At 34.1% G+C, this 52882-nt stretch overlaps 10 protein-coding genes and 1 non-coding gene across 13 annotated transcripts; 6 read left to right on the top strand and 5 right to left on the bottom strand.

Moving 5' to 3' along the window:
* Positions 1–9079: 9079 nt before the first annotated feature.
* LOC106370295 (putative lipid-transfer protein DIR1) lies at positions 9080–9749 on the top strand. The gene is made up of 2 exons (XM_013810333.3): positions 9080–9458; positions 9559–9749. Coding segments are annotated over exons 1-2 (306 nt in total). The 5' UTR covers positions 9080–9153; the 3' UTR covers positions 9560–9749.
* A 5393-nt stretch (positions 9750–15142) lies between these two features.
* LOC106371416 (putative lipid-transfer protein DIR1) lies at positions 15143–15926 on the top strand. The gene has a single exon (XM_013811484.3). The coding sequence runs from the start codon at positions 15525–15527 to the stop codon at positions 15855–15857; it is 333 nt and encodes a 110-aa protein (XP_013666938.1). The 5' UTR covers positions 15143–15524; the 3' UTR covers positions 15858–15926.
* Positions 15927–16053: 127 nt separating this feature from the next.
* On the bottom strand, positions 16054–20205 carry LOC106371415 (sodium/hydrogen exchanger 4). Its single transcript, XM_013811483.3, has 16 exons — positions 19971–20205; positions 19029–19265; positions 18827–18945; positions 18623–18720; positions 18483–18542; positions 18341–18387; positions 18036–18230; positions 17911–17957; positions 17749–17815; positions 17571–17671; positions 17384–17485; positions 17098–17242; positions 16906–16968; positions 16729–16812; positions 16325–16627; positions 16054–16228 (listed from the first exon to the last, which is right to left on the bottom strand). Exons 2-15 carry the CDS (start codon positions 19191–19193, stop codon positions 16325–16327), a joined length of 1596 nt encoding a protein of 531 aa, XP_013666937.1. The 5' UTR covers positions 19194–19265; positions 19971–20205; the 3' UTR covers positions 16054–16228.
* A 1722-nt stretch (positions 20206–21927) lies between these two features.
* Positions 21928–26418, top strand: LOC106371412 (glycerophosphodiester phosphodiesterase GDPDL4). The gene is made up of 9 exons (XM_013811479.3): positions 21928–22227; positions 22409–22702; positions 23704–23819; positions 23910–24408; positions 24486–24524; positions 24603–24887; positions 24997–25142; positions 25321–25810; positions 25901–26418. Exons 1-9 carry the CDS (start codon positions 22086–22088, stop codon positions 26194–26196), a joined length of 2307 nt encoding a protein of 768 aa, XP_013666933.1. The 5' UTR covers positions 21928–22085; the 3' UTR covers positions 26197–26418.
* LOC106371413 (protein GAMETE EXPRESSED 1) lies at positions 26177–29865 on the bottom strand. The gene is made up of 5 exons (XM_013811480.3): positions 29745–29865; positions 28461–28989; positions 27484–28385; positions 27257–27401; positions 26177–27167 (listed from the first exon to the last, which is right to left on the bottom strand). Exons 2-5 carry the CDS (start codon positions 28931–28933, stop codon positions 26912–26914), a joined length of 1776 nt encoding a protein of 591 aa, XP_013666934.1. The 5' UTR covers positions 28934–28989; positions 29745–29865; the 3' UTR covers positions 26177–26911.
* Positions 29866–30586: 721 nt separating this feature from the next.
* LOC106371414 (beta-1,2-xylosyltransferase-like) lies at positions 30587–31952 on the top strand. Its single transcript, XM_013811482.3, has 2 exons — positions 30587–30825; positions 30900–31952. The coding sequence occupies exons 1-2, from the start codon at positions 30655–30657 to the stop codon at positions 31179–31181; spliced, it is 453 nt and encodes a 150-aa protein (XP_013666936.1). The 5' UTR covers positions 30587–30654; the 3' UTR covers positions 31182–31952.
* A 208-nt stretch (positions 31953–32160) lies between these two features.
* On the bottom strand, positions 32161–32233 carry TRNAA-AGC. Its single transcript has one exon. It is a non-coding gene; the product is annotated as a tRNA-Ala (tRNA).
* A 387-nt stretch (positions 32234–32620) lies between these two features.
* Positions 32621–34143, bottom strand: LOC106371411 (mitochondrial import inner membrane translocase subunit TIM22-3). Its single transcript, XM_013811478.3, has 5 exons — positions 33859–34143; positions 33414–33478; positions 33235–33307; positions 33055–33108; positions 32621–32972 (listed from the first exon to the last, which is right to left on the bottom strand). The coding sequence occupies exons 1-5, from the start codon at positions 34055–34057 to the stop codon at positions 32722–32724; spliced, it is 642 nt and encodes a 213-aa protein (XP_013666932.1). The 5' UTR covers positions 34058–34143; the 3' UTR covers positions 32621–32721.
* A 1695-nt stretch (positions 34144–35838) lies between these two features.
* LOC106369594 lies at positions 35839–38900 on the top strand. Its single transcript, XM_013809728.2, has 10 exons — positions 35839–36100; positions 36192–36436; positions 36805–37078; positions 37225–37339; positions 37411–37535; positions 37796–37877; positions 37946–38057; positions 38133–38290; positions 38359–38479; positions 38571–38900. Exons 1-10 carry the CDS (start codon positions 35839–35841, stop codon positions 38898–38900), a joined length of 1824 nt encoding a protein of 607 aa, XP_013665182.2.
* A 2861-nt stretch (positions 38901–41761) lies between these two features.
* Positions 41762–44452, top strand: LOC106371409. Of its 3 annotated transcripts, none has more exons than XM_013811476.3 (2): positions 41762–42005; positions 42989–44452. In XM_013811476.3, the coding sequence occupies exon 2, from the start codon at positions 43011–43013 to the stop codon at positions 44199–44201; it is 1191 nt and encodes a 396-aa protein (XP_013666930.1). In that variant the 5' UTR covers positions 41762–42005; positions 42989–43010; the 3' UTR covers positions 44202–44452. The 3 variants fall into 3 exon arrangements, with proteins under 3 accessions (XP_013666930.1, XP_013666931.1, XP_013666929.1); XM_013811477.3 differs by lacking the exon at positions 41762–42005 and adding an exon at positions 42127–42378; XM_013811475.3 differs by lacking the exon at positions 41762–42005 and adding an exon at positions 42132–42509.
* Positions 44453–44749: 297 nt separating this feature from the next.
* On the bottom strand, positions 44750–49487 carry LOC106371408 (protein TORNADO 1-like). The gene is made up of 2 exons (XM_013811474.3): positions 46319–49487; positions 44750–46247 (listed from the first exon to the last, which is right to left on the bottom strand). The coding sequence occupies exons 1-2, from the start codon at positions 49070–49072 to the stop codon at positions 44883–44885; spliced, it is 4119 nt and encodes a 1372-aa protein (XP_013666928.1). The 5' UTR covers positions 49073–49487; the 3' UTR covers positions 44750–44882.
* Positions 49488–52882: the final 3395 nt, after the last annotated feature.

The raw sequence follows: 52882 nt of genomic DNA on the forward strand, positions 1-52882 counted from the left end.
AGGCACTGGCATCTATGTTCTTCAATGAGGTCGGTCCCGGATCGGGACAAACGGAGGCTAACTCATTTCTGGGAATTCATGGGAAGTGAGGTACACGACAAGGGAGAATTTTTAATTGGTTTAGAGCTCATGCTTATTAACGAACAGGTTAGACATGAACTGATGTGTTGATTAATTTTATTGCTTTAGATTTCATTGATTCGTTCCCATTAACTAATACCATTCTACCGTGTTGCTGGCCATAATCTAAACATTTGTCTCACGCACAACTCTATCCTTTTGGAGCTTCAAGATAACCGAGTGGAGATTGACGTAGACAGGTTGAGGTTCCATTCACTTGATAAGACAACTATGGACTCAGAGGTAATATTTTTGGCAAGCATTTTTAAAGAAAATACTCTCTTCATATGCGGTAGTTTTTCTTACTATGCGTGTTCACTTCAGCTGTTAAGAGGATTAGCATGCTTTAAACGATCTGCAGACAAGTTCCAGTGGAAGTAACTAACCAACTTATTTGTGGAGAGCTAAAGCCACTTCTTTTGCTTCTCTTTCTCTCTATCTCTTATATTCTAGGCCTAGCAAGTGTACGCATTTATAACTATTGCTTAGTCGAAATATTCCATGGTGTGTCTAATGTCAAATTTATTTATTTTTGTCTGATTTTCAGGATGAAGATGGTAGATGATCAATGAGTATGTTGACCAGTGAATATTTGATCTGTAGCTAGCCAAGTAGTAAGTGTGTTACTCACATTTACAATACGTAGCAAGATCCTTTTAAATGTATCCCGCAAAAGCATCCAATAACTTTTTGTTTTTGTTTTTGACATTTACAACAGATTTTATATCAAACCTCTCTAGAAAAAGGTAATGTTGCATTTTAGTCAGCTTTTAGTAGGCAAAAGTCTTGAAACTATTAATTGTTTATGTTACTCTTTTTCCTCTTTTTGTCGCAAATGTCTCTATAATTCTATAGCTGGTTTGTATGGGTTAATTTGGTTCCATGTGAATGAGATGACGCATGTGTGGAAGAGCCAAAGAGGAGGCCAGATAAAAAGTTGGTGAAGCTGTGAACCAGCAAGAAACAAACAAAGGTACAATTAAAAATTTCACTATAATATATGACTATCTATCTTCTGGGTCCCCTTTGTTGTTGTCACTTGGAGTCAGAGTCTAAGGAATCCAGCTTAGTGTTTCACAGTGTATACATTGCAATATATATATATTTCAGTCTGATTTACAATCATTGCAGTAGGATTAATCTAACTATTTCATCAACTGGATATGGTCTATGATAGGTTCTCCATCAAATATTCATGGTTTTCGTGTGAGGAGTATCAAAATAGAATTTGGACTGAAGCAAAATATTATCCGTGAGAGACGTCAACCAAGTCATCAAATCCAACTTTTTCATTCATGGCTGGAACAATACAAACCAGCTGCTCAAGGATTGTTTTTCTGGGAATTACATCATGAATGATCTTCATTATTGTTAGGTATCTACTCTCAAACATAGACAAAAAAAAATCAAATGGTTTGTTTATTTTACACTTGGTGTCCTATATGTGAGAGCACCTTATGACAGCCATTGTACATTAGTGATTATATATTTTCGAGTTTTAATCGCTATGTGATTCAGAACAGACTTTGGTCTGAGTTTGTCATTTGGTTGACATGTCTCTCATATGTTGCCGGAGCCTACAAGTTCTTTGTTTTATGTATCGTAGGAACCAACACAAAGGACAGAGTTAAGTTCCATATACACAAGCAGGTGATCGACCTCTTCAGCTCTTTGGATGTAGTGAAGCAGATCACTTCCATCACTATTGAGCCTGGTATTGAAGACAAGTTCAACACATCTGAATCTTAGTGCATGTGGTTTAGTTTACAAATTGTCTTTGAATTCCAATGACTTTTTCTTATAAGGTTCAGACTTCGTCTTCACTTCCTAAATCAATAAGTGGGTCTAAAGCCATAAGCAAAATAAGTAAAAAACACTATACTATTCAGTACAATCTATAACTAGATTGACCAAATAAAAGAAAATTATGAGAACATAATAAAAACAGGTTTGAGTTGAACTTATTCATGGTCTATAACAAATCTATATATCCTACTATATAAAAGGGACTAAATTCCTTCTTTCTAAGCCATGCCACATGGATAAAATATTATGAACCAACCAATATGCCATGTCATCCGGACTGGGCTTGAGTCAAAATAAAAAGCTATTTTCAGAGCCCATTCGACCCATCTTGAAGCTCATTCCCGAGCCACTCTCTCATAAGCATAATTATGTATTCTAAACATCCCGTGTTAAATTTTTTTAAACACTCATATCTTAGAAATAGTTTAGAAAATATCTTTATATAATTATTTTTTCTTGAATAATATTTAATTATAATTTTTTTGTTTCTTTTTAACTTTTATAATAAAAATATTGTCTTCAGATAACAACAAAATATATATATGAATTATCTTATTTTAAAATTTTTTGATAATTTTATTATATTATTTTAGAATCAATTATTTAATATTAATATAACATATCAATTTTATATGATTAAAATAAAATTTATTTTTAATTATATATAAAATTCATTAAGGGTTTTTTTTTAATTAACACATTAGAGAATCAGTTAGAAATTAATAATAAATCAATAACCTATCTAAAAGTCTAAAACCTAATAAAATATGAAAAATAAGAAAAACTAACTAAGTTTTAATATAAAATAGAAATTTAATATTACTAAAATAAAATTCATTTTTAATATATATATAATATTCATTAAGGGTCTTTTTAAATTAATAAATTAACCACTTAGCTAAAAATAAATAATAAATCATTAATTTAGCTAAAACCTAATAAAAACATGACAAACAAGCAAATTTACTAAAATTATGGATAATATAAAATATGATTGATTCTTTAATACAAAATTGAAATAAGAGTTTTGTTAAATAAAACATAAGTTTGTCGTATCGGTGTTACAAAAAAAAATCATTAATAGTATCGTAGGAATTATGTCTTTCCTATTAGCGAATAAAATTGAAGCAGAGTTTTGGAGGATAGCTCAACGTGTAGACGAGATTATGGAAATTGATATGGGAGTTGAGGTAACGGACACAACTGTTCCTCCGCAAAGAAACGCTCCTGCTAGACATCCTGGATAAATGAAAGAGACATTTCTGGACTTGGCTTTGTGTTAATGGATGGTGACTTTCCAATGCTGTTTGGAGCAAGGGCCGATATACACGCACCAAATCACCACTGCAAGCGGAAGCTGAAGGTTTGCTATGGGCAATGCAAGTGATACTGAAGTTTGGACACAGAGAGATGGTCTTTCAATCGACTGTGAACAACTGGTTATACTCATTCAAAAGGAGGAAGATTGGCCTGCGTTGGACTCGGAGCTCGACGAAATACAGGCTGTATCCAAAGAATTTTCTGAATTTTCTATTGCTTATATTCCTAGATCTTTAAAATTCCGTACGAATAGCCTAGCAAAAGGTGTCCGATCACGCGCATCTCGATCAGCTTTTGTAAATCCTTTTGCACCAAGTTGGCTACCCCACAAGCTAGCATGAGGGTGCCAAAAAAGAAAATAAAGCTGAAAATGAAACTAAATATTCCAATGAACAAATTTATCATAAGTCCATATTTATGTGGATGTCTATATGGGACAAACAATTGTTTTCAGATAATTATAGAATATAGTCACGAAAATCAATCCTAAAATATATAATTTAAAAAAATCATTTAAATAAACCATCAAAATTTTCAATATTACACCAAATAAGAATATAAAGACCAACTATATTCTCTTCATGTATAATGTATTGTGGTAAGATTCAAACAAAATTAACTTACTTTACAGTAAGGAAAAATTAGATTTTTAATTCTAAATTTACAGTAAAAACATAACATTTTATAAAACTAAACAATTGACATAATAGTACAAAAATATGGAAAAAAAATTAAAATATTATCCGCGCGTAGCGCGGACAAGGACCTAGTATTATATAAAACCAACTAATTTCCTTAATTCTTAAGCATGCCACAATCATATAAAAAATAAAATAAACAAAATAATTATGTCAAACTTATTTCTAAAATTTGCTACACTAATACAACCTATAACTAAATTGACCAAATAAAATAAGATTATGAGAATATAATAAACACAGGTTTGAGTTGAACCTATTTATGGTCTATAAATATTATATAAAACCAACTAATTTCCTTAATTCTTAAGCATGCTACAATCATATAAAAAATATAATAAACAAAATAATTATGTCAAACTTATTTCTAAAATTTGCTACACTATTACAGGCAAACTATTGTCCGCCTCGACACCATGAATGTGTTTCTACGTTGACAGCACGACTGATATCATATATAAGGCTTCATAAGTAGGAAGAAACTAAATTCTCAATACATAGAGTCATCATTCTACTTTGTATCAAACGACAAATAAAGTCCACAGTAGCACTCAAAGTTTAAAAATAAAATATTTCACGTACCAATAATCTACTATGACAAACAAACAATCTTTATTTAGACTGATTCCTGATAGAATTCAAACAAGAAATCTGATTTAAAAATCATATAGTCAACTATTTAGTTAAATTTCTTTCATTATTACAGATAGGAATTTGCTTCTACTTTGACATCCCCTATATATTAAAATAGAAGCATTACAACATATTTTTGTAGCCACATGTCATCACCATAATCATTCTTAGAATCCTTAGAAAAATATGTTGATCCATATAAATATATAATAAATTTTTTATTAAACTAACCATAAATTAATCATAAATGTTCTTCAATGTTTTCTTAAATAAAAATCACGGAATTACCTAATGTGGCTAAAGTATATATGACAATTAATGATTTTGAATAATAAAGATTTGATAAAAATTAGTCTATTCTCTATCATATTTTTAAATTTTAACATATTAAAATAAATTAAACAACCACATTAACTATATAATAAAAATTTATATTTTTTCCTATATGTTATATTTTAAATTTTTAAAAACGAATATAAATGACTAAAGTTGTTAAAAATCTTACATTGTAATTTTTGTGATCCATGGGTTAAAATTTATGTTATAACAATATACAAATGATTATGAAATTAAATAAGTAGAAAATGTCATTTAATAAATATTATATATACATATGTATATTAATATTTTTAAAAAAATAAATTATATACCATATAAAATACATAAGTATTTTAATTTCGAATTTGCTTTGAATTTTTTCGATAATCATTTTGAACAATTATTAACAACTTAATATTTAGATTTTAAACTTTGCAGTGAATGTTTTTAAAATTATAAATTACTAAAACTATTAAACATCCCACAAATTTTTATTGTTATCATTGATTTAAAAAATTTGTTATAAAGAAATACAAATGATCAAAAATAATATGAGTATAAAATATTTTTTAACAGATGTCAATATTAAAAATGTACTATATATCTCTGTTAATATCATTTAGACTTAATTTTATACCATAAAAAATAGAAAAAAAAGTGTTTGTCTGGATTAATAAAATTTATTTAAGTATTTGTACCAATTTATTTATATACGTAATAGTTACTAAATTTTTAATTATTCAATATACATTTATTATTTCATAATATGTAAAAAATATATAATACTTAAAAATAATTTATATATAATATTCATTCCGCGTAAGGCGCGGGTCTTAACTTGATATGGAGAAACAAACTAAATTTTCATATATCATCGCTCTACTTGGGATCTAACTAAAACTCTCAAAAATACTCAAAAAATAATAAATTACGTTCGTGTAACCATCATGTACTATAAAAACATATTGTACGTTTTCTACAAGTCTACTTCCTAAATTTTTGGTATTCGGATAACAGAATTTCTTTACAACAAAACTTCATCACCAATTATTTTATCTACTAAAATGAACTAGATATCTACCTACTTTCCAAGCTCAAACTTTATGGATTCCTTAAGAGAAAATTATCAAATGATATCATATATTTATACTAAATTTAAAAGAAAAATTATATAAGCATACTATCCGCGCGTAGCGCGGACACGGAACTAGTATACATAAATGTGAGAAAAATCATGTGTTAAGAGAGATAGAGAGATCTTCCACGTTAAGAATATAAACATGCTTATATAACACCACATTTCATTGTTCTCAAGTTAAACACGAAAAAATCCTAATTTTTTTCAATTTATATCAGTCATGGTTCTAATTCGTGCTAAAAAATTATGCACTGCTAATAAAATCTGATTCATAAGAAAAGTCGATTTTTTTGTGTATTAACGCAGAGAAGAAAGGAAAAGACTACAGACTAAAAAACAAACAAAGATTATCATTGTAGTGATCAAAAGTGGTCATGTCCTGACTCTTGACCAGAGAACAGATAGGAAGGCTCTGTGCGGGTCAAAGTAATTCTGAGTTGAGAAGCTCTTCCAGTTTTTTTCGCAAGACTCGGTTGAGACTCTTTGCAAAGTATATACTCCACCCACTGCAATTGTTTTGGTCAACATGATCATTACCATTTACATATGCAACTAGTTGATGTGCGGACTAATATATAACTAATATTTATTTATAATAAAAACTATTAAATTAGATATAAATTTAGATTAATATTATAATTATGAAACTTCAATATTCATATTGGTAATCAATAGCAATAGAATATCTCTCCCTGGTTCTCATCTATTTTAATAACAACTAGAGTTTATCTCGTACGTCCATGCATTGTTAACTTTTATTCTTTATAAATTATTTAATGGCATTTCTAAACACATAAGTTGTTGGATATTTTAAGTTCTTACAAACCTATCCAGACCGGAAGGATCCGAGTCCGAGCTCCTTCCGAAAATTTATAATATCCGAACAAAGTTTAATTTTAAATCCAAAAATCCGATAACCAACAAAACTATTTGTACCCGAATGGGTACTTAGATGTCCATGTTTAACTAATTCTGTACACCAATAAAGAAGAATTATAAACCGGTTGAATTATTTTCATGAATGAATCAATTTTATTCAAAATTGTGAAATTATTTTTGTAAACACGTAAAATAAATGTTATCAAATTATTATTGTAAATATAATTAATGAAGTATTAGGAAAATGAAAGTAAATGTAAAATATGTAATAAAAACACTTAAAATAGGTAAGTTCTAATTTTTACTCTGTAATAAATGAATTCAAATTAATTTGCTCTAGACTTAAACAGACGGACTAATACAATTACGGCCGGATATAACATTAGCTCTTTATAATATGATTATAATATAGTTTATGTACAATTTGTCTAAATTTATGAACGTGCAGCAAAAAAAAAAAATGAAGCACATTTTTTTTTTGTTATTTTGTTCATCGCAGAAGATAAGTAATGGAGAATCTCTAAAGTAGTTTTGTTTTTGTTATTCTGTGTTGTTGTGTTGTGATAAGCAAATTAAAATATTTTTTATATTGTAAACAAAAATATAAAGAAAACCATGTCAATAGAAAATATGTATAATATACGGTTTGTCCATTATTAATGTTGGTTAACTCGCATTGAAGTTTCAACTGAGCCGAACCGAAGTCAATCACATCCATTCGGTATTTTATGGTTAGAATGGAGAAACAATCTAAGGTTAATGTGATACACAAATATAGCATAAAGGAAATTTAGATAAGAGTAATTAAGTTTTTTGGTTAATAAAGAAATAAATAATACAGAAAATTTTATCACCAAATGTTTTTTCCTGCTACACAATTCTTTAGAAATTAAATTAGGAAATTTATTTTTGAAAATTAAGAAAAAACTTTGACAGCAAGGAATGGATTTTCTAATTGTTTTTCGTTGTTTAGGAGAACGCTAATAATGGCCTTTCATAGTAGTTAATGGTATGTATCACGTTAAATTAGCTTTCATCGCTAAGTTAGTAAACAAAAATATCCAAATGTATTGAGTTCCTCATAAATTCTAAGCTTTGATCAACAATTCTAATTAGAATTGTTTTCGGCCCAAAACATATAGATGATTATATAAACAATCCAAAACTGTATATATATAAAACTTGGATCATATATAGATATTAAATTTTCAATACCATATATTTTATATTTCAATTATATAATTCACCATGCGCAAAACACATGTCTTATTTTAATAAGAAGAATTAAAAATGAGTTGGGATAAATTTACCTCTAAATATTATTATGGAGGTAAATATATAGATGTGTTGGAAATTCCCTTAGCATTGATGTTACATTTGACTACCATTTAAGTTTACCTCTCACTGAATACAAGTTCACAAACCAGAAACCAAACAGCTATATGACTTTTTTTCGTTCTCGCTATAGTTTTAAAATATACAATATGAGTTGTAGTGAAAAATGCAAGCCAAAATACAAAGACAAAAAGAAGTTTTTTAGGATGATACAAAAAAGAGTTTTTATCGTAAATATAGTACACATGGATAAAAATGACTAAAATGTTTTAAGAGATAAATATACGTTTATATCCTTAGATTAACTAATTTAGACTTACAGCTTAGATTTAAAGTATAAGGGTCAAAATGACTAACATGTTTCATTAAAAAGGTAATTTTGAATTTCAAAATAGAATTTTGGAAAAAGTAAAATTTTGAAAAAAAAATTAAGAATTTATGAAAAAATGTTCTAACTCAAAAACATATTATTCAAAAATAATAAAAATATCATTATATTTATTTTTTAATCTTTATTATTTATTTAAATAATTATTTATATTTATATATATATAAAGTAATGATATAAAGTTTATTTTATCTCTTTAAGTGGAACTTGTTGGTCACTTTTCTCTTTATGTGATCTTTTGATTTTTTCTTTAACAATTAGTTTCTTTTGGAAAAAAATTGTACAATACCAACAAAACCCACTGAGACTCGCAAAGGAGAAATTTCTACCGGAGACTTAGACATGAAACTAAGGTCACCCACATTGGTCCGTTTGCTTACAAATTTTCGACGCAAAAGACCCGTGACATGGCTCTACGGTTGCTATATAAGAAGCTTATTAGATTTAAGGGTTTCACGACAGAGTTGAGAACTTGAGAGAGAGAAAGAGGGTAAAGATAAACAAAAGAAAAGACAGAAATGGGTAAGAACAACACCAAAATCCTCATCACAGCTCTTGTGATGATTGTAACCGCTTCAATGATGATTGAAGAAGCTAAGAGCGTTCGCATATGTAACGTCAGCACAAAGGACTTGAAGAAATGCCGTCCAGCTGTCACTGGAAACAACCCACCACCTCCCACTCCCCAATGCTGCCAGGTGGCCAAAGCCGCTAATCTTGAATGTCTCTGCCCGTTCCTCTCCAGGTCCGGGATTGACCCATCAAAAATCAAGGCTCTAGGAGCCAATTGTGGCATTACCAAAAATCCCTCCTGTTTGCCATGGTAATACTCAAAAGTACCATTAAAGTTATTGGAATCTGGTTGAGTAAAGAGAAAAAGTCTTACGCTGATTTAATTTGTTTGTTCTTTCTTTAAAACGCAGATTGAAGAACTGAGCTGGAATGGCCACATGCGTACCCGTCGCAAGATTAAATCTTTAAGTTATAATATGTCTCTTGTTGTTCTATTCGAATAAACCACCAGATTTTGCTATTATTTTCAGTCACCTTTTCTAAGAAAAAGAACCGTGTTCTATGTATTAATGAAAAACAATAAAGTACTGCTTTTGGCTTACTCCATTGTGTTATACTTTCTTGAATATCCAAAAACTAACTCTGCATGCCTCTTCCCTGCAGAAAACCCAAAATCATAATTAAAACTGCAAATAAAAATATAGAAAATATAGTTGCATAAACGTTTGGAATTTAACTGCTTCGTAAACGAGTCTCTGTTGCAAGTTGCAACATATACAAATATGCATGCATGCATCTCAAATAAATTTACAATATCACAGATTCACAAATGCCTGCAGAATATACGAAGTCAGATAAAGAAACGTTTCTTGCGAAAGAAGCTTGACGAAAATAAAGAAAACGTCTCGAACAAGTCATCCTTGAACTCTTTGTCATATTATATATGAATCTCTTATATATTAAAAGAGAAGCATTGTTTAAATGCATTCACAATATAATAGACACGTGTCAGTCTCACAATGATTTGATAATAAGTATGTTAAGGTGTTTACACTTTATTCATAAACTAGGTTAAGATCCGCGCCTTGCGCGGAATGAACATTATATATATAAATTATTTTATATATTATATGTTTATAACATATTATGAAATAATAAATATATGTTTATAACATATTATGAAATAATAAATATATATTGAATAAAAAAAATATTATCTACTACTTATATAATTAAATTGGTGCGAACATATAAATAAATTTTATAAATCGAAAAAATATTTTTTCTATTTGATATGATATATAATTAAATTTAAATGATAGTAACATATATAGTATATTTTAATATTAATATTTATTAGATGATGCTTTTTGCTCATATTTTTTTTTATCATTTGTATCTGTTATAGCAAAAAGTCTAAATTAGTGATAACAAAATTTTCAATGTGGAATTAATGGTTTAAATAATTTATAATATTTAAAAAAATTAAGTTGTCAATATTTTTTTCAAATTTTTTATCAAAAAAATGTTCAAAGTAAATTTCAAAATTAAGATATTTATGTATTTTTATATGGCATATAGTTTAATTTAAAATGATACATATATTTACATATCTTTTATTTTTGATACTTATTAAATGAGACTTTCAATTTATATTATTTTTTAATTGTTTGTATCATGTCATAACAAAAGTTTTAAATCATAGATCACAAAATTTGAATGTGAAATTTTTAACAGTTTAGTAATTTATACTCATTTTTAAAAATTCAAAATATAATATATAAATAATTTTTTTAGTTTTTATTATATGGTTACTATGATTGTTTAATTTATTTTAATAGCTTGAAATTAAACAAATATAATTATAATACACACTTATTTTTATCAAATCTTTATTATTCAAAATCATTAATTGTCATATATACTTTAGCCACATTAGGCAATTCCGTAATCTTATTTAAGGAAATAATGAAGTACATTAATAATGTATTTATTGTGGTTTAATAAAAAGCTTATTATATATTTAGATGGACTAACCTATTTCTCTAAAGATTCTAAGAATCATTCTAGTGATGACATGTGACTACAAAAAAATGTTGCAATGCTTCTCAAATAATATATAGGGGATGTGTTCACAATATGTATTTTGTATTTTTTTTAATATAAAACTCGCATACATTGTTCCAATAAAACTCTGGATTTTTTGGTTTGCATAAAAATAGATAATGAATCAAAAGCCAAACTATATATATATATATATATATTATTTTTATTGTTTACGGATAAAGTTGAGCAAAATATTCATAAATTTTGATTTGATTCGTTATCCGTTTTGATTTGAACCAAAAAATCTGGATATCCGTAACTCTACGAAACAAATCAAATACTAAAATACAATATTCAAAAAAGAAGCAAATCACAAATACCAATACTTTTAAGAACATATATCTAATTTGATATGTTATATGCATATATATACATATATGTAAAGAATTATATATATACGTCTTATATATTATACTTTATATCAGTTTTACAATATTTTTATGAATTAAATTTATTATATTAGGTACTAGAATTTTAAAAGTTAAATAATGTTTTATTTTTGTAATAAAATGTTATATTATTAAAATTTTCAATTATTTAAAAAAAAATATATTTTATTTACGGATCAAATCAGATATTCTTTAAAATTCTAAAACATTTTGGATATCCGAGAATATCTAGGTGGCTAAAGACAAACCATACGAATGCTTCCAAATACCCATATATTCGATATGTACCCACACCTATTTACGGATACAATTTTATTTTCTTTATATGAAAAAATGACTTATGTCAAGGCCTTTTTTATTTTAAATTAATTTTAATTTTACCTTTCATGTATTATTTTGAACAAAAATATCATTAATTTAATATTAATTAACAATATCTTTATATTTGTCAACTATTTTGATATACTTTTTACATACACATACATGTGTACCTTGATGTGAGCACCTTGTAACTAAGTATTCACCACAACTGAAGTATCTAATTGTTTATTAAAGTTGAAATATTTTTTCTTAATGCTTCTTTCACTACCGACCAAATTGTAGTGAAATGATTTGTATTAATAATTTATTTTTCTTTTTCTTAAACTATTATTTTTTAGAAACTATAATATGAAACTATTGGTTCGACATGATGACTATCTAAAATTCATAACATGAAAATAAACAAATAATATTAATTTTTGGTTTTTACCGGAAAAAACCAAAAAATCAAACATTTTAACTGAATAAACTAAAATGAATATTAATTTAAAATAATTTTTATATTTTAGAAGATTAAAAACCAAAAAAAAATTTTAAAACTGAACCAATATCCAGATTAAACAGATTTAATGTCTTTTAATTAAAATAACAAAACTAATAATCATTTTCCGTGCAAAACGCGGGTTATTACGGTATAATGCGAACATTATAATGCCACAGAAGAAAACAGTGACAATAATGCTTAATGAAAAGATAATATATTATTACGTTTATTTATCCTTCGAGTTTCAATGTTTTTTCGCCACTGATGGAGATTTTACCATTGATAATATAATCTTATATAGTACTCCCTCCGTATCACATTAAGTGGTGTTTAGAAGAAAAAAATTTATTTCAAAATAGTTGATGTTCTCACTATTCTAGATAGAATTTAATACCATTTAAATTTTCTGACCAATTGCAAAATACTGAATTTTTCTTATAGGTTAAATTAATTTTATTTAATGATATTTTTTTATGTAACCAGGATAAATTGTATAGAAGTTTGTATTTTCTTAATCCAAGTGAAAAAATCTTAAAAATCACTTAGAGTGATATATAGGGAGTAATTGAGAAGTAAAAAAGCTCATTATATAAATCACAAACTTCTGTAATAATTATTTTTTGTATGACTTGTGTACATAGAGGAACCATGTTGTACACATTTAGTGATAACGGCATACTACTAGTTTGTGAATCGTTATGGCTTTCCTAAGGAGAACAAAACTAAAAATCTGAGGAAAAACAGAGAAGAGAACTGATCGCTGTGTCATGATATGAATCATAGGTTTGTGTCTGAGATCATAAAAGTTGTGAAACTTCTCCAGTGAGTATATCTCTGTTTTTACTGTTGTGACTTGCAACATAGGAACCAGATGGTTCAGAAAACCAAAGACATGTTGTGACATTATAAGAATAGTCTTTTGGACTTGTTATACACGGAAAACTATTGACATTAACTAATGTGCAACAAAGTCCTATCATTCACCAACCGGAGACTTGTGCAAGCAACTAACTAAGGTCCCCACATTTGTCCCCTTGTTACACATTCTTGACGATGACTTGACTTAAGAGAGCCACGAGTCTACGCATTCGTTAACATTGCCATATTCACTAATGCATGATGTGACGACATCTCAACGCCACAGAAAAAAATAGTCACATAAGTTTACATATATCTCACTGTAATCCTGATCCGATGCGACAATTATCCAATTTGATTCGATCCGACTTTTGGATATATAACCAAAATTCTTTTTATACTTTTAAAAGTATATCCAATCCGTAAAATAAATAAATATTGAAAATAAATTAAAAATCTAAAAAAATAGAAATAATAATATTTTATTACAAAATAAAAATTTATTTACCTTTCTAAAATTTAATAACTAAAATAATTAATTTAATAAATAATATATTGTAAAACTTACATAAAATATAATAACTTTATAAAATGTAAATAACATATTATATATGTTTTTAAAAATATTAATATTTGTGATTTGCTTCGTTTTTTACAGATTTTTATATTAGTATTTATTTTGATTCGTAAAATTATATATATTTATAATTTTTTAGTTCAAATCAAAACGGATAACAAATCAAATTAAAATTTACAGATATTTTACCTAGCCCTAAATTGACCTTCTAAACATAGAAAAATATTGGGAAGTCTCCTTGTTCAAGTGGTTTGACTAAAGAATTATTAATGCTTCTACACCAAAAGGTCTGAGTTCCGATGTGAATTAATGAAGAAAAAGGCTTACAAGAGATCTGCAACATGGCACAAGGAATATCGTTAAGCGTGGATCTCATAAGACGGCTCAGGTAATGCAGTTATGCATGAATCCTCATAAAACAAGTAGAATTATCGACTGTAGGTCTGTAATATTTTCCATAGTTTGTAATAGTATAATTATCCAGCGTTAAAAAAACATAGAACAATATTTAGGAAACTATAATTAAAAGTTTCATTGAACAAAAAGAATCCCCTAGACTATATTTGCGAAGTGATTTTGCCACATGTCTTTTCTACAATCAATTTCACAAAACAAATATGACATGGCTACTGAAATTGATGACATGTCTTATAGTTTAATATGACATGAACAATTGCATTAAATGTTAATTTATATTTTAGGTAAACTTTTTAAAATATGGTAATAACTCATATATTACATTTAATGGCAATTTATATTTTTGGAAATTTTTTTAGAATATGGGAATAACTCATAAATCATCATTAAAATAAATATATTCAAATATGGCATTATAAATTTCGAAATATAATTTAATTATATATTTTTAAATTATACAATTTTATTACTAAAATTTTCAAAAATGTATACAATTTTTTTTTAGAAAATTATAAAAATTTAATCGTAAAATTATTATTTTCTTATACATCTACAAATTTTATAAATATTGTTTAATTTTAATTTTTTGGTAATTATGCAACTTTTACAAATTTATTTAATATATTTAATTAAAATAAATAGATAGAAAAATCTATCTAAGATTATAATTTCAAATATGCATCTTCTTAAATATAATTTTTATGTTTAATTAAATAAAATTTATTTTAAAATATTGATACGAAAAAGAAAATTTACAATATTAATAAAATTTTAAAATATAATTTATATTTATCTGTTAAAAATATTTGAAATTTTTTTACTGTACATGGTGCAGGAAAACACCTAATATAAATATATATAATATATATATGTGACAAACCAAGAACAAAATGACATAAGAGGCATTTGTAGTTGACATTATTTGAAAAGTAACTTCTACATAATATCACAAACACAAAATCATAATAATCAATCCTATCAAATTTTCATTCAATTTTCAATGTATGAAACGAGAAAAAGAAACCAGTAACTACCACAAGTCTACCTTTGCAATTTGCAGACTTTTAACTCAAGACCACTTGACTAGGACCAGAGAGTCAACGACCCACATCACACGCTCTTTCTAGGTTTCACTTAGAATCCAACTTGTTACATTAAGCTCTTTAAATTTAAGAGTTCCAAGGTAGAGTACTAGACTCAAGAGAGAGGAAGATCAAAGAGAGAATGGATGAGAACAATACCAGAACCATTGTAGCAGCTCTGGTGATTGTTTTCGTCTCCCTGGTTTTAATGGAAGAACCTACAAGCATTCCCTTATGTAACATCAACGCAAACACCTTGGAGAAGTGCCGTCCAGCAGTCACAGGAAACAACCCGCCGCTTCCAGGTGACGCATGCTGCATAGTCCTCCAAGCTGCTGATCTCGAATGTGTCTGCAAGTTCAAATCTCATATTCCAATTTTAGCGACCAAATCACATAAAGTCCATGATCTTCTGAGAAAATGTGGCATTAAAACAATCCCTCCTGCATGCCAAGATAAAACCAAAGTATCATAGATGTATTTGAACCACTAGCTTAGTAGTACTGTATCTGAATAATAAGCAAAGAAGGAAAGTTTTACATTTCTAGTGCTGCTCTTTTTGTAACGTGCAGCTTTAAAGAATTGAGGCGGAGACAGACCCCTCTACCACGGACTCTGCTTGATCTTGTCCTGCGACTAATCTGATGTCTCTGAATTACGATATGTTTAAATAAATCATAAACTTGTAACGATCTTTGATCACCTTGTGTTTAATTATAGAAGAACCATTGTATACACATTTTAAAGAAAACGACACAATACTGGTTTCTCACTACATACTCTCTCGAAAATCCAAAAAAAAACACCAACTCATCATGCCTTCCCAGCAGCAACTCATATCATAAACTGTAAAAAAAAAACAAAGAAAAAAAAAGAATTATTCGCTTATTAGGATGACTATCTGAGTAGTTACTTGTGGTAACAACAATGGAGGTGGTATACCTAGCATTCTGGTTGATTAACTGGACGAGGTCCACCGAAGACAGGTCTCATATAAGTATCATCAAACTTTCTCCAGTAGCGGTGGATGGTGTAAACAGGCTGTTCAATCAGAAGGGTGAGACTATCTTTAGCTCTGCTTAAGTTGGTGGAAGTAGACTCGTCAAAGGAGAGTAGAGGAAGCGTCGCATCTTCCTTCGGGGAACCTGGCGCACTCTGTTTACCTCTACTATTACCGGTGTTGTCACTACTTTCGTCGTGAGGAAGAAGATAGTTCACAAGTGGCTTTGTGAGGAAACCAAACACCTGCTTGTCGGTACATGACAAAGAAGACAGTCTTTATCATTTTTTTTTTTATAATATAGAAGCAGAGGGTCATATACTAATGAAGTGGGTGTTTGTTATACCAGTGTAGTAAAGAGGACAACGACGATGGTGTTGGTGACCATGGCAGCATCCAGAGGATCCGTTGTAACACCCGAGTATGTGAACTTGGCACAGTTATGAGATTATAATGAAAACATCACTAATCTAATGTAAAAGCACAACTGTAGAGACTGTATGAATGTGTAAAGAGCTAAAACCTGCTTGAAAGCCAGAGCAATTGAGACAGCACCTCGCATAAGCCCCGCCCACCAAATAATCACCTATAAAGTATACATAAGGCAAAACTTCAAGACAGCATCTTTACTCCTCTAAGACAATATAATTGTATGACTTTTTAGTGTTTTCTGATAAAAATGTAACTGAAGATAAAAGAAAAAGAAGGACTAAACCTGGTGCTTGAATGTGATAGACTCGCTTCTTTGAGCGTTTCGATTCATGAGATTAGTTAAGACAGAGAGTGGAAACACAAACGCTGCTCGTCCAAGCAATACTAATGCGGTTATGACACCGGAGACCTCCAAAGTACCCCCAACACTGAAAGAAGAAGGATTAATAAATCTTCATTAATCAGAATGATAGATGATATTCCAGCGATGTGATGTCACCAACACCACAGCTTAACTTGCAGCCCTGAACTCTCTACCGTATATAAGGATAAGACAGACATTTATATACCTTAAGCTGCTAGTCTTCCACTTGGTAAAATCAAGAGCATCTGTTCCAACATACAGAAATATGAATGTCTCCGCAATAAAGGAAAGCATCGCAAATACGTGCCTGCACTAACAGAGATGGAACAGTCACACAACAAGCATTTCCTGCCACTGAGACTAGAGAGAGGAATAAAATAAAAAACAATTGCCTGGAAGTGATTCTTGAACTCTCTGTCACGTTATACGATGCATAATGCGACATCAAAACACCACAGAAGAATACAGTGAGAATCCCACTTAATGAGAAGAGCTGCAAGAAAGTTTAAAATTCATTTATAAAGCTGCATTTGACTTCTGCCTTAACTGTTGGAGTAATGGAGATATTACCTCAGCCAACATATATGAAAGGTAAGCCATTAGGACCATGATCGCGAGTTCACGTGTGGTTGAGTGTCTGCCAGCAACCATATAAAAGGGGCACATATTAAGATATAATCTTAAGGATGAGATGAAAAAGTTTGCAAGTTTGGTGTAGTTTTTTTTTATTACCTTCCAAAATAGAGAGTTTTAAGGACAAAAGACGTTACTAGCCCCACCTGCAAAGACATCCACACTGAGTATTTGACATGCTTCAAAGAGAGTGAAAAATATATGCCAAATCAGTTATAGCTTACACCAATTCCGAGGAGTGTGCTTGTGGAGAAGAGGTACAAAAAGTTTCCTAATACTCGTAGAGCCGTCAAACCGTTGATGCTTTCGAAGTGAATCTTTTGAACGGCGTTGAAGAGCACAACTGAGGTTGCATCATTCACCACTCCTTCTCCAAATACTAAGCTGTATAGCAATGGTGTCTCATCTTGATGGAGAATCTATATAATATTAGCATGGTATGTAAAAAGCAAAACTGATTTATTATAAAAACAAGCTTGAGAAGAAGGAATCTCAGGACAATAAAATCTTTTAAAAAAAAATCAAGAACCTGTAGAGTGCAAACAGTATCAGTTGAGGAGAAAATCGTTCCAATGGCTGAATCAAGAAAAGAAAATCATTCACTCTCAAACAGTTAAAATAGATGAAAAGAAACATAGTTTGATGAACATATGCAGCTAATAAGATCTCACCAAGATAGTCTCGAGCAGTTAATCCCTTGAATCCCAACTTGGGAAACAGCAACCAAGTGCCTGGTTCGGATTATGATTAAAGTTTGAATTATGGTTCGTCAAGTCATACAGGTTTTAATGAAATATAAAAAAAGATTTACCAAACGAAATAATGGTAGTGGAGATGAAAACTCCAATGACACCAAACGACATGATGGTTAAAAAGTTGTGAAAAAACTTCTTTTTCTTAACTTGGAATCTGCCACAAACCAAAAAAAAAAACAAAACCTTCACTCAATCTCCAACATGATAGTGCATAATCTCATCAACACAACATAGTAACCAACAATCCAGAAAAGGCTTACCCGGCATTGAAAATGATAGGAGGAAGAAGATAAATGAAGAATAGCTCTTCATCAAACACCAAAATATGAGAACTCTTTCCTTTACTAATAAGTAATATAACCGTTCCTGATACAGCTCCCTGTTTGCAACATAATAATAAAAATTAGTGACAAAACTGTTCTTAGAATATATATATATAAACAGTATCTTGAAGCAACTTACGACTAAAATGGCGGTAATGGATTCATTGACCCATCGATTCTCTTCGAGTAAGTGGCCAATAACCAAACAGAGGCAGAGGATGACGATGAACACAGAGATAGGTATCACCTTAGGATGCTCAGTGGCTAGTTCTATCGATAGAAACTCCGTTAACCCAATACCCATTTTTCTCAAAAGAAATAAACTTGCAATGATTATCTTCTTTTTTTTTTTTGCTTTCGTCGATTATACACACACCTAGGGGTGGGCGTTCGGGTATCCGTTCGGGTTCGGGTCGGGTATTTCGGATTTTCGGGTGTTTCGGTATAGAGGTGTAGAACCCGTTCGGGTATTTCTGTACTTCGGGTCGGGTTCGGGTATTTTAAGTTCGGTTTCGGTTATTTCGGATCGGGTTCGGATATTTAGATTTTGAAAAAAAAAGAATGAAAATTTTCATTTCTCAAATTTCTTGTATTTAAATATATAACTTTTCACTTAACTATTTTTTATTTTTAATAGATTGCATGGTTAATATATTTGGACATAACATTTTTAAACTAAAAAGACATTAATTTGGTTATTGTTTTTAAATTTTGGATGTAACTTTTTGTTAATTGCTGAAATAAGAAGTTTGACATGCATTTTAAGCGAATAGCAAATCATCTTCTACGTAATTGTATGTATATCATATGAATTTAAAGTATGTGTAGTATCAATATAAATATTTTATATAAAATGAAAGATGTAAACTATAAATATAAGGTTAATTATCATATGTTCGGTTATTTTCGGATATCCATTCGGGTTCGGATATTACCCGTTCGGGTTCGGATATCCAATCTCTCCTAATTCAATACCCGTTCGGATATTTTGCTACTTCGGTTCGGATTTCGGTTCGGATTTTTCGGATCGGGTTCGGGTGCCACTTCGGATTTCGGGTAAAATGCCCACCCCTACACACACCAATCGCAAACCAAAGCAGGCACAGAGAACTAGAGAGAGACAGAGTCAGAGTGTGAGAGATTTAAACTGCGTTAAACAGGGCGGTTGTTACATGTGGCGCTAAATATACACGTGGCTATTTCCTGACGTCATCAGGCTGAGTCAAACGTGGGACCTTTTTTTTTGGGCTACATTGCATGGTGGGCTTTTAGACCCACACCTTTTGTTAACGTATAATAAAATTAAAAATTGTTTTAATTTCAATTAATCATGTTACTAAAAAACCTCAGAAAGTCACTAATTATTACACAAGAGCTGTTTCGTAAGAAACTCGAACCAATTGTAATAAGAAGGAGAAGAAAAACGATTCATTACAAAAGTGTTTGGTATGGATTACTAGTAGCAATTTGCTACAGTCAGGTATAGGTCCACGCACGCGGCACGTGACCGTTCTTATTGCTTGTCTTTTGGATGATGTTCATGAGTCACATAAGTGACCAATATTTGCCATCATGCCATGTGTGTTCAAGGCCGAACATGTTGTGGGACCCGCCTTATTCTAATCAATCATCCACCGCCATCTCAACCGAAGAAATCACTTTAAAAAGGTTTATAAACAATGGCTGAGTGAGTGAATTATCCGTTGTACATTTCAATTGTATGCATATTATAGTAGTGCACGCTTATATAGTAATAATAGAGGGTAGGTAATAAATGTGTAACGCAATAACTAATTAAAATACACAACACAAAACTCTATTAAAATAATAAGAAAATCGTTGAGAAAAAAAAAACTAAAAATAGGATCAAAATCTATTACTACATTGTTGTCATGCTTTCTTGAGTTCCAATGTATATTCCAAATTAATAATAATTATTTAAAATTAATAATAATAAGAAAATCGTTGACAAAAAAACTAAAAAAATATCAAATCTATTACTAATTTTGTTGTTCCATTGTTGTCATGCTTTCTTGCATTCCAATGTCTATTTCAAATTAATAATAATTCGATAATGAAAAAAAACATTTTATGTCGTACAAAATATATATATATATATTTATTTATTTTTAAGTATATTTATATTTTCTAACGTTTAAATGACTAACTTTTATTTAAATCATTTTAATCAATTAATTATATAAATAAAATATATTTTATAAATTTCTTAATCTACATGAAATACATCGAAATGACATTTTTTTACAAAACGGAAAATGTATAATAGTTAGGATTGGGAAGCGTGTGTGGCAGAGATCAAATCAAAAGATCTTGAAAGTCAGTTGTGGAATACAAGATGAATGTGATTCTTAGTTTGAAGGAGAGAATGTGATATAACAAACTAAGTCTCACATTGGAGAATTAGACAAATGAAAGTCTAATATATAAAAAGATGTTTAACTCTAAATAGTACGAGGCCTTTTGAGATGGAAACCAAAAGTAAATCCATGCAGGCTTGCTAATTAGGCTCAAAGTAGAAAATATCGTAGTAATCCGATAATATAGAGTTAGACATTGGTTTAATAAATCACAACAAATTCATGAACTTAAATATATATATTTTTGAATAAAATAGATTTCTTTGTACAAAATAATAACGTAAAATTCAATCTTTTGACATAAATATTTTAAAAGCTTTTAATATTTTGATTGTCAGTGGGTGTTGATCGTTATACGCCCAACATCGACTATTCTGTTTGAAATATATTAATTTATTAATTTATACAATATAAACAGAGATTTTTGGTTGTAATAATAATAGAGGCCATGATAATAAGATACGTTTTTCGTGTTTAATAAAACTTGGTTGCCAGCTAAATAGACATTTAAACTTATTTTTAGTTGGTGTTTTATTTTATTTTTCCTTTTTTAAGTGGAAAGTGTAAAGAAAAAAAAAATGAAAAGTTGGAAGGTCTTTTTGTTTACCCATTTTAGATAAATAACTATCATAGTATAAATTAGCGGAATAATCCCACAAACCCCAAAAAGCTCTTTTACTTCTCTCTCTCTCTCTCTCTCTCTCTCTCTCTCTCTCTCTCTCTCTCTCTCTTCTCCCTCACATCAAAGCAAATCTCGTTCCGTTCTCCGAGAAGAACGAAGTTGGTGAAGTCGCCGCCTGGATAACTCAGGTTCACAGATGACAACATACATGCGAGACAAACCATCAATGTTTGGGCCACGAGCTTCCAAGTTTCTACTCTCTGCTCTCATCTTGATCCACTTTCTACCTACTCAACTCCTTGCTCAAAGATCTAAATCTCCATGGCAGACACTCACTGGTAAACTCCTCTATCTCTTCATCTCCATTCTCCACTGTTAAATTTGAGAAAAATTGAAAAAGAAACAGAAGCAAACTAAGTGAAACTAGTTACTCCTACTCTCGATCCAGTTTCACAGACTTTTCTTTCTAAGTTTGATCCATTTCTTGATTACCTCTTCTTTCTTGGTGTGTGTGTGTAGGATCTGCTCCTCTTATCATAGCACGTGGCGGGTTTTCTGGGTTATTGCCAGATTCAAGCGTTGATGCTTACAGTATCGTATCTCAGACAAGTGTCTCCGGTGCTGTTCTCTGGTGTGATGTGCAGCTTACCAAAGATGGAGTTGGGATTTGCTTTCCCGATGTAAAAATGATGAATGCTTCTAGTATCCAAGATGCTTACCCTAAACGGAAAAACTCTTACCTGGTTAATGGCGTCCCTACTCAAGATTGGTTCACCATTGATTTCACCTTGAAGGATCTCAAATCCGTTTTCTGTAAGTTCAATGTCACTTTCAGACATCTTTGTTTTGTTTTGTTTTGTTTTGTCTTGTCTTTTTGCTGCTATATATCTCTGTCACTAGGAGGAAAAGTTAGGGTGTCCATTCTAATACATTGGAGACTGGACTCTTGTTGGATTCTAGTTCTTGATATGTCTATGTTGATTGTTAGTTTATATATGTTTGATGGTTAAGTTTTTTTCTGATACCAATTGTATGTATATTTTTGATTTTGGAAAATTGATTGTCAGCTATTCCAAATATAGGCCATGGTCACACATCTAGACAATATTAATGATTCTAATTTTGGCAATGTCTTATGTTGATTGTTGGTTTATATATATGTATGATGGTTAAAAAAAATTCTGATACCCATTCTTTGTATGTTTTGATTTTGGAAAATTGAGTGTCAGCTATACCAAATATAAGCTATGATCACACATCTAGACAATATTAATGATTCTAGTTTTAGCAATGTCTTATGTTAATTGTTGGTTTATATATGTTTCATGGTTAATTTTTTTTTCTGATCCCAATATGTATATTTTGATTTTTGGAAAATTGATTGTCAGATATACCAAATATAGGCTATACACATCTTGACAGTATTAATGATTCTAGTTTTAGCAATGTCTTATGTTGATTGTTGGTTTATACTATGCTTCATGGTTAAATTTGTTTTGATCCCATTAATGTATATTTTGATTTTTGGAAAATTGATTGTCAGCTATACCAAATATAGGCTATGGTCACACATCTAAACAATATTAATGTATTATTAATTACACAAAGGGTATGGTGGTTGATAAAATACATATGTATCAACTAACAATGTTATGTAGTTAACACCATGATCATACTTCTTATTGCATTGTTTGGACGTCACGTAAGAATTGGGATCAAGCTTTGTATTAAGGATTGGAATAAAGTGGCTTTGATGTTGTTATATCCTATTTGGTTGTATATTTATTTACAAATATTCTTCCAAAACTGTGCAGTGATCCGAGGAATATTATCACGATCTGATGCATTCGATAACAACCAATACGCCATTTCAACAGTTCAAGATATCGCTATGGAGTTGAAACCCAAGAGCTTTTGGTTAAATGTTCAGGTAAATTCTTATGTCTAGTAAGTTTGTTTCCTTATGTTTTGTAGTGATAGATCTCAGCTCACTCTTAACACAGCTGCTCTTTTTATCCAGCACGACGCGTTCTATGCGCAGCATAACCTGAGCATAAGCAAGTTTCTGCTATCACTCCCCAAAACTGTGACTATTAACTATCTCTCTTCCCCTGAGGTTACTTTCCTACGGAGCATCGGTGGCCGTTTTGGTAAAGCCGGGCCAAAGTTTGTGTTCAGGTTTCTCGAGAAAGACGATGTTGAGGTGTCAACTAATCAAACCTATGGAACTCTCTTGGGAAACCTAACTTTCATCAAGACGTTTGCCTCAGGAGTTCTTGTTCCAAAGTCTTACATATGGCCGCTCGAAGACCAGTACTTGAGTCCCCACACATCGTTTGTTCAAGATGCTCACAAAGCAGGATTAGAAGTATACGCGTCAGGCTTTGCAAATGATTTTGACATGGCGTACAACTACAGTTTTGATCCGTTGGCTGAGTACTTATCCTTCATGGACAATGGTGATTTCTCTGTGGATGGCTTCTTATCTGATTTTCCACTAACTGCATCTTCTGCTGTTGGTAAGTAAATGTCTTCTTTTATGTCACATCTACAAGTGAAATCATTTTCTCATTTGAATTTTTTTCTTTTTCCTCAGATTGCTTCTCCCATCTTGGAAGTAATGCTTCAACACAAGGTATGTTCTAGTGGCTACATGTCAAAGTAACTAATGGTAATAAAAGTTTAATCTTCTATATGGTTGTTCATGTCACAGTGGATTTTCTTGTAATATCCAAAAATGGAGCAAGTGGAGACTACCCTGGGTGCACTGACTTGGCCTATTCAAAGGCTATCAAAGATGGTGCTGACATCATCGACTGTTCTGTTCAAATGTCGTTGGACGGGATGCCGTTTTGCTTAAACTCAGTTGATCTTGGAGAGAGCACGAACATTGTCCAAAGCCCTTTCAGAAACCGTTCAGCAACTGTTCCTGAGATCGCTCCTCTTGGTGGATTATACAGCTTTAGTCTGACATGGTCTGAGATTCAGACCTTGAGACGTAAGTTTCTAAGTCTTCTCTTCCTTTTTTCAGCATTTTAATTACACTAGGTGTTGTTGTGCTTGAGATAAAGAAGCTCTTATTTGTTCCTTCTTCTTATGTTTTGCAGCTGCGATTACAAATCCATACAACAGGGACTTCAACTTGTTTAGGAACCCCAAGGAGAGAAGTTCAGGGAAGCTTGTTTCACTTTCTGATTTCTTGAACTTGGCGAAAAACTCCACCTCTCTTGCTGGTGTTTTGATCAGCGTTGAAGTAAGTTTCTACTATCATTTAAAATTCTTAATCCAAGGCTCCTAATCTTTATAAACCGCACCGCAGTTAATAGTAACAAAAATCTCTACATATATCTATTACAATTGTTTGTCCCGCTTGTTGTCTTTGGGACCCTAACTGATGTTGCGCATAACCACTTTGTTTTGGTTTCATTCAGAATGCAGCATACCTGAGAGAGAAGCAAGGTCTCGACGTTGTCAAAGCCGTTCTCGATACGCTCACCAAAGCTGGTTACAGCAACGCGACAACAACAACCAAAAAGGTTATGATTCAGTCAACAAACAGCTCGGTCTTGGTTGACTTCAAGAAACAGAGCCGGTACGAGACGGTATACCAAGTGGAAGAAACAATCCGAGACATCCTCGACTCTGCAATCCAAGACATAAAGAAGTTCGCTGACGCCGTCGTGGTCAGAAAAAACTCTGTCTTCCCAGTCAGCGAAAGCTTCACCACTGGACAAACCAATCTGGTGGAGAGGCTACAGAGGTTCCAGCTTCCTGTTTACGTTGAACTGTTCCGCAACGAGTTTGTGTCTCAGCCGTGGGACTTCTTGTCAGATGCGACTGTTGAGATAAACTCGCATGTTACTGGTGCTGGTATCAATGGAACCATCACTGAGTTCCCTTTAACAGCCGCTAGATACAAAAGTAAAGTGAAAAAAATAAACAAAAGAGTGTCTGAAAAGTTTTATGTTTTGTTTTTTGAATCTTGATTGTGTTTGTCATGTTCTGTCTCAGGGAACAAGTGCTTGACACGGAAAGACCTGCCTCCTTACATGAGCCCGGTTCAGCCAGCTGGTCTCTTATCTATTATGAGTCCTACTTCGTTACCTCCAGCTGAAGCACCAAACCCGGTTTTCACAGATGCTGATGTCACTGAACCACCACTACCTCCGGTCATAGCCAAAGCCCCTACGAGCAGTCCTGGACCATTATCAACCGATGAAAAAGCTCCTAATGGACAAACCCGTGTCACTCTATCTCTTCTTCTCTCTGCATTCGCCATGGTTCTAGCCTTTCTTCTACTTCTGTGATCACATTGGCCTGATCAATTGACTTGTGTCCACAGATATTATTTTGCCTCCTAATAGTTATTAGGATTCTCTGCATTGGTGAGTTTCTGTTGGGGTTTTTTGTTTGTTCATACTAAACATTCATTTGTATCATTGTAATTTGCTGTTGTAACATTATTCACTTTAATGTTCGTTAAAACTCTGGTGTGCTTTGTAGTATTAATGAGATTCTATCTTCTTTAATACATTAAAATCCGTAAGTATGTTCTTACAATATGTAAGATGGTAATCAAGTTTATTGTCAAATCCTCATAATCCTTTATTACAAGCAATGGAGCAATGTAATGAAAAGTACTTACTGCTTCTTGGTATCCTTGACTCTCCGGTTATGACGGTTGCTGTCTACTTTCATTGGCTAACCATGAAGCTCGTCACACACGCCTGATAACATCAATCACTATTGGCTAGTGTATCTGCATCCTCTCAAGTCCAGTTCTGATGATAAATATGTACTTACTAGATTAAATGCAAAAAAAAAAACATTATATGATTCTATTGCATCCAAACATCATCATGTAGAAGCTATTGGAGCAAGACTACTCGTATTGTGTCTCAGCGTTTGTTATACAAAAAGATTATGTAATAGCAATCCATTACAGTCTTGATGCAGTAGCTAAAGAGTATTTGTCTTTTTTTTGGACAAGGTGAAGTCTCCGTAGACATTGCATTGTCTGATTTATCGTGGACGGAGATTGTATAATCTTTTCGTCATTGATGAAGTGAATCCCACATTGTCCTTGATCTGTTCAGGGATTCTGTAATCAGGATCCCCAAGACTGTCATCATCATCAGTTATATCTGTATCAATCCAAGAATTCCAGTCAACCTCGCTATCCGTATCTTCATCCCACAAGATCTCTCTCTTGCTCTGCATGCTGTTAACCTTGTCAACTAATCTCAAGAGAATGTTGTGGTTTAATACTTCATAGTCCCTGCATTTTCCAGTCAAAGAGTATGAAAAACATCAGCTTCTGTTCTTTTGGTTTATATCATAAATGAGCATGTTCGATCAGAGTGTTACCTGTATGTAAAAGCAGCATGAAGAAGCTGAGCTGAAGCAAGAACCGCGAATAAATATCTGAGAACGTTTATAACCCATGCTCTGTGTTCTTCATCATTCACGTAACGCAAACTTGCCACTTCTAATGCTAAGGTAACACACAAACCTGCATCATCAGAATATAAAAAATAAATTAAATGTATTCATAACTATGGTATGAGAAAAAGATATGGGAGTATGAAACTTACCAATGTAAAGCCTCGGCCTTATGGTATAAGTTTGCTTTGTACTTGTAAACATGTAGATCACAAAGATAGACAAGAAGTAGATAAAGAAAGCTTTGATCACCCTTGACTCCAAAAGCATCGCATTGTGCAAAGCAAACAGCTTATCCAAAGCCACAAACATGCTTGCCTGTTTTGCCTCAAAAGCTTCCTGAGCTGCCAACATTGACTTTGAATTCTCAAACAGGTGATCATGAACCTGTTGAAGCTGCTCTTGCCTCTTCGCAAGATCTTCCTGTTGCTCTTGACTAAACTCCGCAAAACGTTGCAGTGTACTCCTACTCTCTTGCAGTGCTTCACTCTGAAACTGGTTAAGAGACTGTATACTATCAATAGCCACAGATTGTCCTTCCAAAAGCTTTTGCTGATTATCTAAAGTACTGTTAGTCAAAGTTCCGATGATACTAGTTTGATTCTCCAACGCAGTCATCTTCTCCGTCATCTTTTCTCCGAGTAGACTTATCTTCCCACCGATTTGTTTTGTGTCGTTCTTCAACTTATCTACACCTACCTTGACGTCAGTGACAGAGTCATTGAACATCTCCATTCCAACTTTCATCGCTTCTCCCATCTTCTCTTGGCCTTCCTTTAACGCTAACTGTGACTCAGTAATGCTCTTCTGTTCTTGATAGATATCTCTTGTTTGTTGTGACAAACCACTCATTTGAGTTCCTATCGTGTTTGTCTTGTGCGCCACGTTATTAACCACAACATCTATTAACCCTACAGATTCATGAATCTTGCTCGTGCCTTGCAGTATATCATCTGATTTGCTCTCTAGGATATCTAGTTTCTCTTCTGTGTTTTGAGCTGATCTCTTCAGATCATTCACAAGCCTCTCTATCTCATTCTTGAGTGCATGACTCCTGCCACACAAAAAAGAAAAAACAATTCAGAATCCATTACACAATCCAAAAAGAGACAAAACCAAAAACACTTACTGTAGTTGTTGGCAGATGGTGTTGGTCTCAAGCATGAATTCGAGATAGATCTTATGCTCATGATCATCTAACTTCTTGAGACAACTCATCATCGTTTGTTTATCATTGCAGGTGGGAAAATCAGGTCTTCCTGATTCTTTTTGAAAGCAATCGCTAAGATGCCAAGCAAACCTCTTCCTCTGTTCTTCAGTGGCAACCATGCCCTTGCAACCACTCAGGAGGTAACCATATGCGTTTTGCCAGCAGCTGTTTGGACCTGCAAGCTTGTTTTTAGCGTCTTCAAGGACTTGAACCGCCTTCTTGTCACTGAATACTTCTATGGAAAACTCGGTGTTGGATTTGATAGACCGCGAGGAAGAAGGGTTTGTGTTTTCTCCAGAAGAAGAGAACCATCCCCAGCTGTGGCATGTTATTGGAGAATCTATAAGTGTGATCAATAGAAACAGAAGATATCTTCTTTTAAAATGATCCATTCTTCCTTCTGTATGTTAAATCTTCTTCTTCTCGAGGAGATGTGTTATTGATATACCTACATCGAGAAGCGAGAAAAGAGTCAAAAACTTTTACGTTCTGAGAATCTAGAAACTTAGAGCGCAAGCGAAACAAAATTCGTTAAGAGTTTTCGTCAATAAAGTTAACAAAATAAAAAAGGATTATTACCAAATAATCTACAGATTAAAAAGGATAAAAATAAAACACATTAAATTTCTCGTTCAGGGTTCAGAAAAATAAAAGGAAGGATCTGTATCTACTTTCCTTTTCGTTTTTTTTTCTGAGATTAATACAGTACATGCATTTTAAGTCGTATCAATAAAGTTACACAACAAAAACAAATAGAAACAAGAAATTAAGGATTGAAGGACGGTCTTAAACACAAACACAGGAAAACCACAATCAATTTTTTTTTATCAATCGAACAAGAAAATTACACTTCAAACAAATAAAAATACATTTCATGAAAAGATTAGTTTCAGAGGATCGATATTTGGAAGAAGAACACATTTAAAAAAAAAAAATCTAAAAATAGTCATATTACTTTGAATCAGAGAAGAATATCTACGTTAATTATGTCACTTAATTCCATTACAAAGTGGCAAACCAACAAACTATGTACAAAAATAAACACGGTAAACAGGTAAAGCAATTTTCTTTTTTTCTTTAAACATGTATAGTTTGTATACCACTTTAAATAAATTCAAAAAAGAAAATTCTTACTTGATAACAATATTTCAGAAAATAACTAACGAATAGACAGGAAGTAATACAAGAGTAAGCAAGGCTTACCGAGACAAGAGAGAACCTGCAGATTTTTTTGGGTCGGCGATTTGTAGGAAATGCGTTATTTCGACAGAGAGACAGGAATTAAAAAAAAAAAAAAAAGTAACTGAACGCGTTTGACAAAAAGAGAAGGAAACGTTTCGCGAACGTTTGGTTTACTTCCGGTTTAACTTGATTTCGGTACAATTTCGGTTCGGTTCGGTTAGTCAACACTCGAGGAACCTTTGCAAAAAAATCCGATTCGTCTTCTACCTTTTGAAGAAGAAGATCTTTCCGGCGAAACAGCCGGCAAAGATCTCTACTGAATCTTCCACCGGCGTTTGATTTTTGATCAAGTGAGAGAAAGCGATGTGAATCTAAAAATAGAAAGTCCAGTTGTATGTATCTCCTGAAGAGAATTTAATAAACTCAATCGGCAAATCAAGCGAAGCCAAGGATGAGTAAGAGGAGTCCATGTAATCTGAAGATAATCCTGTACATGCTACTTCTCAACTCTCTCTTCCTCTGCATCTACTCCGCTTTCCACTCCTCATCGTCGTCTCCGGAGCCAAATCCAAATCTCCCATTGCGATTTCACGTCTCTCTCAGCAACCACTCGGCGACTCAGAAGCCGTGGCCGATCTTACCTTCTTACCTCCCCTGGACACCGCCGCAGAACAATCTCCCCGCTCGTTCCTGCGAAGGCTACTTCGGGAACGGATTCACAGTTGACTTCCTCAAACCGAGAATTTCTAAAGAAGGAAGCTGGTTTCGATGCTTCTACAGAGCTCGATATGCGAGGGGAGGAATCTGAGGATGGTCCCCGATCGGATCGCGATGACGAGAGGAGGCGAGAAGCTAGAGGAAGTCATGGGGAGGAACGAGGAGGAGGAGGAGTTTCCGGAGTTTCAAGAAGGCGCGTTTGAGGTAGCGGAACATGTTTCATTCAAGAAGAGAAACCGCCAAACGCGGCGCGGTTTCTCGGCGGCTGGTGAATGAGGAGATGCTGAATGAGTATATTCAAGAAGGTGGTATTGATTCACATACAATGAGGGATTTGGTAGCTTCGATTCGCGTTGTTGGCACTGAAGATTTCGTTTGTGAAGAGGTTCGTGCTTTTGATCTTGAATGTAAATGATCTTGTTGATTAATGTTTGCTTTGCTTTTTTTGCTTGACTCCAGTGGGTGGAAGAACCAACTCTGCTCGTTACGAGATTCGAGTATGCGAATATGTTCCATGCCGTGACAGATTGGTACAGCGCTTACGTTTCCTCTAGAGTCACCGGTTTACCTAACCGGCCTCACGTTGTTTTCATTGATGGAAATTGCACGGTATTCTCCTCTTCGTTTCATTTGCCTAAACCATCTTTGGAGTATCATGCGATGCATCTGGCGAATTCACGGGCTGATCCTACGGCTGTGATTGAGAAGCTAAAGGAGATAATGAAGAGTTTTGGCTGCTGAAAAAGGAAAAAAAAAATTTGGTTTGTGACCTGTGAGTTTCAAGCCTTAGCGGGCACGGGATGATTTTTGGTTTGTTTTAAGGGTCTAATACTGATTTTAAGCTGATCTAAGAAGAAGCCTGTAACTCGACAAAAGGTTTTGGGTATAATTTGTTACAAAGCTCTGAACTATTGTAACTAGCATATTATGCTATGTTTGTCTAACACCTACGTTGTTTAAAATGGTAGTCTTCTTAATCCCAAGATATTTATGTTCTAATATCTGCATTTTATAGTTTTATGACCCTATATACTAGATATTTCTTTTTTTTTTTTTCCGTCAATATTTCATTAAAATAGAAAGGGCCCAGCCCAAAAATATTACAGGATAATAGGCCCACAGTCCAGTTACCACAACTTGCCAAACCCTAGAGAAACCGGCCCACAGGCCCATAAACCCAAACCCCGACACAGCCCTAACCCAGGAACCCTTGTCGGCTTAACCTAATCACGCCTCCTCTCATCCCGGCGGTTACCGTCGAACGGCTCTCAACCGTCGCGCTTGTCACGGAGAGCAACAGCGGACTAACCGCAAGCTCATCCCAATCATCAACTAGCCTACTGGGCATAAGAAGCCCGAGTCTCAAGAACACTGCTTTCCTTCTCCTGTCGTCGTCTCCATCGATGGAGAGCTTCATCGGCTACCGATAGCTCATCCCTTCAAATCCGAACAACCATCCTAACGACAAGAACCACACCGCAAATTTCACCCAATACAAACAAAAAAAGACCAGGAAAAAAACCCCAAAAGAGAACGGGGACCTAAACCGACAGCGTAGAGCTATATACTAGATATTTCTAACAGAAACAAATTTAGTATCACGTAAAAGTAAACAAGTTAAGTAACAACTACCAAAATAATATTAAAAACAGTACTTGATTTGGAAAAAAAAAGTGAAAAATGGTATAAGAGATACCTTCCCATGAAAGATGGTAAAATCTGGAGATGCGGGGTATCGATCCCCGTACCTCTCGCATGCTAAGCGAGCGCTCTACCATCTGAGCTACATCCCCATCCATATCTCCTCGAGAATGGTTATTTTAATTGAATATATTAGAACAAGATAATGGGGAGGTAAAGCTGGTGCAGCAATTCAAAGGGGCAGAGGATGGAGGAACAAAGACGTGATAAGGTCTTTGAGGTTTCCATGATGGTTGATGAATCCATCACAATCCTGATCATCGTAATAGTGTTAGGCATCGTACCAGAATCGGCGGCACAGCTTGTTAACTCCTCTATCACCATTAACCGCCAGTACTTTGGTATTATGGGTGGTGTTGTTTCATTGCATTTAGTGAATGATTTCAAATAAGTTAATCAAAGTGAGATTGGAACGTGAAACGTGATCCAGAAGTTCATTTGTTAGGTAATTGAAGAAGGCAATTTTTAAGACATTGGAGTGGAGCACATAGAATGGAAATGTTTTGAAACATGATTCTTGTTTTCATCTGTTCTTTTAACATCTACAAAAGGAAGTAGTAGGATACAAAAAAAACTTCGATCAACGTGAGCTAGGGAACGCGAGCTTCTTGGGTTTTGTTAAAGATTTGCAGAAGGATGAGAAAGCTCCTTTGATCTCTTCATGGATTGGGAGAGCCAAGGAGAGTGGTAAATCATCTTTCAGACTTCTGGTTTGATCATGTCTCGAGGAGACAGAGTGAGCCAAAGCTGTTTGCCTCTTGTTGAGTCCTTCGAGGATGAAAGAAAAGGCACCAAAAGTGACACAGCTTTGTAGCATTGCTTGTGGTGCACCTGCAACACACACGATCATCAAACGCACTGTTAGGAAGGCTATGCATTTATATCTTCTACGTCTCAATTGTTAAGTACTCACCTGGGTAACTAAGAGCGAGGCCAGTGCAGCATCCAGCAATTCCAACGTTAATGGCTGCAAAAAATAGAGATCATGTTAACATAATAAGCAAAGACACGCTTAAGAGTTCAATTAGACTATGCATGTTATATAGCACATGTGAGGAAAGATAAGAAAGAGAGAAACATTAGAGAGTCTCACCATCATCTTTCCCTCGCAGTTTCTTCAGAAGGCAAACAACCAAACTGTGCACTCCAGATAAAATCGCAAAATTCTAGCAAGAAAACCACAATTATCAGCTGGATTTCTGAATGATTAGCACACAGGAATATAACAAGAGCTCGTACTCAAATTCTAAAGATTTAAAATTTTACACACACCTTTGCAGACTGACCCGCATCCGCAAATGATCCCTTAAACCCTTTTTTCTTAAACAATCCAGAACCTAAACCAAAACTTATATCAGTGAGCTTATAATGGTTACACCAGACAAAACAATCACATAAACTGATTCTCTAGTCACTAAATCAAGTCGTTAACAACGTCAACAACACACAAAGCTAACAAAAACAAACGCTTTTTCGTGTAAAGAAGCTACACCATTGACATCTCCACAAACCACTGTTGTTCCTTAAAAATGTAGGCAGCATTGTTATTGTCCCTAACTCAGGTAATCGTGTTGTTCCTAAGTCGCTAGAGACAACTAATGAAACCTAAACTAAGAGTAACGTTCTTGTATAGAAAATCTATGCTAAAGAAGTCTACACAGACCAGTATTTATACTCATCAAGAACCGAATCATTCACAACGAAGAGAGATATTCACCATAGCCGAATATAGACCCCATGACGGCGCCGCCTGCTGCATCTCCGGCGAAACGGCCGAGACAAACGGCGGTGGAAGGGACTGTCAATGCCATGGAAGAGTCATGATTGGTCAAATCACTGGCTTTGCGGTTATCGTTTGAATCGGAAGCGAGACTCGTGTCGACGTCTACACCGTTTGAAGGATTCTCGGCCGCCATAGCTGAAGCCTCTGAAGCTGGAGAGAGAGTTTCGCTTTCTACCTAATCTTCAAAAATTTATTCTGGTATATTTTTCAACCTGTTGTCAGACAGTATTCGTGGGCCTTTGTTGGGCCTTAAATAAAGCTACTGTGTCTCTTCGTGCACAAATCAAATTTTCTTACGCCCCCACCCCCCTGTTAGATCAACAAAAACTTTGAGGAGGGAGAATAATTAAACAATAATTTGTAATTAGGAGAAAAGGTCGAATTGTATGTTAAAGAAATAGGAATGTAAGTGAGAATTATTGGTTGGTGTATTTTGATGGATTTGAAAATCTAAACTAAATCTAGTGTTATTGGTTCTATGATTTTAAAATATGTATTGAAATAATGTGTTATTCGTTTAATGATTTATAAATTCTAATTCAAATCAAGTGTTATTCAATCATACGGATTTACTAATAGATTTGATTTCATAATGTATTTGAATGAATTTGCATGGATTTTTTTGTTAAAAATACAAAGGCTCAAATCCAAAAGAAAACCTCTGAATTAGTAAATACCCCTGTTCGAAACTACGCTAGGCGCTAGTCGGGCGGTGACTCCGGGCCTAGCAAGTTACCAAAAAATCGGAGATTAAACGGGAATTAATCGAGACCTAGTTTTTAATACAATTTAATATATTTATAATATATTTATACGAATATATGTGATAGGTGAATGTCTTAGCATCGTAGGCCAGTGGTTTGGGACGTATATGATACTGTAACAGGTGTCGGGTTCGATTCACCAGCAATGAATCTTTCTCTCTTTTCTATTAAGGCGAGGCTAAAAAAAAATTTAAGAAAACACATGTATTTGTCCCACATCGGTTAATAACAAGAAAGAGAAGTCTTGAAGTGCCTTATAAATACAAGTATCAAGCCACATAATCTCTCAGACGAATGGGCTTTTGTTTTAGAGCCCAATATTTGTCAAAGGAGTTTTAATTTTTACGCGGTTATAATTGGTTTTAATCCGATTTTTAAGCGCTTAGTCGGGTGTTATTAGATTAACCGGGTTTCCGATTAATGCCGGCGACTTGGTTGAAATCGCGGCGGTTGGGTTTCCGCCAAGCGCCTAGTCGGACGATTAATCGGCTAGGCGGCTGCGTTTTCGAACAGGGGTAAATACTAATCCGAAAGAATTTGAAAATTTATATATTTTACTTGGATTTATAAATACTGTATAGAATTCTAAATCAATCAAAATATATAAACCAATAACACTTTAAGATTTTAAGCAACTAAAAGGAAAAAGAAATCAAATTTCCTTACGCAACCCCAATCACACAAGTAATAAAAGGAGAATAAACTGATCAGGAAGACTGTCCACGTAGGACAAAATAATCCACCAATCAGGAGTTCTGTTTTTGACACGTCATCTAGGGTGTTTGTTGCTGGGCTTCGATTTTTTTTCCAATGAAAGAATGTTAATTTGTTGGCCCAGTAAGCCCATCTCTATTGCGTTGTCTTCTTCTCACGCGTGATCTGAGAGACGAGAGTCACGACGTTTCCCTCTCTTTTTCTCCAGATCCCGTTTTGCTTTCTTTTTTCTCCAGATCATGTTTTGCTCGATCAAATCGTGAGACCCTTTGCTTTACCTCCCTTCGTTTCCGTTTCACGATCTGATCAATCAATACGTTACCCACTTCATTTCTCCATTTAATCTGATTTATGGATTCTCTCATCCTTTCGTTTTCTGAATTCATTTATAAAACTCTTATTCCGAGTTTTATTTCGATCAAACTTGATTATCGCGATGAGTTCGAACGGAAAATTGACATTGTCCGGTGATCTGATTTCGAAGAAACAAAGAGGCGTTGGAGCTGACTCCTTTCCCGGAACGAACAAGTCCATCGGCAAACACGGTGGCTCTTCGGGCCTCTCGATCGGCGTTCCCCATTCAAAAAAATCCAAAGGCGATGCGTCTGTCTCTTCCCCCGGTCTGAACAAACCCATCGGCGCGACAGGTGACTCTTCCGGCGTCCCCACCGGCGTATCTAACTCGAAGAAACCTAATGGTAAGAAGACCCGTGTATTTCGTTATCTTATTATAATATCTGAGGCTTTGTGCTTTCTTAGACAATGATAACGATCATACATATTCTGCAGGTCCGATAGTTGAAAGGGCGAAGACAGTTGTATCCTCCGGCGTTAGGGGCAAAGCCGCTGTCTCCTCTGATGTCAGGGGTAAAGCTATTGTCTCCGCCAACGTTAGGGAAGTGATGTTCTTCAAAGATGTGCAATTCGGTCCTCATGAAGGCGAGGTGAGGTTTCGATTGATCCACTTTTGGGAAGCTCGAAATGTTCTGACGAAGCTTCTTTTCGGTCTCGAGATGCTACTCATCGACGAAGAGGTATAAACCGAGATATTTTTTATGATATAAGTTAATAAATTGTTTAAACTACAAGCTAAGATATCATTTTAGCTTCAAACTTATCTGTCTATTCCAAGTTGATATTTTTTAGAATCAAATATATATTGATGCACTTTTTTTTTAAGAATGAATGTTCGTGCTTGATAGTTTAATCACGTAAGCTAATTCTTTTTACTGTCTCGCTTGTGTGATTTGCTCTACGTTTTTAGATCGTTATTTATATCAACAGAAACGTTTTTGAACTTACTGAATTCATATTGCCTGTTGAGTATCTTTAATATTTTTGTTCACCTTTCAAATAATTCGTGACTTTCTTTTTTAAAATAACTCTTTCATGTTGTTAACAGGGCACTGTTATACAGGGCTTCATCCCATCTGCAAGGATTGAAACCTACTTGCCACACATGATGGCGGGTGGCATTTACAGACTCAACAATTTTTTCGGGTCTAGAAATAAAACTCTGTACCGAGTAGCTGAGCCAGGTGTCGTTATCACCTTCTCATCAGCATCCGCTCTCTCTGTTCTGGAGAACAGTCCGGTCTGTTTCCCTGATGACCGTTTCCGGTTCCATGGATATGAAGAATTCGATGCTGCCTGCGACTTGAAAGGAGATCTCTATGGTAAGTTCTCACAATCATTCCAACTCATCATCATCTGTATATGATGAGGTTAGTTTCTTTTTAGGTTTGTCCAATCTTATATATATAGGTTTCATTGCTGCGAATATAGTATATAAAGTATTGACTTTGCATGATGTCTTTTGTAGATTATGTTGGCCACATCAAGCTTGTGAATGGGCAGGTTCTCAATGACAGTCTCGTGCTAGATGAATCTGAGATAGCTTCAACTCGCCGCGTTTTGCTTCATGTTCAAACACATGAGTAAGCTAATACATATCTTCTTCCATTTTCATATATTTTTTCCCTTACCACGCGTGTTTTGGATGTTGTAGAGGCCCCGTTATGAAGCTATACCTGTGGGACAAAGCTGCTTTCGATTTCAGTGAAAAATTTAAAGCATCTGGAGGAACTGCAAAAGTTATTTTAGTCACCACGCTAAACCCGAAACGTTTTGGAGGTTTGTATATTATTTTTTTTATTGTTAAAGAAAATACATAGGATGGTAGTGATTCTTATCTGTGCAGTCTAGCTTTGATGAATAGAACTGCAGCCGATTGGATTTGTAGTTTAACAGCTTTGAGCGTTTGTAAAGTCTGTGTAGCATTAGGTGTTGAGTAACTCGATAGGTTCTGGGTATCATAAATTATAGATGTGCATAGTCTTCAACTTAATTTATTAAGATTTTTGATCTGTATTACATCATTTGAACTGGTATAGGTGCCCTATCTCTATCTTCCATGGCCTCATCACGAGTATTCATGGACAGTGATGTCCAAGCAACCCGAGATTATCTCACTTGGTAAGCATACTGTTTAACATATATTCATTGTTTTCCAGTATGGTATTTATGCTTTGACATTGTCTCAGGTTGGTCTCAAACTCAGATGTCGCCAACAGAGTTGATGCAGACGTTGTCACTAAGACTGAGACAGTGACCATAGGCGAACTCTTTTCTTATATGAAGCAAGCAGCTGCCAAGGTAGTTTATTACCAATGGTTAACACATTAATATGATAGTCTCTGTTTCTCACTTAATTTTAAAACTTTTTTGCAGGTTGCTTGGTTTGAGTGCATAGCAACCGTTGCTGATGTTGTGCACGGTTTAAGCTGGTATTACATAGGCTGCGGTGTGTGCCACACTAAGGCAACCAAAGGGCCTACCACCCTTATGTGTAAGAAGTGTGGGAAGAGTGATATTGTTGGTGTTCCACAGTAAGTGAACCAAATTTGCCTATACTCATTCTTTTAAAGGATTCATTATTAATCTGCTCACGGCACAGGTTTCTGGCCAAGATCTCTGTGTACGATAAGAGTGACCAGGCGTTTTTTTTTCTCCTTGGTGATGCTGGTCACGATTTGACTGGAAAGAAAGCTTCTGAATTGGTTGAAAGCTATTTTGAGGTAATTACAAACCGCCATCTTTATTCTTTTTTAACTGTATCTTTCAATATAGTTAGAAATGTGTAGTGACAATTGTTTGAATGTATGTTAGGCCAATGAGAGTGTAAGAGATGATTACATAGTTCCAGTGCCTCAAGCTCTGTCTGATACCATAGGACAGACTCGCAAGTTCATTGTGAAGGTCTCAACTCACAATTTGACTGGCAAGACCCAATCTTTGACTGTGACAAAGGTGCTCCCTTCAGACGATCCAGAACTTGAAGGCGAGCTGGATGAAGATGCGATTATCCCAGTCGCCCAGAAAACTTTGGATGATGGAGGTGCTGAGGATGATCCTTCCATGGACTCTAAGGGCGAAAAGGTGAAAAGAGCTGCTGAAAATGATGAAGCAGATGATCCTAAACGAGCCAAATGTGGCTAAGATGTTTTAAGTGGTGGTGCTTATGGTTACTAGACGTTTATGCGTTTTTCCTTTTCAATTTCAAACTTCATATTTGCAACAATTGAATGTCTTTCTTGAAAACTCTTTTTGGTTAACTTATGTTATTGCTTTCTTTTTAAGTTTGATTTTGCTATATTTGTTTCGATACTCATCTTACAAAGCATAAAATGTTTGATATATACTATATCTGAACATGCACCAAAGCCCTACAAAGGGCTAATACCATATCAACAAGTTAATGAACTAAAGCTCATGATCATAATTTTAAATTTTAAATTTCTTGCTAATCAAAATCTGTACGATAGGTTTTAAATTGAGGCGTCTTTCACATGCTGTTCTGTTCCTCTAATAATGTTCTTTTCATTGACTTAACCCAACTAATTTTGATTTAATATAACACCAACTACAGTAAATGATCTATTTATTAAAACTGCCTAAATACAAAAAAAAAATATATATATATACACTGTAAATTCAAGTTCAAACACAATATTTTATGTAGTCATTCAATTTAATAATACTCTTTTTTTCCAACATAATAATACTCTTTACATACACAATATAATATACAAATATCTGTTTTCCTAATTCTAAAACATATTATGGACATGGGCTGACCCATTTACAAATCACAACAATATAAACCATAATAATCCAACACTCAGCTAAATCTCTGGCCAGACCCAATATAAAATGTTGATCGATTCAAATTTATATAAATAAACATAACAATGATACTTAATTGTAATAGTTTGGTAATACATTTAATATTATTTGATAATCTCATTTTTTTTTGTAATATTTTTATATTTTAATTTATTGTGTTCATTGCAAAGTTTGATTTTCATTATAAAAATTAATGTAATGATAGGTACGAAATTGCATTAACCATAACTGCTATATTCTAAAAAAGAAGACTAATTCTATACTTTAATACCAAGATTATTTTCTGAAATTTCATTTTTATGAAATCGCTATGAATATAAAAAAATATTTCGTTTGAAGTTTTGTGAATATTTTCTTTAACATACATTTTAATTGTTTAATATAAAAGGGGAAATAAAAAACAGATAAACTTAAATTTTGTTAGTTTTGGAGATACATTTCCTTGAATCCAAACAAAAACATTAGAAGTTATTATTATTAAAATCGACTATCCACACACTTTTCCGCGCATCGCGCGGAGAAAGAATCTAGTAATTTGTAATTAGGAGACAATGTCGATTTGTACGTTAAAGAAATAGGAATTTAAGATTTTAAGCAACTAAAAGAGTAGGCACCGAGATGATAGTGACATTTTTATGTTATAATATCACCAATTATAGTTTGAAAATTTTGGCATCAAAACATATAATAATTGTCAAAAGAAAAAGGCTAATAATAAACAATGATATTTATTTAAGCAACAAAAAACAATGATATTTATATTATACATGAATAATGTCAATATACAAAAAAGTAGAAAAACACCACTTTTGGATCTTTTTTTATCATTTTCAACTTTCTTGTGGGTTCTACACATCTTCAAGAAATTTCAAAGTTTTAAATACCATATCTAACTTTAACATGTGTAGTGATGCATTCATATCCACTCATTTTTTTCAAGTTCAAACACAATATTTTATGTAGTCATTCAATTTAATAATACTCTTTTTTTCCAACATAATAATACTCTTTACATACACAATATAATATACAAATATCTGTTTTCCTAATTCTAAAACATATTATGGACATGGGCTGACCCATTTACAAATCACAACAATATAAACCATAATAATCCAACACTCAGCTAAATCTCTGGCCAGACCCAATATAAAATGTTGATCGATTCAAATTTATATAAATAAACATAACAATGATACTTAATTGTAATAGTTTGGTAATACATTTAATATTATTTGATAATCTCATTTTTTTTTGTAATATTTTTATATTTTAATTTATTGTGTTCATTGCAAAGTTTGATTTTCATTATAAAAATTAATGTAATGATAGGTACGAAATTGCATTAACCATAACTGCTATATTCTAAAAAAGAAGACTAATTCTATACTTTAATACCAAGATTATTTTCTGAAATTTCATTTTTATGAAATCGCTATGAATATAAAAAAATATTTCGTTTGAAGTTTTGTGAATATTTTCTTTAACATACATTTTAATTGTTTAATATAAAAGGGGAAATAAAAAACAGATAAACTTAAATTTTGTTAGTTTTGGAGATACATTTCCTTGAATCCAAACAAAAACATTAGAAGTTATTATTATTAAAATCGACTATCCACACACTTTTCCGCGCATCGCGCGGAGAAAGAATCTAGTAATTTGTAATTAAGAGACAATGTCGATTTGTACGTTAAAGAAATAGGAATTTAAGATTTTAAGCAACTAAAAGAGTAGGCACCGAGATGATAGTGACATTTTTATGTTATAATATCACCAATTATAGTTTGAAAATTTTGGCATCAAAACATATAATAATTGTCAAAAGAAAAAGGCTAATAATAAACAATGATATTTATTTAAGCAACAAAAAACAATGATATTTATATTATACATGAATAATGTCAATATACAAAAAAGTAGAAAAACACCACTTTTGGATCTTTTTTTATCATTTTCAACTTTCTTGTGGGTTCTACACATCTTCAAGAAATTTCAAAGTTTTAAATACCATATCTAACTTTAACATGTGTAGTGATGCATTCATATCCACTCATTTTTCAAAAAGAAAAATAATATTTTTGTGTATACATAGTTGGAAAAATTATAAATACACTTTTTCAGAAATTCTATAATTATTTTTAAATAATCATGTTAATAAAAGTCTACAGTCTGCAAAATTGTATTTAGAGGAAAAAAAAGAAAAAAGAAATGATTAGAGAACATGTGAGAATAGCACTTGATGATATGCTTTGCTAGAAACTGATGAGTGGGCCCCGAAGCCCATTTGCTACGAATAGAAAAAAAAAGAAGAAGCTAAAACGCTGTCCTCTATCTATCCTTTCTATCAGGAGGAAGACTCCATTAACGCTTTTGCCAGCAAAAAGCTCAGACCTTTCCTTCTTCCTAAACAGCTCTGTAAGTGATATCATCCTTGTGAAGTATTATTGTAAATCTTTTCAATCTTTTTTTTTTGTCTTTAATGGTCTCATGGAAAAGCTTATAGCTTTCAATTATACCCTTTTTTTTTGTTCACAGCCGAAACAGTTGAATTTTATGTAAATAAGGCTATGTCCCACTTTTCTTAGTGGTCCGCCATTGAAGTGACTGTGCCAAACCCTAATCTTATCTCTCTCTCTCTTTCCGCCGACCCTAAAAAATTTCAACTTAATAACAGTTTTTGCATTTAAGTCTCTGTTTGAAAATTCTCAATGTTGTTTTGTAACTTTCTCATGTAAACTCACATGCTTGTTGCTATTTCAATCATATTCTTACACGACTACAACTACGAGTTTGTCCTTTTACTCTCTTTTTCATTTGTTTTAATAAGTTTCTCTTTTTGGGTTGCTCTGTTAGAGAAAATCAGCTGCCTTCTTCTCTTCTCTCTCTAGTTGCAGATCATAGCTTTGTTGTGGGTTTAAGGCAAGTTTTGTTTTAAGTGATTAACCCCTTTTATGTTTTGTGTTGAGTGCGAACTGTAGCATGCTTTGTTTTGAGTTAGGATCGAGCAAGAAAATCTTTAAACTTTCAGTTAGGATCAGTAAGAAAAAAGTCCATTGCTTTGTTATATGAAACTGCTCATGAGTTGTTTGACTTGGTTAGAGTTTTGAAAGACTTTGTACCTGTAGTACCTCTAGTTTTCGAATTTTCTTTCTTGTTGAATTTGTTTATCTGAAATTGATCTTTGGATTTTGGCTGTGTATATTCTTGATGAGTCCATCTCGAAGAGAGTTTGTTTCATTGTTCTTGAAGTTGTGGAATAGCCTTTTTGCATGCTAGAAGATAATATTTAAACGCCATCGCTTGGGGAAATAAAATTATTGATCATGAACACATACTTCACTTTATGTCTCTTCTGGATATGCAAGTTGCTGTTTACTAATGGACCTTTATGTTTGCAGGACTGATTCTTAGGGTTTTGCAATGGACTCTCCACAATCTGTTGTTTCACCATTCAAGATTGGTGAGTCCGAGAAGGAGAAGTCAACTTCTGTGCAGAGCTCTGGAAACCGATCAAACGGCATCAAAACCAATGGAAAAGATTCCGACCTTGTTGTTGGTACTCTTGAGGTTCATGTGCATCAGGCAAGGGATATACATAACATTTGTATATACCACAAGCAAGACGTTTATGCCAAGCTTTGCCTTACGAGTGATCCTGAAAACGCTGTCTCCACCAAAATCATCAACGGCGGTGGGAGGGATCCGGTTTTTGATGACAAAGTTAAGCTTGATGTCAGGGTTCTGGAGGAGACTTCTCTCAAGTGTGAGATTTACATGATGAGCAGGGTGAGGAACTATCTCGAAGACCAGCTGCTTGGTTTTACTCTGGTTCCTATGTCGGAACTGCTCTTCAAGAATGGGCAACTCGAGAAAGAGTTCGCTCTTTCTTCCTCTGATCTGTACCATTCGCCAGCTGGTTTTGTTCAGTTGTCTCTCTCCTACAATGGATCCTACCCTGAAGTGATGGCGTTTCCCACTATGCCTTCATCTGTTTCTGTTGATGAAGCTACCAAGAATCCACAAGGGTCTGAATCACTTCCTGGTGAATTGGATAAGATAGAGTTTCCAGATCCTAATGTCGCTAATGAAAACGAGAAGATGGTTTCCGAGTATTTTGGCATCTCCTGTTCTACTATCGACTCAGAAACTTGTGACAGCTTGGTTACTTCTGATACTGAGAATCATGTAACCAACTCTGTCACTTCTGTACTGAAGCAAGATTCACCTGAGATCAGTAATGCAGCAAATGAAGCTGCTTCTCCTCACGCTTCAGCTCACTCTGCAACAGAAACACCAAACCATGATCATCTCAACTCCAAAGCGGATTCTCAGGAGGAGTCGGAGAGCGAGGCTTCCAAAGAGAAGACTGTGAAACCCATCTTCAGTGTGGGGGTTGAGCAAGAGTCAAAGGTAGTGCAGCAGGATATAGTGGACATGTACATGAAAAGCATGCAACAGTTTACTGATTCACTGGCTAAGATGAAGCTTCCTCTGGACATTGATAGCCCAACAATATCAGAGAATTCAAGCTCTGACTCTCAGAAGCTGCCAACACCAAAGAGCAGCAACAACGGATCTCGTGTGTACTATGGGAGCAGGGCTTTCTTCTGAGCATATCTGTTTTACCAAGTTCAGAGGAAAGAACTCTCAGGTCACTCACTCCTAGACTTTTACTAATGAAGAAAGACTAATCTCCTAATAATGTACTGTTTGATGTTGTATCTCCCATCTGGTCATCTTGATGTTTTAGTTGATGTGAAATTATTATTATTATTATGTATTACCAGTCTCCTTTGTACTATATGAACCATGTCCTCATCATATGAACCTATGCTGCCTAATCAATGTTTGTTTAACATCCACAATAATCTATAAAGCTTAGTGATCGTTGATCAAAAAAAAAAAGCATAGTGATCAATGCCAAAGATTGCTTAATTATTCGTACAATCACTGTCACTCTAGGGACCCCATTTATCTTTTGTGACCATCAAGAGGAGGTCCGGTCCCATAGGTGGGGGAGAGGGGCAAGGAATCCAATGATTCAGCTTTCTCAAAAAAATCTTAACAAATGTTCTCTGGTTAGTTGAAGTGTCTTTTTCATAGGATCTTGAGATGATGCTTTTCTGTCTGTACCATTGGGGTAATAAGGAATAAGGGAATGCAAACAGTGATATTGGTAAAGATTTAAATATCATCATTCATCATACGGTAACAACAAACGATGAAAATGGTTGACTAATTAAATTACTTTCTTTTACATTTTTTTGTAGCTAGCTAGCAAGCAAGCAAGCATTAGAGGGGAACTTGGATCACTTCATTAGCTCTAGTGATCATATGCCGTTTGCAGATCCAGGCAATGGACCCATCGTCTCTGTATCTAACTCTCCACAGGCCAAACTTCTCTGCAATGTCCTTCCCAGTTGAGCAGTTCTGTTCCCTCAAGTAATCAATGAGCCACTGTTGAGCTGCTCTTTGCTCTTGCTCCTGGATATCTCTATCTCTACCTCGGTTCCTACCCAACGCAGCAGCGACCCCTACGGCTCCTGCAGCTCCAGCCGCTCCAGCCATGACAGATGGGGTGGCTAGGTGAGCGATTGCGTGGCCCAAGTCAGGTATCATGTGTCCCATCCCAGCTGCCCAGTTTGCTCCAATCCTCAGGGCGAAAGTCACAAGTGTCATGAAGCCTGTCATGTATGGAGCCAAGCACTTGACAGCGCGGTTGTCTATCTGCATCACATCACATCCAAGCTGATCTTCTACAACGTGCATCTCCCTTCTGAACTCGCATAACATGTGTATCCTTAGAGAAACCATGCCAGGAACTATTGATGTGATGAGTCTTCTCCCGTAGTTCTCTGGTGTGATGAAGTAAAACATGTTTGGAACTTTTCTTTCATCCATCTGGACATTGTAATTGACAAGGTAATCCACTTTGTGATGAAGCTGGATCAGAAGCCTGTGCTCGTAGTATCTCAGTCCTTGGATCTCTTGCTTCAGGTCTCGTATCTCTTGCTCGATAATCTTGAGCCTCCGAAGTACTGCTTCCACACCCTTAGCTATTCCACCGAAACTAGGATCGACGTTTTCCAGCTCATTGGTCACAGGCACTGCTTCAGGATCATCCTCGGTGGGAACTTGTAGTTCTTGGGCTAAGATGTGCAGATCATGGTACCTTCTTTGCAATACTTGTCTGAAATCATCATCAGAGAGGAGGTCCCGGGCTAAATCAAATCCAGCTTTTAGAACAGTCTTACCTGAATCTACAACAGAGTCCCATGTGTGTTGATAGTCATACATAACCTCCGCAGGAACTGATGATAACGCTTCTTTTAGCCTCTGGAGGGAAACGAACTGGCTTTGTCGGAACCGGGGTGGAGTGAAGTCCTGAACGCATTGTGGTCTTATGATGTGCTCAAGGAGGATTACACCGTGGCAGCTGTTCTGGATAGCCGGGATGACTAGCTGGTTAATGAGCCTCAAAGTTTCTGTCAAGCTCTTTGTTGAACAAGCAAGAACATCAATGTAATCTCCCAACTGTCCTCCAAGCTCCACTCTAATATTAATGCCTTGGATCGTTATATCGATGAGGTACTTCTCAAGGCTATAAGTAGCCCCGTGTTGGTTCTTCAGTTCCATGATTCTGTTGTGAAGATTCACCTGTATGAACAATCAGTAAGTTTGCGTTCTAAAGAGATGAAAGAAACAAAAGAATTTTATTAAGCCCTTACCTGTAAACGAGGGAAGAATCCAGCTGTGAGGAACATGTGACTTGAATCATCACACAGGAGATGCCTTCCTGAATAAACACAGTCTTGTGCGTTGTTTATCTGCCATTTCTGAGTCTTTCCTCTGCCATCTTCTAGAATCGATGGGACTAACAATGAAGAGTCTGGACTAGAAGGATCTTCTTCATAGCAAAGTTCTAATTTCTTCATTAGCCGCACAAGATCACACACATCCAAGTGCTCAAGTACCTTTGAGGTCTTCCCTGGAATAGGACTCTGCAAACTACTTTTCAAAATCTTCTCCATCTCTTTCTTGCTGACAAAACCGTTCCTTTGCTTTCTTGAATCAAGCTTTATCAACTGAGCAAGAACCTCCCCACAAAACCATTCGTAGTCTAGTATCAAAACCTCACACTCATCAAAGTAAATCACCTCTCCTGTTTGGTGAAGGCAAGTGGCTATGGCTCGCCGTCTCGTCTCCACAGTCTCAGTGTTCTCGTTGCGAGACTGTACTCTCAGGGAAGGAACTTTGTATTGGCAAAGGTCTCCAAAGGCCTTCCATCTCATAACAGGTCTGTTTGAATTCTCTGATCTCCAGTCTGATAAGAGCTGTACCATATCATTGCAAAGCTGATAAACCCGGGGAACTCTCTGAAGGATGGCTTTGCTTGACGTCCTAATATGATTTGTGAGTGAACTAACCGAAGGAGATGATCTTGCATCAACTGTGAACACTGTCGGAAAGAAATCCACCGAATCTTGAAACTTACCTCTCACTCTCTCGATAGAACCCACAGTTGCCTGAAAGCTTTCTGATTGCTGGTTGGTTTTCTCCGAGTGCGTGAGCACAACTGTGACGTTTGGTTTCATGCATTGTTGAACCGCTTTTCTCGAGTTGGTAACGATGAACCTAAGCCAGTACTGAAGCTCTCCTTCTACTTCCGCTGGTGTTTTCGGTTCCTTGTTGCTCGGTTTCTTGAACAAGCTCAATACGATCAAGAAGAGACACGGGCTGGGGAACATAAGATCATGAAGAGCGTAGAACTCGTGCTGCCCCGCGAGATTCCACATCGAGATCTTCGTTCCCTCCTCCATTAACGTCTTTATTTTCATCCCACCAGCTGTCTTAACAGCTTGCTCCACAGGGTTCATCAAAGTTCTCACATTCTCCACGTATGAGAAGCCAGAAGCAGAGAAACTTTGCATTATAGAGTTGCATAGCGTTGTCTTGCCTGCATAGTCTTGTCCACAGAGGAAAGCTCTAACGCTCTTTGGCTTAGTAAGCGGCATGTCCCTGAATGAATCCGTCTCTGCTTCATCTACATTCCTACCATTGTGTCCCAGCTTCTGATCTATCTCATCTGCTTTCCCTGAGGCTTGAAGCGGAGTCCTATCTAAATCAATCTCCTCAATCAATGGATTAACCTGTAACGTCTCGGTGATTGCCTCCAAGACTCTATCACCTCTTACACCTTTGCAGCCTTGTAACGAAACCCGTCTTAAAGAAGCGTTCTTCTGCAAGCTCTTGAAGATGTGCACGAAGTCATCAGGCCCCAGGCTAGCGTCGTCGTGGATCCCGAGATGAACCACGGTCTCGTTTGTTGTTACCATCTTCAAAATGGCGGTGAGTCCATCTCTTCCAATCTTGGTCTTGGACCCTCCAAAGACGAGTGTCTTAAGCGTGATGTTGGCTTGTAACTGCAGAGCAGAGAATCTACTCAACGGACAAAGCAGATCCGCGACGCCAATGCTCCCGAATCGGTTCCCATCAACGTACAAACTCTGCAAGCTCCTGTTCTTGAAAAGTCCAGCTGCAACATAGACAACGGCCTTGTCTTTAAGACCGGTCTTGGAGAGTTTCACTTCTCTAAGAGTCCTGTTCTGCTCAAGAACCCATCTGAACTCCTTCGCCCACCGCGAGTTCAGCGTGGCACCCGTCATGTCTAGAGACCTAACCGTTGTGTTCATCCCCAACGCTGCAGCGACTCTGCAAGAGCCAAAAGTGTCGATCTGGTAAAGCCTGAGAGCGTTGCTCTCAGGCAAGAACTCAACCACCTTTGAGGTTCTGTCTCTTCTGTGGTCTCCACTCCACACGTGAACCTCCGTCTCTCTGTTCCTAGCCAACACGGAAGATATCAATGGCGTGGCGGTGAGGGGACTTGAGTCGAATATGGAGAAAAGTTTCAAACTTGAGTTGGTTTCGATCATCTTCGAGAGCTCTTCAGCTCCTTTAGACCCAATCGAGTCTTCCCAAATCTGCAACTCCTCTAAGGAGTCGTTTACTTGGAGAGCCGAAGCTAGAAGCGTAGCTCCTCTGCTTCCAATCCTCGACTCTGAGAACATAATCTCTCTCAGCGAACTGTTTCTTCTCAGAATCTCCGAGAGCTCGTTCAGACATTGTTCGTTAAGCCTGTTCTTTCTGAAAGCCACCTGCTTTATCGTGGAGGCGTTGTCGAGGAGCAAGCCAAGGCTCTGTAATAACTCAATGTCCCACGAGATTCCTTCGAACTCCAAGTTCCTGAGAGAGGTCTGGGTCTCTAGAGACGTTGCTAGCTCGATGAAGATCTGGGAAAGCGAAGCGAGGTTGTCTCTGGTGACGTTGATGTTCATGGAGGTGTCTGTGAGTAGCTGACAATGCGTGGTTTTGCCGGAGGAGGAGGAGAAAGATAGGGTTTGAAGAAGGTTGAAGTGTGGGTCTCTGATTGCTTGAATGAACCATGAAAGATCTTTGAAGGTTTGGTCTGTCTCGGACGCCATCTTTGGACAGGAGACTGAGAAAATGAGGAAAGGTAAAGTGGGAAACGGAAATCTGGTACTAATGTTCTTTGTTGTTTCTTTTCAAAACTTTATTACACAAACAAATCTTGATACTATAATGGTGAGTTTGAAAATGATGGGTCACTTTTGTTTTTACTAACTTGGGTGATTTTAAAATGTAATAATATTGACCATATCGTGAAATTGTTAAGTTGTTGTCTTGTAATGTGTTCTTTTTTGCTACATAAAAATAAAATTTCCTAGATATGTGAAAAAATCAACTATTATGAATCAATAAAAATCACCTAAAATATTATGTATATTGAAATGGAGAAAGTAGTTATTACATAGTTATAATTACTAGATAATTTTCATAATGAACCATCATAACAGATAGTTATTGCAATACCATCATATATATAACTAGTTTTAGTAAATAGTTCAGGCTGGAAAGAGAAAGCTAACCAATCAAGGTTCAAAGACATTTTACTACATTTCATCTTGCGATCATGTGCCTATGAGGTCATGTATTGAATATTCCAATAGAGGATTCTTCCATAACTTGCACCTTCTCTTGGAGATTATTTTGAGTTTTTAATAAATTTAAAATACTTATAGATTAATCAGAATAAATGACAAAATTAATATCAATAAAAGCCCTAAACATCATATTAAATACAGATTATTATTTAACACTAGCTGCGTAAGTAAATAATTTAATCAGTTTTCAATAGTCAATACACCTAAACTTATTAGCTTAGAATCTTAGAATTCAGTACACCAAATTTTGTCAAAGAGCATTCATACACCTAATCTTTTTATGAACTGGTTAATACTGGCACCAACATTCAATTCACCTGATCTTTGGTACCAACATTCAATACACCTAGACTTATTAGCTTTTAAATACACCTAATTTTGTTAAAAAAAACTGTTAAATTTTTGAGGTAAGAAAGTGACTATTCATATATTTAGGACAAAATTACTTAAAAATTGAAAACGTCACGTACAAATATTTTGGAGAAGGAGGTCAAAAAGTCGCAAAAGGTCCGGACAGACTCTTGTTAGTGGGACATGCATGCTTTGTATCTAGTGTCTACTGCATTGCATAAATCTTAGAATATATTTCACGATTTGTGTGAACACTCACAAGAAAAAAAAACCCAATATTTTTATCAAAAAAAAAAAACCCAATATACTAATGGAAGAGCGGGATAAGTGCAGTTCTCCCGCACTGCATTCACCATTCACCATTTTCTGTTTGCAAAAACAGTTCAAGTGGGACATCTGCATGCAGTTCAATATTTTTTATCTTTTTGAGGAAAAAGCAGGAAATCTGCATGCAGATCTCACCCGCCAACATTTGGTGGTGTTGATCTGTTTTTTTTGTTTGGTTAATAAATATTTTTGTTATAACACATAACTTTAAAAATATATTTATCTAGTTTTATGAATACAATATTTTTATTTTATTTTATTTACAACTTGAACAATACAAAATTATCATTCTTTACTTATTATTTTTTGTCATATAATTTTTAATTTTTATAAATAAAAAAATAAAAAAGTATAAGTATCTTATAAAACATTTACAAGCATTTCGGCTGATCCTATAACATCTAAGATATTTGTTTAGATATCTAAGTGTCATTTTTATTGTTTTAATATATGATATATAGTTTTGAACTGATTTTGTCATTCATAATTTATAATTAATTATTTGATCTGGTTTTCTCCTGCATGATTCGCTTGATCTGCACTTGTCCCGCTTGATCTGCACTTATCCTACTTAATCTGCATGATCTGCTTGATCTGTCCCGCTTGAAATGCTTTTACCATTCAAAACCTAATAAATGTATGCAACAAAATAGTCATATCCCTCTCTCCCACACTTTGAGTTTGAGAGAGTGATTGGAGGTAAAAATGGAAACTAGAATAAATAAGAGTAAAATAAACATATATACAATATTTTACTTATTTATTATTTAGAGACAATGAGGGCATCATTAGTGATAGTCCCTCAATAGGAATCTGATGATAAAAATAATAAAAATTATTGAAAAGAAAAGGGAGAGAATAACAAATCACAAGAATCGATTGGTCATGGAGAGACTTCCACAAGAAAAGAAAAATTTCTACAGCTGTAGTTTTATTAGTGGCAAAACTGTTTAAAAATAATTAAAATATAGTTATAAATATAAATGTTAGTATTGTTTTACTTTTATTGAGAAACGTAATTGGTTAATCATCGCTGGTCATGCTCTGAGCTACATATTACAAGTGCAAGCTCAAGTTGGATAACTGCCTATGACGTGAAATAATTGAGCTTCGCCATGTCCTTTTGGTGTTGGATTGCCTAAAATGTCTTTCTGTGACTGACACATGAATCAACCCGAGAACTCACACAACAGTTCGAAAAGATTTTCTGCAGGTTTGGTAGGGTACTGTGCGAATTCCTAGCTTAGACCGTAGGTGAGCTCTCCTCCACACGTTTACTCTGGATACTGAGTCGTCGTAGTTCTCGTCCCTGTTAAAAAAAAATCATTTTTTTGGGTTTTGAAATCAAAATTACATAAGAGATCTACAGATTTAATGAAAAAGCAAGAAGAAAAACGTAGATTTTCAAGTGAATAATGATATGAAAATCACAGAAACCAGAAATGATGGGTAAAGAAGAAGAAGACTTAATTACCATTGTGTCACTCATTAAAAAAACACTAAAAAAATGGAAATAAATTTTCTATGTTTTTTTTTTTTGAAAAAATAAGTTTTCTATGTTCAAACCCCAAGACCTACAAAGGATATCTGATGACATAATAAAACCATTAGACCACACTATACGTATGCCAACTTTACACATTTAATAATATATTTAAGTTAATATGTACCCGTTAAAACAAAAATTACCAGTTAAACAGAATTGTATCCCAACGAGCAAACTCGTTTGAGTAAACACTATAAGCGATACTTCGATGAATTGAATATTATTTTAAAAAATAACAGTTTTTTTTTTGTCAATCGAAAACATAAATAGTTCGTCTCTTCTACGCGTATGGATCACTCTTCTGTAGGGTGGGCACATATCGAATACTACCATAATTTTCAGTGATTTACTTTGTACTTAACGGTTTTCTAATTTTACTATTTGCTTTGATTCAAATAAAGAAAGATATCCAATTTTTCGGATATCGTGAAAATTGACAGATATTTACGAATATATACAGATATTTCATCCACTTTGTTCTATACAAACAAAATCTAAAAAAAATATACGAGACTGTTTAAGAATATACTTTACATAATATAAAATAAAAAAAGTAAATATAGTGAAAAAACCATCTTCCATAAATTTGAAATGTTTTTACATTTTTTATAAAATTTAAAATTTTAGAAAATTGTAATTTTAGATAATTTTTTAATTCAATATTTTAATAAGTAATTTTATAAATAGAACTAATAAAAATATATGTTTGTAATTTTATATTTAATTGTTTATATATATATATATCTATTTGTATAAAAGTCAAAGCGGAGCGAATATCCAAGTCTAAATTTTTTAGTATTTGTATTTTACTTCGTTTTAACGGATACTGATTTTTAATACTTGTTTTGATTCAAAGAATTACGGATACCCAGATTTTTTAGATCGAATTGTAATAAATAACGAATTGACACAAAATTAACAGATAAAATACCCCGCCCATCTTCTATACATTCTCCAAAAAAAATACTGTTTTCAACAACAACAAAAAAAAGAAACCAAAAGTAATATGTCAACTATTCATATCAGATCACCAATCCACATAAATC

This window comes from Brassica napus, chromosome A10, assembly GCF_020379485.1.
Source record: "Brassica napus cultivar Da-Ae chromosome A10, Da-Ae, whole genome shotgun sequence".
NCBI lineage: Eukaryota > Viridiplantae > Streptophyta > Magnoliopsida > Brassicales > Brassicaceae > Brassica > Brassica napus.

Bases quoted from the DNA above. Each gene is read 5' to 3' on its own strand.
- LOC106369594 (XM_013809728.2), top strand. From the start codon at position 35,839: ATGAGTTCGAACGGAAAATTGACATTGTCCGGTGATCTGATTTCGAAG. The intron at 37,340-37,410 runs GTAAGCTAATAC...TGGATGTTGTAG, and splicing joins CTTCATGTTCAAACACATGA to AGGCCCCGTTATGAAGCTAT. The intron at 37,878-37,945 runs GTAAGCATACTG...ACATTGTCTCAG, and splicing joins ACCCGAGATTATCTCACTTG to GTTGGTCTCAAACTCAGATG.
- LOC106371413 (XM_013811480.3), bottom strand. From the start codon at position 28,933: ATGGATCATTTTAAAAGAAGATATCTTCTGTTTCTATTGATCACACTT. The intron at 28,386-28,460 runs GTAAGTGTTTTT...TTTGTGTGGCAG, and splicing joins ACCATCTGCCAACAACTACA to GAGTCATGCACTCAAGAATG. The intron at 27,168-27,256 runs GTAACACTCTGA...TGGAAAATGCAG, and splicing joins CATGCTGCTTTTACATACAG to GGACTATGAAGTATTAAACC.
- LOC106371412 (XM_013811479.3), top strand. From the start codon at position 22,086: ATGACAACATACATGCGAGACAAACCATCAATGTTTGGGCCACGAGCT. The intron at 22,228-22,408 runs GTAAACTCCTCT...GTGTGTGTGTAG, and splicing joins TCCATGGCAGACACTCACTG to GATCTGCTCCTCTTATCATA. The intron at 23,820-23,909 runs GTAAATTCTTAT...CTTTTTATCCAG, and splicing joins GCTTTTGGTTAAATGTTCAG to CACGACGCGTTCTATGCGCA.
- LOC106371411 (XM_013811478.3), bottom strand. From the start codon at position 34,057: ATGGCGGCCGAGAATCCTTCAAACGGTGTAGACGTCGACACGAGTCTC. The intron at 33,479-33,858 runs GTGAATATCTCT...GTTTTGGTTTAG, and splicing joins GGGGTCTATATTCGGCTATG to GTTCTGGATTGTTTAAGAAA. The intron at 33,308-33,413 runs GTGTGTGTAAAA...TTTTCTTGCTAG, and splicing joins ATGCGGGTCAGTCTGCAAAG to AATTTTGCGATTTTATCTGG.
- LOC106371414 (XM_013811482.3), top strand. From the start codon at position 30,655: ATGTTTCATTCAAGAAGAGAAACCGCCAAACGCGGCGCGGTTTCTCGG. The intron at 30,826-30,899 runs GTTCGTGCTTTT...GCTTGACTCCAG, and splicing joins AAGATTTCGTTTGTGAAGAG to TGGGTGGAAGAACCAACTCT.
- LOC106371408 (XM_013811474.3), bottom strand. From the start codon at position 49,072: ATGGCGTCCGAGACAGACCAAACCTTCAAAGATCTTTCATGGTTCATT. The intron at 46,248-46,318 runs GTAAGGGCTTAA...TTGTTCATACAG, and splicing joins GATTCTTCCCTCGTTTACAG to GTGAATCTTCACAACAGAAT.
- LOC106371409 (XM_013811476.3), top strand. From the start codon at position 43,011: ATGGACTCTCCACAATCTGTTGTTTCACCATTCAAGATTGGTGAGTCC.
- LOC106371416 (XM_013811484.3), top strand. From the start codon at position 15,525: ATGGATGAGAACAATACCAGAACCATTGTAGCAGCTCTGGTGATTGTT.
- LOC106371415 (XM_013811483.3), bottom strand. From the start codon at position 19,193: ATGGGTATTGGGTTAACGGAGTTTCTATCGATAGAACTAGCCACTGAG. The intron at 18,721-18,826 runs GTAAGCCTTTTC...GGTTTGTGGCAG, and splicing joins CCTATCATTTTCAATGCCGG to ATTCCAAGTTAAGAAAAAGA. The intron at 16,628-16,728 runs GTATAACAAACA...ACCGACAAGCAG, and splicing joins TTGTCCTCTTTACTACACTG to GTGTTTGGTTTCCTCACAAA.
- LOC106370295 (XM_013810333.3), top strand. From the start codon at position 9,154: ATGGGTAAGAACAACACCAAAATCCTCATCACAGCTCTTGTGATGATT.